The sequence below is a fragment of the Oratosquilla oratoria genome, chromosome 12 (assembly GCF_046742065.1).
Source record: "Oratosquilla oratoria isolate Oo_2021 chromosome 12, ASM4674206v1, whole genome shotgun sequence".
Classification (NCBI taxonomy): domain Eukaryota; kingdom Metazoa; phylum Arthropoda; class Malacostraca; order Stomatopoda; family Squillidae; genus Oratosquilla; species Oratosquilla oratoria.
The window spans coordinates 40,526,386-40,598,474 of record NC_134788.1 but is presented as its reverse complement, the minus strand read 5'-3'; the positions used below and the strand labels follow the sequence as shown (position 1 = coordinate 40,598,474).

Below are 72,089 nucleotides of genomic sequence, written 5' to 3'. Positions count from 1 at the left end.
TTAGGGGGGTGAATAGTATTATACGTCTTTGTACCGCGGGCGTTTGAAATACGTCTACACCTTGACCACACACACAATATTGAACATGATTTATTCATGTTTACATTCGTAATCATCTTCTAGTATTTTTATTGTATTGCGGACAACCTATTTAATTTCATATAGTAACACCTTTAACTTCAGTGGCCGGCGTCTCAAGTTAGGCAACGAAAGGATGTAAACAAACATTGGCCTAACAATAACACCTGTACGAGGGGTAGAAAGCGAAGAATTTCTTTTGCACATGTCAGATCTAGTAAGGATTAATACTGCTATTATTGGAATGTTGATATTCTAATCAGTATCACCTTCTCTCTTAGTAGACAAACGTATTAACTGGATTTACTTTTATTGGCACAGATTGATCGTCTGCTTCTTTGATAAGGATTGCAGATTTTTTCATTGACATGATCATGAGTTTGTGTTCACTGGTACTAAACTTGTTTAGAAATTACGCAAATGTATCCGTACTGGGGATTATTGCTGAATTTTACGGTATTATGAAAAAAAATAGAAAGTGCACGCCTACGCAATATATCAGTTCAAAATTAGATATTAATTAGGTATATTAAAACATCAACGTAATAGCCATTTTTCTTGGCGAACAAATGCTAAAAAGCTATACGCTACCGAACGGAGCTGCTACGCGAGTTTCGAGACGCCATGTTTGTGTTGTTTGTCCAGTCCCGTACAATCATATAATTCCCTAGCTACGACGACCCTGATGGCCTCTAGGGATGCTAAATGCATATCTCGTAGGAGGTTAGGTTAGACCAATTTATTAGATTTCCTTTAGTTCGTCTTCCACAACAAACAAAAACAAACATGGCGTCTTGAAACTTGCCGACGCGATGCCAGAGTTGGCGCCATTGTATTGCTTGTAGCAACTATTTTTGTTATTGATTTCAGTAAGTAAAAACGTATATTACGTTCATGCCTTAATATATAATTGATATTTAATTTTCCATTGCTGTATTGTTAAGGTGTGCTCATCTTAAGATTTACCAAATTTACTTCCATGTCAAGAATTACATCTTCATTGATTGGAAATATGATTTTTAGTCCAGTGTTCATAATTTTGGAGAATATGTGTATGTTTACATTCACTCAATTGTAATTTAAGGATATGAGGTATGCTTGTTGAATGTTGAATTGGTTTCAGATGAGCAAAATTTTCACATTCATCTATACAAACTAGCTTTGTTGGATACTTATATGTTTCACAGGGTAAGACATACTTGTTGCCATGCCATTCCACCAGAATATATATTAAGGGAAACTACTGTATCAAATGGATGAATGTTTTTCACAAGCAGCTTAGATATCTTATTGTATGTTTTGGTATAATGACTTCCCAAGAGTTTAATGGAGATTGTTATTGAATGAGATGATAGTTTTTGGCTCTGGCTACATTATCATGCAGTAACTTTGACCAGTTTGTACTTCTGACAGTAAAATAATTTTTATCTGCTGTCAGTGTGAGGCATGGTTATTGTGTACTTGTGTTCCCTGGTGGTGCTCATAAGGAATATGGTTTTCATGATTGATTTTCAAATACAGTTTAAGATCCTCAGAAAAAGATTATAATATATTGATAAATAAAGAATAAATGAATTAAATAAATAGAAAAATTATATTAAATAAGTAATATGAAATAATGATTATAATAATAACAATAATAATAATGATAAATTAATAGATGAATTAATAAAATAATAATATGATAACAGTGTTTATATGAATAAATAGATGAATTGATAAATCAATAATAATAATAACACATTTTGTCAACCAAAAAATCTGAGATCCATCCAAGCAGTGTACCACAGACCCCCAACAGTTCCAATTATTCAAATAGGGCAGAGTGATAACATCAAATGAGGTGCTTTAATCAAACATCACATCAGTTATAACCTAGAATGGCCCCCCTTATTAAGCCCCAATAAATCTTTACTGATGAAAATCAATTCGGTCATTCAATGAATTTTGGTTAGTAAATATATATATATATACTCACCAGTGTTTTAGTCTGTAATCCTTTTTTTTTTTTTTTTTCAAATACATATGATTTTTTTTAAACCAGTAGGTGTATGGTTTGACAAAGCACTTTATAAGATAATATAATTTCTCTTGAAAATTTTGAATTGCAGTAATTAAATATTAATTGTAGTGTAATTAGATGTAGATTCTGAGTTGCATTTTTATTGTGAGTTGGTAGTCAGACACCATATACATATACACTACACATTGTCTTTCATACCAAGTGTGAATGGCTTTTCACTTATTTATGTGTATTGCAGTTATGACAAAAGCTTTATAGTTTCAGGGATGGCTTTTATCCAGATGGCATGAAACTGGCATAACAGAAGTAGCAACAAGTGGAAGGACATGAAAAGTCAAATCCTTTTGAAGAATAGATTTGGGGTTTCAGCAGGTGTTTATATAACATGCCTCAAATCATAGAAATGTTTACAATTTGTGACCAAGTCAGGAAATGAATGACAGTGATGTCTGAAAGGATGGCCAATGCATTTGAAAACCCTCAAGGAAATTTAGCATGTGATTCCATGTTTCATGAAGCAGAGAAAGAGGAAATTTACGTGGAAACGTATACAGTTGTGAAACCATTCAAATGTTCACTTTGTGATTCATCGTTTCGTCTAGCACGTCAATTGAAACTTCATTTTCGAACCCATACCGGCGAAAGACCTTATCGATGTTCACTCTGCACCAAAGCGTTTTCTCGATCGGGTGATCTCAAAAAGCATATTCTGACGCACACTGGAGAGAAACCGCATAAATGTACGTATTGTGATTCCGCATTCGCGTTAGCAAGTTCTCTTAGTCGACACCTTTTGACGCACACCGGTGAACGGCCTCATAAATGTTCGCATTGCGATGCTTCGTTTTCTCTCGCCTTCGATCTAAAACAGCACGTCAGGAGGCACACAGGCGAAAAACCCTTCAAGTGTACGGTTTGCAGCTCTGCGTTTTCTCAGGGAGGGAATCTGAAAAGACATCTTCAGATGCACTTAGGAGAAAAGGCTCACAAGTGTTCATTTTGTGATGATACGTTTTCCAAGATAAGTCATTTGCACAAACATCTTAAGATGCACACAGACGAGACTCCTCACAAATGTACAGTTTGTAAAGCCAAGTTCTCGGAAGCGAAGACTCTGAAAGTGCATTTTCGCAAACACACAGGGGAAAGGCCGTACAAATGTTCTTATTGCAGTTCGTCATTTACGCAGTCAAGTTATTTAAAAGAACATCGTCGTACACACACAGGCGAAAAGCCTTACAAATGCGTAATCTGTAATGCAGCCTTTTCTCAATCAGGCAGTCTGAACAGGCACCTTCGGATTCATAAAGATGATGAAGTTTACAAATGTTCTATCTGTAATTCATCATTTCCAGAACTAGGGACTCTGAAAAAGCATGTTTGCCCACAAATGAAAATTAACAATGAGGATGAAGATCTTAATTGTTCAATTTGCAATACAAAGTTTTCTTTTGTAGACCTCAGTGATCATATGGAGAAACACACAATTAAAAGTGTAAATGACGATTGTTCTAGTTCATCACTTCCTTATTTAGGGCCATTGAAATTAGTGGTGACTAAATCTGAAAGACCTGAAGACTTAAGAGGTATGGAGTCCTCATCTAACAATTGTTCTAATGACAGTGTATCATCAGACAAAGAAACAAAGACTGAAATTAAAGTGGAGAGTTATGATTTTGATGAGATATGTTTTTCAGTATGAAAGACTTGTCATGCTCTGTAAAGGTGATATTCTTTTAGATATTTAAATTTAAGGAGGGCTATGTTTATAGTTATGTATTTATCATATCCTCTATTTGTTACCCTTGTTGATAGATATTTTGTATATACAATAGATTTAAGGTTATGTCCCTCCATATTACATTCTTTCTAGTTAGTTTTCCAATTGCTAAATGTGAAGGAATTTGTTCCTAAAGCAAGTTTTTGTTTAATTTTAAGTCATATATATATATATGTTGAAGTGCGTAAGACAGAATGAGTGGAAGGGTGGTGAGGTAAACACCAGGAACCATTAGAGTTTTATTACTAACGTTTCATCCTGAAAGGACACTCTGAGAAAGTCCTTTCAGGACGAAACATTAGTAATGAAATTCCAATGGTTCCTGGTGTTTACCTCACCACTCTTCTATTCATATATATATATATATACATATATATATATATATATATATATATATATATATATATATATATATATATATATATATATACATATATATATGAGTTTCACTGCCACAACAGCTGGCTGACAGTAATCCTTGGGCTCTTCCTTATATCTCTCTGGGAAGAAACACAGGACTGTTATCTGTGTTTTATTAATGTGAGACTCTGTCATCAGCATTTTGTAATATGAAAAGGAGACCAGTGTCAGTATTTTCTATGTGAAAAGGTGGAGGAAATACAAAGCTGATAAAGATCTTGGACCCAGTCTGAAGACAACATATCTGGGTGGAGATAAGGATGTTGAAAGGTTTTGAAGATAGGTGGCAGGGAGGTGATTCTTTGAAACATCCATCTTACAGGAACACTTTCAAATACTCATCACTAATTCCTGTTAAGAAAAAAAAATAGAATAATTGCTAAATCCAGACACCACATATTAGTTACATAAATGTAAATACAGATTGTTTCTGTGTACTCAGGTTGCAATATGAGATGGATACAAAGATATGCCAAGTATCTTTTATATCACAACTGTCTCCCCTCAAAGAAGGCAAGGATATTTTTTCCTCACAGAATTTAATGTATGTCCTTACAAACCTGCTGATAGGAAGGACTCAAAGCACAAATACCCATACCACTGTTATTTTTTTTAGTTTAGCACAATACCTTAATGTTTAGCTCCAGTTGAACATACAAGCAATGTATAATGTATATGAATATAATTATTGTATGATATTGAATGACATGTATGAAAGAATGATGACAATTACCTGTATTAAAAGAGACTGAGGAAATGTCCACAAGCAAACAATTCTTCCATCTGCCAATAAAGGAAGTATTCAATGCTGGTTATTGGTTTTAAAAATTCTTTCAATGGTGCAAATAGATGATTGTATGAAAGGGTGATTAAACTCTCAAGATTATGTGGAATGGATACTTGGAATGTGAGGCAGAATAGATGAGTCTGAATGTTTTTGAGATAACCTGTTTGAGAAATGTGAGGTGTTGCAAGAATGGATACAGTAAAATGTGAAGGTGATATAGTGAATGAAGAAAATGTTATTAGATATATCAAAGGCTGTAGAAGTGGTTTGTGGAAAGGGTAAATGAGAAGTATGAAAAAATAGTGTGGAAGTCAGAAGAAGATGGATGGAAATCTTTGATGCATGAGCAATACAGTGAGGTATTTGTGACAAGAGACAGTTTATGACGAAACCATTAAAAGATAACATGATTCCTCAACCATACTTGAGTTTAGATAAATACATTTGCTTGGTGCAAAAAAAAAAAAAAAAAAAAAAATCCAGGAACTGTTAATCATTGGGAATGGTTATGTTGGTTTGTAGTTTTGGGGATATTTGCACAATGTATTAGAGTGGTGGATAAGTAATTTGAGATCAGCAAATAGTTTGCACAAGAAAGCTAACTATGCTCCAATATGGATGGTTATATATATATATAAGTGGATGGGTGGTGAGATAAATACAGGGAACCGTTTAGGGATTTATTCTGACGTTTCGTCCTTACCGGGACTCCTTCAGAGTACATACACCTTCAAACAATTCCCACCCTATATACCCGCCGAATCTATCCGCGTTCCACCATGATAGACCTGACCTCTCGTCCTCCTATGCTCTGCCTCGCGAAGTATCGAACGGCTCGTCGTTTTTGTTAATCTAAACCCATCGCGGTGTGTGTTATTAAATGCTGGGAATAAAAATTCTCCCACTGTATTGCTGCTTTCTGGCAAGCACCGGTGTACATGAGGCGGGTTTCTCGACTTTTGCAATGAAATTATAAAAGAACAATTTTGGGTGTGTGTGTGGGGGGGGTGGCTTCAGCCCTTCCCTGGATCCGCCACTACTCGGGGAATGCCTTGCGCGGTACTGGAACGAGTCATAGAGACGAAGAGAAAACGGGACAAAGCTGAGGAGGTGCATACCTCCAAAGCCACGACGCCTCGAAATAAACATCCCTATTCGCTCGGTGGCAAAAGCCCTCTTTTATACACTACTATCTTTTCGTTTTCTTACACACCTTCTTCCCCTCCCACAAAGACCGATCTCGCGCAAGCGGGTGGTCTTACCTAGCAAGTCGCAAAATGACAGAGGCCCCACAAGATTCAAAGAGCTTGGAAGGTCATGAACAGTACTGGCGACATCGTTAACGACGTCTGGGAGACAGGAGAAGACGAGGTTACGTTTATCCAAGTGTTCCCACAATCCTGAAAGTGGTGATGAGCGTACACCAAGAAGCGCTTAAATAGCTGCGGTCGAAGCCGTTATCTTTGCCCTTTTATGCGCTTGGACTGGAAAGGAGAACAGGATTCGAACCCACAACTAAGCGAATACGAGGCCAGCACGCAAACATCGCAACTCAAAAGCAACAAAGCCTATAAATTTCGCTGTGATGATAATAATAATGATGATAATATAAATAATGATAATAATAGTAGTAGTAGTAATAATAAGTTTATTTGGCAGTGAATCAAATACATGAAATACAGATAATGAAAAAGAACACATAGTTCGAAATTACAATTACAAATGCCGAGGATAACACAAAAAAGAGGACTAACTGGTGAAGTCTGACAGGCTGAAAGCCTACTTGGGAGCAGAAGTAAGAAATAAAAAAAAAAGCACACAAAAAAAGCATGATTATGTATTGTGGTTTCAAAAAGGAGTATCAGCTCGGTTATATATATTATTCATACATAAATGTGTATATTGAAGTGCCCATTTCTTCCTCATAAGAGTATAAAGTTTGTGATTTTTTGGCGTGGGCGAGAACGCCTTTTTGTAAAAGTATTAAGAAGTAGAAAAGAAAAGGTAAAAGGTGCAGATGGAGAGATGATAATGGAAGAGAAGGCAGTAAGGGGAAGATGGGCAGAATATTTCAGGGAGTTGCTAAATGTGAAGGAGGATAAGGAGGGAAAGATAGTTGCAGTGGGAAATGCTAAGAAAATGAGAGTGATGAGTGAGGAAAATGGAGGAGAAATAAGGAAGGATGAAGTGAAGGCAGTTAAGATGATGAAAGCAGGTAAGGCACCTGGTCTGGATGGATGCCATGCAGAATGTCTAAAAAAGGAGGTACAGTGATGGTGGACTGGCTGGTGAAGTTATTTAATGTTTGCTGGAGAGAGGGTAGAGTGCCGAAGGACTGGAGGAGTGCCTGTATAGTTCCACTTTACAAGGGAAAAGGGGACAAGTGTGAATGTAGTAGTTACAGAGGGATTAGCTTGTTAAGTGTAGTTGGGAAGGTTTATGGGAGGATCTTGATTGAGAGGATTAGGAGAGGAACAGAGGGAGTAATTGGTGAGGAACAGTGTGGATTTAGGACGGGTAGAGGTTGTGTAGATCAGATCTTTGTGGTAAGACAAATATGTGAGAAAGCTATAGGAAAGGAGAAGGATTTTTTTTTTTTTTTGGGGGGGGGGCCTTTATGGACCTGGAAAAGGCTTACGACAGGGTAGACAGAAAGGCACTGTGGGAGGTTTTGCAGATATATGGGATAGGAGGAAAGCTTCTAGGAGCTGTCAAGAGTTTTTATGAGTAGTAGAGCTTGTGTCAGGATTGGAAATGGAGAGAGTGAGTGGTTCGAGGTAAAGGTGGGACTTCGTCAAGGATGCGTTATGTCGCCCTGGCTGTTCAACTTATACATGGATGGGGTAGTGCGAGAGGTAAATGCAAGGGTAGTGGGTCAGAGATTGGAGATGGTTAAAGAAAATTGAGAAAAGTGGGAGGTGACCCAGCTGTTATTTGCTGACGACACTGCGCTTGTGGCAGGATCGGAGGAGGGACTGAGGAAGTTGGTGACAGAGTTTGGGAGAGTATGTGATAGAAGAAAGCTAAAGATAAATGTAGGTAAAAGTAAGGTGAGATGTATAAGGGGTGAAAGTGGCAGTAAACTGGAAGTGAGCATTAAGGGAGAGCAACTGGAGGAAGTGGATAGTTTTAGATACTTGGGTGCAAATATGGCAGGAAAAGGTGGAGTGAAGGTGGAGGTAGAATGTAGATTGAGAGAAGCGAGTAAATACCTTGGTGGATTGAAGAGTGTAATGAGGAATAGACATTTGGGAATGGATGCTAAGAGGAGACTGCATGAAGGAGTGATTGTGCCAACAGCACTGTATGGGGCAGAAACTTGGAACATAAGAGAGGAAGAGAGAAGGAGTTTGAATGTGTTTGAGATTAGGTGTCTGAGAAGTATGATGGGGGTTACTAGGCTAGATAGTGAGAAATGAGGAGGTGAGGAGAACAGGGGTGGAAAGGGAGTTGGGAGATAGGGTTGATGAAAGAGTATTAGGATGGTTTGGACACACTGAAAGAATGAGTGAAGAAAGACTAGTAAAAGAGATATGGAAGGCAGATGTGGAGGGAGTGAACATGAGGGGACGTCCTAGAATGAGGTGGATGGATGGGGTGAAGGGAGCTTTGGGGAAGAGGGGAATGTCTGTTGAGGAAGGACGGGAGAGGACAGAAGACAGGGGTGAATGGAGAATGGTTGTATATGGATGATGTTGCGATGCATGAGGTGGAATGGGGGGTGAGGTAGTATGTGTGAGCAAAAGTTGACGCAGCCCGAAGGGATTTCTCCCTGTCTTCTCTTTTTATGCATGGGGGGACGGAGAGGGGGGTCGCCGATTTAATGAAGCGGCCTTGCTGTGGATGTGCTGTGTCTTGCGACACTGCTTCTGACCCAGGGCAGTGGACAAGGTGCAGGGATGACCCGTCATCCAGGAGGAGCTAAGATGAGAGGGAGGGTGGAGGGGTGTGGAGTGTATTCAGGGATGGAATGGGTGGGAATGATTTTATGCCTTTCCCTTTTTGGCTACCTCCCTTGTAAGGGGGAAAAAGCCTTGGTATATGTATGTATGTATTAAGAAAAAAAATTGATGATGAAAATTATAATTATGCCACAACAAAGACAAAACAATACTGTATAATTTTATCAATATAATCTATGATACCCCACTTCATAGAATAAAGCATAATTCATTACATGTTTATGCAAAACGAACAGGAAGAAATATACTCAAAAGGGAAAGCATAAAAATTAAGGCTCCCAAAATAAAAATGGCCTCCCACAAAAAAGAAATAAATTAGATTTAATAAACAAACAAACATATATATATATAAACAAGTACACAAATAAATGAATAAACAAACAAATAAATGTACTCATGCCAACGAGTATAAATGTGAAAGAATTTTACTGTCCTCTCCCTTTTGTATACAAGCCTGTATTTACCTAGTTGTATTTTGCGGGAAGGGGAGCTACGCTCGTAGTGTCCCGCCTTTGTATCTCGCAGTGTCTAGTTTGCTTTTAAATTCATGAATGGTTTTTGCGCACACTATTTCATTGTCCAGTTTGTTCCAAGTGTCTTATGATCGACAATTATTACCCTCCCAGATGAGAACTCAGAGCTCATGTATGGCGTGATCTATAAATAATGCTGTGAGATTTCCAGATTATGTATGTATGTATTGTATTTACCTGTATATGTATGTATGTATGTATTTACCTAGTTGTATTTTGCGGAAAGGGGAGCTACGCTCGCAAATTCCCGCCTTTGTATCTCGCAGTGTCTAGTTTGCTTTTAAACTCATGAATGGTTTTTGCGCACACTATTTCATTGTCCACTTTGTTCCAAGTGTCTACCACTCTATGTGGAAAACTGTTTTTCTTCAGATCTCTTCTATATCTGTTTTTTTTTTCTTTCTTTCCATGTCCTCTTGTCCCATGTCCCAGTTTAACAAGTCCTCTCTATCAAGTATTTCTGTACCTTTCATGATTCTGTAGATGGTAAGTAACCTCTCTCTCTCTCTTCTTTGCTCCAGAGTCGGTAAATCTAGTTCAGCCAATCTCTCCTCATATGACAAGTTTGCGAGTGCAGGTGCCATTTTTGTAGCTGCTCTTTGGATTATTTCTATTTTCTTTATGTTCTTTTTGACACTGGGTGACCACAATGTCGCCGCATATTCTAGTCTAGGCCTTATCAATGTGACCAATATTTTTTAATCATTTCTTCGTCCAAATATGTAGATGCCACTTTTACTGATCTTAGTAAGTTGTAGGATTCTCCAACAACTTTGTTTATCTGTTTGTCATAGGACAAGTCGTTTGAGATAATTACACCCAAATCTTTTTCGGATCTCTCCTTCTTTACCTCCTTGGTTCCAATTTTATATTGTCCTGATATTCTGTTTTTGCTTTTACAAAACTCCATTATGCTACACTTGTTGATATTGAAGTCCACTTCCCATTTCTGACTCCAGTTCCATACATTATTCAGGTCTTCCTGCAGTGCTTTGCAATATTTTTCAGTTTTTACTTTCATTAACAGTTTGTCGTCGTCTGCAAAGAAGCTCATGTAACATTTCACATCCTCATCCGTGTCATTCACATAAATAGCAAACATTATTGGAGTTAGTACAGATCCTTGCGGTACTCCACTGATCACCTCTTTCCAATCTGAATATTTTTCTCTGAGCACTACTCTCATCTTTCTACCAATCAGGAAGTCCTCCATCCATTTTCGTAGGTTCCCTTGTATCCCGTCTATATGTTCGAGTTTCTTTCATATTTTTTAGTGTGGTACTTTGTCAAAAGCTTTTTGTAAGTCCAGGAAGGCACAATCAGCCCATCCATTCCTTTCTTGCACTATGTCTATTAATCTTGAGTAGAAACATATTAAGTTTGTGGTACATGATCTTCCTTGTCTGAACCCAAATTGTCTTGGTTTTATTATATTGTTGTCTTCCAGGTGTTTTATCCATCTATTCTTGATTATTTTCTCACAAATTTTGGTTATAGTGCTTGTTGGTGAGACTGGCCTATAGTTACGTAGTTGGTTCTTCCTTGGTTCCTCCTTTATATATTGGTACAATGTTAGCATTTTTCCAGTCTTTTGGTATTTTTCCTTCTTTGAGTGAGCAACTTATTATATTATGTATTTTGTCCGTTAGTTCTTCTTTGCATTCTTTTAGAATCCAATTTGCAATTCCATCCGGGCCATGTGATTTCCTGACGTCAAGGTTTGATAGGTGTTACATCTTGTGTGTTATACTATCTGGTTTTACTTTATGAAATAAGGAATTTACCTAGTGTTACACTGAATCGTCTCTTGATTGTAAATCTACGCCTTGGTCGTACGTGAGGAACCTTCCGTCCTTCACTGACGCCACCATAAAAAAAAAAAAAAAAAAAAAAAAAAAAAAATATATATATATATATATATATATATATATATATATATATATATATATATATATATATATATATATATATATATATATAATGAGACGCTGTTGTACGAAACTTTCCGTCTCTTTTCCCCCTCCCCCTTCCGAGATTGTCAGTGATCTAGTGGAAATGCAGGCTGCTGTTGTCTCGTTATGACTAATAGTTACATTACTCCAGTCTCTATCAATTTATGTTAACAGTGAGTTTCATGCCTCATTGCACCCTAACGTCTTCTTATGGTAAACAAACTTGGATGTCTCCACGGTTGACACACTAGTGGAAAGTAGGGATGGAAAACCTATATTAATCCATCTGTGCTGAATTCCTTTTGCATGACTTAAACATACCCTCCAGTATTCTAGCCTCGATGACTTTTTCCCATGGCATATCTAAGTAAAACACGTTACATTGATGGTGATCCTTACTAAGTACCTCTCAAACTTTCCATAACGTGTATGCTTGCTTAATCCCATACGGTTGAGGGATTACCACAAAGATATATGAAATACTTTGTTGGCAAATAGAATGAAGGAAAAAGTAACACTGATATAGAAAGAGTTGATTGAAATCAAATTTTCTGTTGAAAGCGTGTCCCAGTATGGTAATTCCCAGAATAAAAGTAAATTTGCTCTCCCTCTCCTTTTTTTTTATGCCATCAAGGTCTGTATTTTTTACAATTTTATGCTTCTTTCAAAGTGTTAGGTGCTATAAGGATTTCTCCTTTATGAGTAGGTTGAATAATAAGGGTATTCCAATTAAGACTTGTCACTTGAATGCACACAGACCCAATTTCTAATTGTTCAATTTTTTAAATGTGGTGATCTTGTTACAGTTGTCTGGTCCAGCTTCCATTACACCCTTCTTTTTATCTGCTGATTGTTATGTTGCCATTTTTTAAATTTGTTTGCTGATCTATACATACTACTACTTTCTGTCTAATAATACTTATCTAAATATATTAATACAGTCAAAAACAAGAGATTTTGTACAGAAGAGGGTGTGTGTGTGTGTGTGTATACATTATATATATTGTTACGTATTCGCATGTACATTAACTCACCTTTTTCTCTTTCATGTGGGCCGTGATCATGGAATCACGAGTTAAAGACAAGTTCATGCCTACAATTGTCCGGATCAGGGAAAGGCAGGAGTTCAGTCTTCTCTTGTTTATTCTGCTTAGCGAACATGAGGATTTTACACGTGTTTTCAACACCAATGCTAGGCTTACTCTATCTATGCGAGGTATGGCGAGCGACGCCGGGACCCCCCCCCCCCCTGCATACCCTCGCTACATACCCCCTTGCTTATGCTTCGACTCTCCGACATCACGCATCACTTACACGCATACCAACCATCCAGGCACACTATGCAACATTCATACATGCAATTTCGCCACAATATATATATAGATAGATATAGATATATATATATTTCTGGGGCACAGGTTCTCGCGAAGGCAATTTTGGTTGAAGTCAACTGCGCTGATAGATTTGACTATCTTCAAATGAAGGTTCTTCAATTTATAAAAGGATTCCTTTTCTTCGTGGTTCAGATTATGAACGAAAACATCCATAGTGTAACGAAATGCGCTGATGTGTGCCGACAATTGTATTCTTGAGGATGTAACAGTGTGAAACTGTTGAACAAATACACCGAAAACTTCAAAGTTTTTTCGCCTCACCGGGAGGCTTCTTCAGGGTGAGAGGACTTCATGGTGAATCGAGGAGGTCTACTATTCGTGGAGTCGTGGAGAAGAATGAAGCAAGCATCTGGGTGTGGGCCTTATAAAGGAGGTATAAGGCTCAGGCTGATTGGCCCGGGAGGAGTGCTGAACGCTGATTGGTCGCTGGGTTCTCGTTCTGATCCCGACCTGAGACAACCTTGCACGCAGCTCTGGTGACCCGGCTCGGGCGTAATGCTGGCTGCTGATTGGCCGAGCGGTGTCGCTCGTGATCCTGGGCGAAGGGAATGAGCTCTGGTTTGTCTCCTAGTCACGCGACGTGTTGACCGAGGTTCTTGATCTAGGGGAACCGACTCACCTGAGCTAGGAAGAGGGGCTCGAATTTCTTGTGGTGGTTGTTCGTGGTGGGGCTGGAGTCCATGGTGCTCATAGGGGCGGGCTGAGGGAAGAATGTAGTCGGAAGAGACTTGCACATTAATGTTAGGGTGTCGGGAGGTGATGGCTACGGCTTCTGCAATTTGCATCTTTCTAAAGTTCGATTCTTTAAGGAGGATGGTAGTGGAATCGATCAATTTTTGTAGGGGCGGCTTCTGATCGTGATGATCGATGTAATGTTGAAAAATAGCTCCCTGGTTGCTATGGTATAGAAGGCGCCTTCTTAAGAAGGATACAAGGATGAATGCGACGCCATCAGGGGCATCATAAAAAGAGGGGTCACCCCAACAGACTCAAATAATACCATCGATTTGAGAATTTATGCCAAACCAAACCTCACAAGATCCCTTTTCATGAGGAACAATACAGCTCCTAGGACTCCCAAGGAGGCATCTACCAATGTAATTTACGAGTTTTCTTGTCAGGAGAGCCGCTGTGACGGCTCCAATACTTACATCGGTAGAACCTCCACCACCTTAAGAAGGCGCCTTCTATACCATAGAAACCAGAAATATGACGTCAGTAGTCCTCGCCTCGCTCGCATTTTGGTGACGTCATGATTTTTCTGGTCTTTTTTTTTTTTTGTTTTTGTTTTATTTGACCAAATGACGAGAATCTTGTCATCGGAGTTGAATGGGTTAAGGCCTTATAAGTGTACTCTTTGTAAATCAGCATATGTAAAAGCAAGTGATTTAGAAATGCACTTTCGCAATCACACAGGTGAAACGTTATAAATGTTCACTTTGTGATGGTGCATTTTCTCTGACAGATCATCTTCGAACACACACTGGTGTTCACAAATGTTCTATCTGTATATCTGCATTTTCTCGTGCTTGTGCCTTAAAGCAACATCTTCAGAAGCACACTAGACCTACAAATTATCACTTTGCAGTTCTGCCTTCTCACAATCAGGAAGTCTGAAAAAGCACCTACAGGCACACACAGGAGATAAACCTCATATTTGTCCTATTGGTGAGAAGACTTTCTCGCAGACAGGTGACTTGAATAAACATCTTAGAATATATTTTGACAAAACACGTCACAAATGTTCAGTTTGTAGTTCCACATTTTCTGCAGCAAGTACTCTGAAATTTCACCTTCGGAAACCCGCAGGTGAAAAATCATACAAATGTTCATTTTGTTCATCGGCATTTACTTGGGGAAGTTACCCGAGAGAACATTTGCACACACATACGGGTGAAAAGCCTTACAAATGTTCAGTTTGCCTTTTCTCAGCCAGGCACCTTGAACAGACACCTTCAAACTCATAAGGATGGAGAAAATTTTAAATGTTCTACTTGTAATTCTTTATTTTTGCATATAGGAAATCTAAGAGAACCCATTTGCATCCATAATGATGAAAGAAAGTCATAATAGCTATAGGTATTCTTATATTAATCTTTATTCTTGTTATCTTATATCAGCCTCTTCCAAGCCATTGCACACTAAAAGAATTTGATTGGATATTGTATTAAAATAAGTTATGCTAGTATTTCTTAGGACACATGAAGTCTGAGGTCAATGTAAAGGATTGTTACCTAGAAAAGATGATGTTTATTTCACTGAAATCTGGTATTCTTTATGAAGATATTATTCAACTCTAATAATAGTTTTGTTGGCAACCATAAATACATTGTTATATTGTTTTGATTACAGATACATGTGTAAATATAAAGGTTAGGTCTTCTTTATTTTGTTTTCTGACACATTAAATTTTTTGAAGAATTTAGGAGTTCTTTTAGACCCAAATGGAAGTACTTCATAAATTAGTTCTGTAGTATTGCAAGATAATTTCTTACACTCCTATAAATCCCAAAAACTTTACTAGCTGCACCTTTACACACAGTTATTTAGCATAATTCAGATTGTATTGCTATAAAGCAAAGATGATAGTCTTTCATAGATTTCAATAATGCCCAACTATTGAGAACTATACTCTTCAAAAATGCTAGTGCACAAGCCCGACAAATAATACACTGAGCAAGCCCACATTTCAACAGTCATCTCCCATACACCTCTAATATGAGGGGGAGGGTAGGGGGAAATCCCAATAAAACTCCCTCATGCTCCCCTCCGTTCTTCACATTAGTTATTGAACCACATCCTCACCCCTTCAAGTAACCTAAACATTAAAAATATATATATTTTGCCACATAATTTAGTTATCCAACTGCAGCAAGACACTTCTACAGGAGAGCACAAAAACCAGAGCTGGTCTGCCCTCACCATGTCATCACATGGCACCTCCCCTTCTCTCATTTAGCAAAGATGAATAGTGTCTGGTTCTGGTCCATATAGGCACCCCAAAACCCCTAATATTGACTGTATGTCAGCAGTCATTACTCTAGTACAGGTAATATTTGTATGCAAGCATAAAAATGAATTGGGTAGTGCAAAAATAAATCCCAGGCATGTTTGATCTTTTCATTGGCATATCTGAATTATATAGTAAATATGCATCATTATCCGATTAACATTTTTCCCAAATATTGCAGGTTTTACATAAAGGTTGATTTGTGTATACTGGTATGTATAGTGAGGCTTAAAGTGAATATATATATACATATATATAAGATATAGAGCTTACCTGAGATAGCTCTACGCAGACTTTATAGACTTTGGAGTACTTGAAAGATTAGTTAAGGTGTCAGAAAATAAAAGAATGGCAATTTTTAAAGCTTTACTTTCTTAATGTAATATAAAAAAAAAAGGCAGGATCAGTCAAAATGCTGGCCTTTCACAATAATATACTTACACCAGATCTTAAACTTAGCTGCAAATTAAATTATCACTTTTATCTAATGTGCAAGGATACTCACTAAAAGCCACTGTATTGGATCTTTTATATTTGCAAGGCTGAAATGAAACCAGACCACAGCACAATAGTATGCTTATAAATATTGACATCTTTTTGAAACAATATTTATAAAAGCACTTAAAGATGAAATCCACAACAACCCTGTAATTGAAGTATCATTTGTAAGAAGCCTAAACAGCATTCACAGTGATCAATATAAATAAGAAATTAGTGAGACTGCAGCATCAACAAGGAAATATCCATAAATCTACTCTTTGTGACAGAGTGTAATAACAAGTGCAAATGAGTGCAGTATCTGCTATTACTGTACAGTAGACCACTTGACTGGGCTGCCAGATACAAAATATATAGGACAGTCTTACACATTGTGTTCAGTTTATATGCTCTCATTTTATGAAGTTATGAACTGAAATGATATACCCAAAAGAATAAGAGCTCTGTTGCTTTCAACAGAAAATAAAATGGAAATTATAATATAGAAATGCATATGAAATAAATTAAAATTAAAAATGATTAAGAGAAAAGTAGAAAATGGTGATGAAAAAAGGGGATGTAATGAGAGCAATAGTAGGCTAGAGTATATAGATTAAGTCAGGTGGTCTAAGGTTCCATTCATGGAGGCCAAAAATGTCATTCAGGCTTTTGTTTATTTAGGTTCTCCTATCCTTCTGTTGGTGCTGCAATTAGCTATGTAAAGTGGCTCAGTTAAACTAATATTCTTTATGAGTGTGTGTGGAGACTAAAACAGGGGTTCCCTCCCAATTTAGTAAATGTCTCCCTGTGTTAATGTGGTCCACTAAAGCGTTTCTTTCCCAGCAGAGCATAATGCCCCTTTGTATTTTCTGAATCTATTCTTTAGTCCTCTATACACCTCACCATATTATGCATTGTCTTATTTGTCACAGGTAATATCATAAACAATGCTGGTTTCTACTGGTCTTAATGTTCCTCTTTGTGGTCAAATATCCTATATTCTCCCCATGTTGTTGACTTATAAGCCATTTGGGTCTTAGTGTCATGCAAAGCATGAGAGAAAGACCAAAGTTTGAATCCACTAGTTACTGCAAATCTGATCTTTCTTTATCCTCTTCCCTCACATTTCAATGTTTTTTTCAGTAAGTTTTCAGATTACCTCAGGCTCTTGAATGTCATGGTGATGTGCCTGATTTCTTTGGAGTTATCACTGGGTATTAGGCATCATATGATGTTTACTGCTGTAATCAACATATCTTGAAGAACATAAGAATAAAGGAGACTGCAAGAGACCATAAGGCCTACACTAGGCGGCTCCGTATCCATCACCACCTGTCATCCCATCCATAAAGTTGTCTAATCATTTCTTAAAACAACTGATAGTTTCAGCGCTTACTACATGGTTACTAAGTTTATTCCATTCATCGACCACCCTATTAGTAAACCAATTCTTGCCTATTTCCTTCTTAAATCTAAATTTGTCCAGTTTATACCCATTACTGCGAGTCCTGCCCTGTTGTTTTATTATGATGACCTTGTTTGCTTCACCCTTGTTATAACCTTTGATCCACTTGAACACTTCTATTAGATCACCCCACACTCTACATCTTTCCAGAGAGTGTAAGTTTAGGTGCCTAAGCCTCTCTTCGTAAGGCAAATTTCCGAGTCCATGTATCATTTTGGTCATTCTTCTCTGTACTGATTCTAGTGAATTGATGTCCATTTTGTAGGACGGAGACCAAAACTGTACCGCATAGTCAAGGATGGGTCTAACTATCGCTAGAGTTTGATAATTACCTCTGCACTTCTATTCGTTACCGTCCTAGCAATGAAGCCTAATGCTCTGTTACCTTTATTTCTGGCGCTAATCCACTGCTTCCTGGTTTTGAGGTCCAGACTCATCAGAACACCCAAGTCCCTCTCGCACTCAGATTTTTCTAAAAACGTGTTATCTAAATGGTATCTATTTTCGGGGTTGTGTAGCCCTACCTTTAACACGCTACACTTGGAGATATTGAAGTTCATTTTCCATTTCACCATGACAATGTTAGTAACAGGGGAAGGTGCTGCCCACTGGGAGAGGTCCATATATACAAAAACCCCACCACTCATACTTTACAGTGTACTCCATTCACTCAACAAATACAAGCATATACTATACTACAGACATCTTGAAAGACTCCATGCCAAACATTAAACCTAATTCGACAAATGACACCCAGATATCACCATACAGATTATATATCTCCTGCACTTCACCCACTACCTGTGTACATGAGAACTCATCTATGACCATGTGGATATTGCCCAAGATGATATTCATTGCTACAAGCAGAAAGTGGAATCAACTCATGCCTCATAGGATATTGTCTCATGTACATTTTCTTCTAAGATTCACTTCATTTCTAATCTTCAGATTATATCCCAGTTTGCCTCTAATTTTCGAGCCTCTCTGCCCTTTTCTGCAACTATATTTCCTTCCCTTTCCCTGCTTTCATTAATTACTATCGACACAAATCCTGATCCTCACTCACCAGCCTCCTAAGCCTACATAAATTAATAAATAATCCTTAAAATGAGTTCATTGGCAACAGCCCCTTCTATACACAACCATCATTTAATTTTCTACATACTTTCCTTCCTCTCCCACAAAACCCGACCTTGCAAAATCAGGTCATCTGACTTAGATGTTCCAAATCCATTTATTTGAGATTCAATTATCTACAAAACTAGTCAGGAACAAACTTAGGTTAAGACTCCTGTGGTTCCTTTTCTAATCCATGTCAACCTGTCAGAGTGACTCACTTTAATGGTGCATGACCAACTGGACACAAGAAAATACACACCCTGCTACTCAAACAATACAGGCACTCCAAGATTTACTACTGATGATACAACTCCTTTGAAATGGTAAGGCTTATCCCCCCCAAAAAAAATAAATAAAAAAAATAAAATAAAAATATCTGCTAATCAAATTCAGGAAATTTATTATAGTAAAAAAAGTCAATAAGTTTGATTACCTTTCAATTTGTTAAAAGTTATTCTAAAGATCGTCATGCACCTCTATTCTTATATAATAGTAAAAAAAGGACAAAATGGGTTTGAACAGAACTCATGAGAGGCCCCAAGCTATCACAGTAATGGTAGCCAATTGCCTGCTCTGCAGTCATCATGCTCCTGTTTCTGATATAAATGTAAGAAAGAAAATGTAAAAATAATGTGTTTGAACAGCACTATTATTAGCAAACTCGCACATATGATAGGTCCCAAGCCATTGTAGTAATGGCTGCCAATTGACTGTGCTGCAGTCCAGGTGTCATGAATGAATTACACCTCTTTTAATGAAAAATCATGCTGAAGAAACCAACCAAATACCAAAAACACATGTATGGAACATGTGCCACAATGCGTCTTTTTTTAAAAACTTACAACTCATTTGTCTAAAGTTTCTAATAGATTTCATCTCATTGATGTTTGTCTTATTGGAATGACACTCACTCCAAGGTCAATGACCAAACTCCCTACTCTACCAAACCTACTCAGACATTAGCCACATTGCAGAATATCTCCCTAAAGTAGCAAGAATCACAGTACATTCAGGTCATCACACAACACAGTAATGACAATAGAAGCTGCTCAAAATGCAACCAGCACACAGAAGACATTGAACACTTTATATTCCACTGCCCCACCATAGCCATACCCAAGTAACAACACAATATTCTTTGAGTGAATCATGGACCATTCTGGTGTCTGTTGCTGGTTATCAAGGAGTTGTAGGTCTCCTGGAAGAGAAATGGCTCAGTGGATTATATGTACGTACTCAGATCTACAGAAAACATCTTAAACAACTACTATAGACACTGGAGCATGTTAGAGGGCTTAATTGGAGCCTCTTGGAATGGATGATGAACTTTATGAAGGATTGATGCATGAGAATAGTGGTTAACGATGTCAGAATGGCCAGAATTAATTAAAGTCTCAAAAGGTAACTGTCAACTGTAATGTTGTAGATTTGTTAATGGCATGGTGGATGGAATATGCTACACAATTGCAGATAGTGCAAAGATCATGGGAATCAAATATAGAAAGACTAAATTGTTACAAAAAGTCGACAGAATATATTATAATTGGAACCAAATGTGAAAAAAAATAACTTGAATGCCCAAAATTGATGTGTTGGAAATGAGCAAAGTACAAAGAGACTATCACCGGTTTATTCACTCGAAAGTGAAACAATTACAAGACTGAAAGAAGAGAAACATCTGAGATTGCTGACTATGGACAATTTGTCACCTAACAAAACCATCTAGACTGTGGGAGAGACATACAATGTTGACAAACATTACTGCCTCTTCATAAACATGCACCAATCACTATAACAAAAATTTTCAAACAAATCTTCATAATGTTTCACAGCTGTTTAGATTTACAATGTGACATTTTTCACATATAAATAATAGAGACATTGGGTTTTTTTCTTTGTGTGTGGTGACCTTGTGCTTTAAATGATGACTACTGCCACACATAACTCACATTACAAAAGACTCACTCCAGCGTGAACCTGCATATGATGATTGAAATCATCTTTTCGTGTGAAAACATCATTGCATATCTCACAGTGAAACGGTTTCTCTCGATTGTGGATCTGCAAATGACGCATATAATTACTTTTGCGTGAGAAAGCAGCATTGCAGACTTCACACTGGAAGGGTCTCTCTCCTATGTGAATCTTCATATGATCATCAAAATGACCTTTTTGAGAGAAAGCGGCAACACAGAGCTCACATTGGAAAGGCTTCTCTCCAGTGTGGGTCTTCATATGTTGATTGAGAACAAATTTTCGCGAGAAAGCTGCATCACACAGCTGACACCCGTACGGTTTTTCCCCGGTGTGTATTCTTTTGTGTTGGTTCAGATCGTGTTTCTGTAAGAACGCAGCGTCGCACAGATCACACGGGTACTGCTTCTCTCCCGTGTGGCTCTTGACGTGCCGACTAAAAGAACTTCTATCTGCAAAAGAAGTATCACACAAGCCACACTGAAAAGGCTTTTCTCCTGTGTGGATCCTCCCATGACGAATGAGATTACTTTTTCGTGAAAAAGCAGCACTACATAGATCACACTGGTAAGGTCTATCGCCACTGTGGGAATTCATATGCTCACTGTAAATACTTTTGTCTGAAAAAACAGCATCACATACCACACATTGGAAAGGTTTCTCTCTGGCATGTATTTTCTCATGCTTGTTTAGATGACATTTTTGCGAGAACGCAGCGTCGCACTGTTGGCACTGGAAAGGTTTTTCTCCTGTGTGAATCTTCATATGTCTACTGAGAGCACTATTTTCAGAGAAAGCCGCATCACAGAGATGACACGGGAAGGATTTCGTTGCATTGTGGACCCTCTTGGTATGTCGGTTAAGATGAGTTTTTTGAGGGAAAGTAGCATCACATAGCTCACACTGTATGGGTTTTGCCTCACTGTGGGTTTTTATATGCTGACTGAAACTCAATTCTTCTGAGAAAGCAGCATTGCATTGCTTACACTGGAAAGGATTCTCTCTTGGATGGTTCATCATCAGTAGGACTGTACTATCAGCCATCATGTACAGCTTCTGAGCACCTCTTTCAATGAAGGTCGTTTGAGGGTTACCTTTGCTCTGCCAAAAGAAATAAAAGCAAATGGTCACCCTAAACAGATGACAGTAGTCTTTGAATTTCATATCATGCAAAGACAATACCTCAAATACTGACCATCAATCAATCAATCCACTGCCCCAAATTTTACTCATGGAATTGGTCTGAATATCTTAATATTAGAATAAATTATTTAAATGTGTCCATGTTTTTATAATCTGTAAGTAATATGAATTTACACCTTAGCTGTACCATTACTAAGTGAAAGTTATATTTCCACGTTTGTATGACTTGAGAGGATTCTTCATTAACTATTGGATGGGCTCTAATGTTCTCAGCAATGTCTAAATTGGTTTACTATAAAATCAGCATCTTTATTTTGTTTATGAGTTGTATCATACTCTTGAACCAGTTTCCTGGTAGCCATAGAGGCATACTAAGTTAACCCATTAAACTCCGATGACAAGATGTCTTGTCATTTGGTCAAATAAAACAAAAAATTATAAAACACCAAAATGTTTGATCCAACACCAGAAAAATATGACGTCAGTCCTCCTCGCTTCGCTCGCGAGCTCGCGAGCGAAGCGAGGAGGACTGACGTCATATTTTTCTGGTGTTGGATCAAACATTTTGGTGTTTTATAATTTTTTGTTTTATTTGACCAAATGACAAGACATCTTGTCATCGGAGTTTAATGGGTTAACACACTAATAAAATGTGATTATTATTATCAACTGACACACTCATTGCTTTAAACACTTCAGTGCGAGTCAAATTCTTGCGCGCAGCATCGGCTGCCATATGAACGACACATCACACTACTCGCATGATAAAATACTGCTGTATTACTCGTTCTTTTTTTACTGTGAATAATAATAAACACATATAACGTGATCAACCCAGTTCACAGAATCCGGGGGTAACTCATGTATAACTACAAAAATATATAATCAAAACACCGACGTCTCATGACGCCTACGTAGGCGCCATCGAACCGAAGTGGTTAATAACATGGTACCGGTATAATATGTGGCCTACCTCTTTCAAACCGGTAGAGTATGTGACCTACCCTATTTGAATATGTCCTACATCAAGAAAATTTGAAAAAGGTTAAGTTAGATTAGCTTAGGTACCTAACTTAACCTAATTGGAAAGGTAGGCCACATACTATACCAAAGGGGAAAAAATCGTAGGCCATATCCAAAAAGGTAGGCCACATACTATACCGGCACCAATAGCATATAGGCCTATATATTTTAACTATGAAGGTCTATGTATAGTATTCGGGCATTTAGTGGAAATATACGACTAATAATGAGACACAATAACGATTAATGTCATACAGTTTCCATTATTTTTGTTTTTGTGTCGGTAAATAAAATGTGGGTGTATAAAGTTCACTTGATGAAAATAGCGTATTTGCTTTTATTTTCACATTAGTGTCGAGGAATACAGCTCGTTTGAAATATCTATTATTTTACTTTGTGACCAAACGCTGTATCACTTCTGTGATATGTGACAAATTGTCCAGATAAGCTTTCAACCGGGAAGGTAACAAATGTCGATCACGAATCCATCAAGTGTTCAAAGACCACAATGAATCCGACGCACACGCGTATCAAAAGAAATTAATAAATACTAGGCTTGCCTTCGTCAAAAGGTGTACAGATTAACTATGTATAGATTATATGATCTCTTCGTTTGAAATGAAAAGTCGCTACGAAATATTGGTAAGGAGACATGACACGGATATATCAACGAGGTATGTTTGGATAGTACTCAAATATTTAGGTCCACTGCATGGATTTCAGTATTAGATGACTCGTTGCACCTGCCAATATACGAGAAAAATAATTCCCAACAAACCCTTTCAATGATACTTGTTCCCAAAAAAGTGTGACTTAATTATTTTACGAAATTTAGGTTTATATGTTACGCGTCCATCAAGAAATGTGAATAATAGCAGGAAAATTACACCAGGGCTGGTGTCGACAGGTTTTCAGGTAAAGAATTTAACGATTTTTACATCGGCGAAACATCACGTGACCTAAAAGCACGGAGTCGTCAACACCGCGTTGACGTTCAAAATAATGACACCGCCCGCGTATGCAAAACACCCTGGAAACGTCAATTATGTACACCGCCCAGGTTATGAAGCTGCGATTTTACGGGAGTCAAATTATATTGAACAGAATACAACAAGGGAAAGTTCAACACTGCAACCTTAGTAATTAATTCAATTTCCGTGGTGGAATTTATTTTGGATGGCCATCTGCGAGTACCCAATTTTCATGTGGGAATAACGTCATTGTCGACCGTTCTAGCGGTCTTGCACGAGATATTATATACCTATATCAATATATACTTTCAGGGATATTTGTAACATTTCACCTTATTGTAATAGATAAGTCTGTATTAAAAGTATCAAGATAAATATTGGATTAAAAAATGGTGCATGCAGTAAAATGTTGCCAAGTCTAATTGTTGTTCACGGTGTTTGGGTAACGTAATATATATATATATATATATATATATATATATATATATATATATATATATATATATATACATATATATATCATATGAGGACGGAGCCTTTATTTGAACGTCGTACAAATAAAGGCTCCTTCCTCTTATGGTGTTTAACTCGTCAGTCTTGTCGGCAACTGCTACTTTCATTATATATATATATATATATATATATATATATATATATATATATATATATATATATATATCGGCATTCATCAGCGCCTATCTCTTCACCTCCATATCCATGGAATTGACATCATGAATGATTTTGTTTATACTTTGAAGAAGTTGGATCTCAAAATAGCCAAAGCTATTAATCAGAATATATATATATATATATATATATATATATATATATATATATATATATCTTGAAGCCACGGATTTTTTTTTTTTTTTGGGGGGGGGTACATATCGTGTTTAGCCAACAAGAAAACTTTACTTGTTTCTATTTTTATAAATATATCCTTCCACTAAATCGCTTGTTAGAACAAGTGGTCATTAGTAGCAGATACATTTGGTCACGTTTTCAAAACTTTCGCAGTTTAAATAAGATATTTATATTCCATTAGTTACTATTGTTACTACTGTTATTTTTTTTTACTGCCATTATTGTTACAAATATTATTATTGTTGTCATTCAATTATTACAATCATTATTATATCTTTATCATAAAAATTAAAATATTTCTGAATCGCCATTGTTATGCGCTTCTAAACAATACGTACACACTCAATCCCCAATTTATTAATGGAATTTTCCGATGTTGCAAAGGCGACACAAAAATAAAAACATTAATAGTTTCTTGTCGTTAACTATAAAGATACAGATAACTTTAGATGGAAACAAGCTCAGAAATCCCTGAACTTCTTTTTCATATATGGCTTGCACGGTACTGTAGTTTTGGTGTTAACATCATGGATTACGTACACATTAACGGTATATATTTAAATGTATTATTAATGGTCACAGATCACTGTTTCTACTGCAAATCACGCCTAAATTTATTTTCTTTGTAGTAATAAACTCCAATAATGAAATTGGTATAACGTTAGGTTAGGCTTGTAGGAGTTTGTCAGAACTATGGCTTCAAGAGGCAATACACAGTATTAGGAGTATTTTTCGACAGTTATTTTTAGCGAATACGAATACTGGACCTAAGGCTTTAAAAAAGTATGTTATGAAGAGTACTTTGCGATCGTTACTCTTGATGATGATGAATGTTGTAAAGATGCAAGTATAACGCATATGTATTTAAGTTATCAGAGACGGAGGATGCTTGCCAAAATTTTACCATAGAACGTTAAGCAATTTCGCTTCAGTTTTTGATAATACAAATATAATTGTCTAGGCATCACCAACACTACTTATACGGTAGAAACAAAAGCACTGCGGTTATTAAGATGATGAGCAAACATCATAGCTGCTGGATGTTTCCCAACATTTTACCGGTGGCCATTTAAGCCTTAGGTATGCAAGTTCTTACAATGTTACGGGGAAATCATTGCAATAAAAACGTTCAAATGAATATATATACTTAATTTTCGTTATCAGTAATTCACCAATGTTGCTAATGAAGTCTGATAACATGGGTAAATTAAGACAATCTAGCAACTCTTTGTTTTGACAAGGGGACATTTGCCGGTAATAACAAAGGCAAAATTTGACGTGGATACAGACAATATATCGCCGATGTATTATCTATAACGGAAAATCTGTTCAATGTACAAATACTTTTTTCTAATTACCTTATCAATTACTGAACGAAACCTCACAAGACATACATGAGAATAAAGCCGAACACAAATGTTGTCATGCAAAATAAACTTATTCTTAATTCTACATGCATATTAACTATTTCTAGTCAGTTCCAAAGTGGAATAATTCGTCATCAATTTCCCTTTCATATTCTATTTATTATATACTTTTTCAATCTACAATCAACTATCTACAAAAAGTTTACTGTGGATAGGTAAGCTATGGGTCCCTGGGAAAGACAGGGAAACCAGAATTATGTATACATGCATTTACCTATATAATGGCAACATGTACAAGATTCTTTCATACGCATCAATTGTAGGAATAAGAGTCTAACTGTACATAGTGATAATAACTACATCATCTTACTCCAGAGGATGCAAATTTCTCAACAAACGCTTTGTGTTTCCCACTGGCCCAACTAGCGTCGCATCGACCTCTAAACAAGCGACGCTTCAATTCCACACAAAAATATCATTGATTGTGGGTACTCATGAACTCGCTCTCGAACGCGCAAGCTCGGTTGTATGGCCCATAGATGTCACTAGTATAGTGTTTCGTTTGAAATAAGCACTTCTATTCATGTTGACAGTGTTACACCGAAGAGATGAAGTGACAGATCAATCAATAAAATAAATAAGTAATCAATCAATAAAAGGAGGTGGGGGTCAGCAAAATATATTATGATGAGCATTTTTATTCATTTATAGACTTTATTTATCTAGTGGAGATTAATCTTCAATCATATAAGATTGTATAATTTCGGTCAGTTGTGAGTGCCACTCAAATTTAACTGGCTGCAATAATATCACAAGTACCAGATAGTAGACAACATCCAATTAATATTAAACACTGCCTTGAATGTGACAAAAAGGATAACAGTCTCGTAATATATAACAAGTAAATATTCCTGTCCGGTGTTGCACTTACGTTGTGATGACCACAGGATTTCACGTAATAGGGGTGGCTTTCGCGTCGAGTTCTTACCTACCCCGCTTCTGACGAAAAAATTGGTCATATAAACACTGTTGCTGACTGGAGCGCTTATGTGACATTTTAAAATGTAAGTGCGACAAGCTCTTTACTACTAGTATCAGCGTAAAGGAACTTTATTTGTTTTGCATTAGAAAATAAAGTTGAATTGGTTTTATGTTCCAGAGAGTATTGTTGTCTGGAAATTATGCTTCAAGGAAACTTTAACTCCAGTATATCGGAGTCCAACAAGCCAGGAAGGAAATGACCAACTGTTGCTGGATTTATTGCAAGAATTAGCTGAGATGAAGGCTACATTCAAGATTGTGATGGGAGACTTTAATCTGCCACAAATAAATTGGAAAAATTGTACTACCAAAACTGGAATGAAATATCTTGGAACAAAATTTGTGGAGAAGGTGCGTGATTGCTTTTAGACCCAACATGTAAAGGAAATAACAAGAATAAGTAGTGAAAGTGAGGGTAATATACTAGATTTACTTTTCACTAATGAATCAATTGTTGAAGAGGTTAAAATTGGAAATCCACTGGGGAGAAGTGATTATGCTGTGATACAAATTAATTATAATATAGAGGAGATCGTGACACACGAAAGAAAAATATGTATCTGTTTGAAAAAGCAGATTATGAGAACTCAACACCGACTTGGTGAAATACCTATCCAAGGTTACCAATACTGAGATGTGGGGAAAATTCAAATAAAAAGGTATATTGCAATAGACAAGAGTGTACCTACACGAAAGATGGGGAATTTAAATCAGTCTAGGAAAATGACGAATAACAATCTACCAATGAAAAAGAAATTATGGTTTAAGATAAAAAGGAAACAGAGGTTTTGGATGATAATGAAATCCTCGAAAAATAATCTGAATGAATCTACTAGCAATGAGTATCTGGAGACTGAGAAGGAGTACAGAAAACTAAATAATCAAATTAGAAAAGAAGCTCGAAATGCTGTGAAGCTAAAAGAAAGGGAGATTGCAAAAAAATGTGAGGGATAATACAAAAGTGTTTGGGAAATATGTGCAAACTAAGACAGAAATAAACCAAGTATTCCTGCCTTAAACAGGGGTACTGCTGAAGGTGGAAAATCCAAAACTGATCTGGAAAATGTTGAAGTTTTAGCAGAACAATTTTTGAAGGTGTTTGTTATGAAGCCTGAAGAAGAGGTATCACACTGTGTGATAAAGAATGTACCAACACTGAATCACCTGGAAATTAATAAGGGAAAAAAAAAAGAAAGATCATTATAAATCTAAGGCATAAATCCCCAGGACCTGAGAGAATTCACTCTAGGGTTATAAAAACAGCCACGTAACAATTATTAGTACCTTTAGAAATACTATATCAGTACTCTTTTAAGCATAAGGAACTCTCTCAAGATTGGCTAATAACACACATTACTACTATATTTAAAAAGGGTTCCAAGTGTGATCCAGGGAAATATAGGCCAGTCAGTTTAACAAGTATAATCTGTAAGATTTTTGAGACTATGATAAGGGAAGAGATAATGACTCACATGAGAACCAACAGCTTATTTAGTGAAAAGTAATATGGCTTTATCTCAGAAGGATCTATGGTGTTACAGCTCATAAAGATTCTGGACAAATGGACTGAAATTATTGATGATGGATATACAGTGGACGTAATATACTGTGATTTTAATAAGGCTTTACAGAGTTGCACAAAGAAGATTATTAAGTAAAATTAGCAGTTATGGAATTGGAAAGGAGTACCTAGAATGGATTGCAGCATTTCTAATACAAAGACAACAAAGAGTGGTGGTAAAGGGTGAAATGTCAAGATGGAACCCAGTGACAAGTAGAGTGCTGCAGGGGTCTGTTCTCAGACCAATATTGTTTTGCTTATTAATGATGATAGTATAGTAAATGACAGTGAAGTATACCTGTATGAAGATGATACAAAGATATTTAGATGCATAAAAGATCAAGAAGATTGTCAGAAACTACAGCAGGAGATATACTCATGGAGTGAAAAATGGCTGTTGAGTTTTCATCTAGATAAATGTAGTTATATGAGAATAGGAAGAACAACTGTTGAAGATTGAGGCTACCAAATGGAGAAGCAGCTAAAAAGGTTACTCGTGAGAAGGATGTGGGGATAATAATCAATGATAAATTAAGTTGTGTGGATCACCTGGCACAGAAAGTAAACAAAGCCAACAAAATAGTGGGAATAATCAGAAGGTCCTTTGTTATGTTGGACACAGCAATATTTAAAGCGCTGTTTGTAGCACTGGTAAGACCACATTTGGAGTATGCTAACCAGGTATGGAGTCCTCACCTGGTTGAAGACATTGAGATGGTGGAAAATGTGCAGTGTGGGCTACAAGGATGGTGCCAGAACTCAGAGGACTTAGTTATGAGGAGAGACTAAGGAAGCTGAACTTACCAACATTGGCATACAGAAGAGCATGGGGAGACTTAATAGAGACATGCAAGATACTCACAGGAAAATATGAATGGAGATGTAGTCAAGGCATACTGAAACTTCCAAGAAGAAAACATCAGTAGGGGGAATTCACTGAAGCTTTTTAAGACAGTCACAGTTGGATATAAGGAAGTGTACTTTCCTGTGTAGGGCGATAACTGGAATCAGTTGTCTGAGTAGGTGATCACAGCAACATCAACCAGTTTGAGATCAGATTTGATAAATTCTGGTTTAATCAAGAATTTAAGTATGATTATAAAGTAAAGATAATCCACCACACATTGCCACAAGTTGAGTTGATAATGTAGATCTGGAGTCAGAGGAATAAGCCTCTTCCAGGAAGTCCTCTTGTAAGATCCATGTAAGATACACTATTCATGGTCCCGAGCAACAATTGTTTCATGGTACCAAATTGTCTATGATCAAAAGACACCCCCGAGGAATTGTATGTAGCTGAATTTTCGGTTTGTCATAATGAAAAGAGAGTACCTTATGACAGATATTATTTTCAAATAATATTTTTTGTTGGTCTAAAGATATATTTTTAAATTGATTCATTGGTGTAGTAAAGGTTCTGTGGTTCATGTGTATGACCAAGAAATAAATGGGAAATTGAATGAATTAAGTATTCACATTGATGTAGTTACCTGCACACCTGACTGGATTGTTGTGAATATGTCATCACATCAAATCACCTTTCAACTTGCGGTCTGGCAAATTTTAAGTTTTTCTACGACTTCAGACCTGATCATCATGGCTTCGTACTAGTTTTCCAAGAAACTGAAGTTTCTAGGATAGAGGATTTATTTTTCAAATTAGTATAATGTACAATCTGAGGATGGACTTGGATCCAGTTTGTATATTTGGCTGGTTGAATGGGGTCTATATGCAGGGACCGAGCAATGTGCACAAAAGACTTCTAGATGGCAACATTATTTTCTAGTGTGGTGAAGTAAATGCCTAGGCATGGTTAGTACGTCTCTACTTTGTATCTTAGTTTGGAAGTTGTAATTGATTAAAGGTCAGTGTCATTGCATCATTAAGGTTTCCTTAACCCAATATACATTTACTTTCCTATTGTCTTACAATCACCTCAGTTATTTCCTGTGTGGTATTGACTAGTTCCACACAGGCAAATGTATTATGCGATGTTTGGGTTGGTGTATCTACTAAAGTTGTCTTTGACTTTATAATAATGAGCTCTTTAGTTCTATAGTTATAGCCTTGGGGCCAATTATCATTGTGATTCATATATTTTCATGGAGGATTTCTTTGTTAAATGTATATAAAAACCATGAGTCTTGTGCTCGGTGAAATTGTTTTTGTTTAATGTCATGTAATCTCAAGTCATGCTTTCCATGAACCCATCAACAATAACTGGGAAGTACCAGTATATTCTTACTTGTGTTCTCAGGCACAATAACAGATATTAATTGTATCACCATGTTTACTACTAGATTTAAACAATATTGTAGGTTTTGTAATAAAACTTTTACTTATCAGTAACATTTATTATTAAGAAAATTTTATTTCCACATTCTTGATAAACTGAATCTATGAAACCAGTTAACAAGACTGTTGCGAACTTAATACCATGAATTGTGGATGTAATATGGTCCACTATGTATAAATGGTGTAAAATGAGGGCGCATGGAGTAAGAGCAAAAATATTTGAGGCAGCGAAGTTTTAATGGATATAAATTGTGTGAAATTGGGGAGTTTAGATCACTGGATGTTTGTGGTGAATGGTTCTTAGGTAGGCAAGTGTAATATATCTATGGATGTCTAATATATCGATGGGGTATAGACAGAAATGATAGCCTAGTGCAGTGTTTCCCAAACTTTACCAATACATGACCCCTTTCAGTATTACCGAACCTACCATGACCACCACCTTTATAATGAGAAGGATGCATTTCCTTTTTTTATACAAGCAAATCAATACATGGGTCTATGTGGATGAATGTACATACAGTTGGACCCTCCATGACCCCCAGATAAGCTCATGACCCTTTTCTGGGTTATAACCCACAGTTTGGGAACCCCTGGCTTAGTGCTTCTGGACGATACTGTTCTAATAGCAGGATCACAGGAGTGTTCATGCAGAATGGCAAGTTTGGCAAGGTGCACTGGACAGAGTTTAGGAGGGATACAACAAGTTACAATTATAATATATGCCAGTGGGTGATCTTTAGGCCCATAACATGGTAGGATGCTCACAAAAATAATAGTGTGAAAACTGAGCTATATTACATTCAATCACATTGGCTGGGAGCTTATTCCATTTATTGACAATGCAGTTTGCAACACTGCTCCTATATACTTCTACATTAAATATATATTGTACTGACAGCAGGAGAAAACATCCAATTTGGATGTTACTAATTCCTTTTAGATTTTTAAAGGTTCATGTAAAATTGCCAGTCTACACTTTAGAGAATGAGTCCACATTTTAAGTAGTTTTTATATAATTTCTTTTATCTGGGTTGAGTTTTGTAGCTCATGTACCTTTTCCAACCTATCAATGTCATCAATAAGATCTGACCATATACAGACAGTATATTCAAAGTGTGGGTGGACCAGTACTGTACTCTATAAAACTAGTTATATTTATAATGTAAATCAAAAGTTCAAGCTTAACCCAGTATCCTGTTTGCTTTTTCAAGGCAGAAACACAATGATTTGATAGTTCAAAGTTGTTACTATCAATTACACAATTTTTTTTTTACCACTTTTTTCTAAACATCTTGTAGTCATACTAATGTGTACTAACATAATTCTACTCTTGGGGTTACATTTCAATAGCAACTTTTGAGACCATTGCTCTAATTTGTTTATAAACCTCTGAATATTAACCTGTCTTGAGTTCACCATTCCACACAGGCTACTATTGTGAGCAAACATGAGGAAATATGTCAATCTATGTTGTCACACATATACTATGAAAAGAAATGACTCTAGAATGGAACCCTATGGAATTTAACTTGTTCCATCTTTCCAGCTAAGTTTTGTCACTGTAATAGCTGTTTATTGTTCAACCAATTATAAATTCAGCTTATTCCATATGAATCAATTTTTGCTAGTAGTCCCACATACAGAACACTATCAAAACCTTTTCAAGGCCAGATGAATTACATCTAGATTAGTCAATGGAAGAGAATACACCAATAAACTATACTTTATTTGTTTAATTTGACAATTACTGACAATCTATGGTATCTTAAAAGCATTTCCATTGATCCTACAATTGAGCTCATGTTCATGGGCCTGTTGTTGTGTGGTTTCTGGTTCTCACCTGTTCTGAATGAATAAACCTTGCCAATTTCCAGTTTTCCTATATCTCTGGCCATGATAGTTTTATCAATTGATGATATGGTGTATGAATGGCGATCTAATATTTATTTCCTTAGAAATTCTTGAATGCTAACCTTTCAAGCCCAGGTGTTTTATTACCATTCATTTATCTATTCATTCACTTCAGTTTTCTACAGATCTCCCAATGTTTTCTTTGGTCATATGGTTATGGTTAAGGAGATACCTAAGGGCAACAGATTGATGTGTATTTTAATAGAGAGGGAATTAAGCAAGTAATGAGTTCCAGATACTATTTAGGATTAAATATACATGAAAATAGAAACATGAGATTGCCCATAGTGTGGGAGACACAAATGTAGCCTTGAGAACTGAATGGAGAAACAAAAGTATGTCAGTGGATTAAAAGGAATGTATAGAGCAATAGTTGTGCTGTATGGAGGCAAAATGTGAGTGATGAATGCATGGATTCTTCTGAAATGTGATGCTTGAGGACCCTGTATGTAATATGATAAGAGTATAAGAACTCACAATATGATAGGTATGGATGGTATTGGGAGAAGAGGTGGCCAGTTTGAAATTATCTAATCATGTTACTATAATGGGAGTGAAACCAATGAGTACATAAAGGAAGAGGTTGATAGATGGGGTGAATGAAGCAATATAGGCTGTGGTTAGGATGTTGATCATGGGAAAATATGGGTGACAGTGAGAGAATTGCTTAGTGTCCATGACCTATTTCAGGAAATGAGTAAACCGCAGTTGAAATAAAAATGCTTAGTTCCATTATCTCATAGACGGAAACAAATGAAAGTTATAATATAAAGCATGAGGGTTGCTCCTTCTCATATCCAGCTACTTCACTTTGTATAAAGGGTCAGATTAGTTTTGGGGAAAAAACATGTTAGAGACATATTTACTATATGAATCTTATTTGATAAAACTTAAGCACCATTATTACTTAACCGATACAGTTCTTCCAACTGTTCCTCATAATACTTCATATAAGTTTCCAAGTTAACAATGCAATATTTAATATATTCATATATATAAATTATATGCTTAGGACTTCTTCTTAGTGTGAACAACCATGTGCTTTTTGAGATCACTACTGTCTGAGAAAGCAGCCACACATAGCTCACAGTGGAAAGGTTTTTCTCCAGTGTGAATCCGCATGTGGCGATTGAAATGACCCTTTCGTGTGAAAGCAGCATTACACACCTCACAGTGGAAAGGCTTCTCTCCACTGTGAATCCGCAAATGCCGAGTGAAATTACCTTTATGTGAGAAAGCGGCTTCACAGAGCTCACATTGGAAGGGTTTCTCTCCCCTGTGAATCTTCATATGATCACTGAGATGACCTTTTTGTGAGAAAGCAGCAACACAAAGCTCACACTGGAAAGGCTTCTCTCCTGTGTGGGTCTTCATATGCTGATTGAGAATACCTTTTCGTGAGAAAGCAGCTTTACATACCTCACAATGGAAAGGCTTCTCTCCAGTGTGGATCCTTCTGTGTTGATTGAGATCGCCTTTCTGAGAGAAGGCTGCACTGCACATCTCACATTGGAAAGGCTTCTCTCCGGTGTGACTCCTGACATGTCGACTGAAGGAACTTCTATCTGAGAAAGCAGCATCACACAGTCCACATTGGAAAGGCTTCTCTCCGGTGTGAAAGTTCATGTGTTGATTGAGAGTCCCTTTTTCTGAGAAAGCAGCACCACAGAGCACACACTGGTAAGGCTTCTCGCCAGTGTGGATCCTTTCATGTCGACTCAGATGACCTTTTCGTGAGAATGCTGCACCACACAGTTCACAATGGAAAGGCTTCTCTCCTGTGTGAATTCTCATATGTCGATTAAGAGAACTCTTTTCAGAGAAAGCAGCCTCACAAACCTCACATTGGAAGGGCCTTTCTCCTGTATGAACCCTCTTATGCCTGTTGAGATCAGCTTTTCTTGGGAAAGCAGCATCACACAGCTCACATTGTAAAGTTTTTGGTCTACTGTGGGTCCTCATGTGCTTATTTAGGCTATCTTCTTCTGAGAAAGAAGTGTCACACAGCTCACACTGAAAAGGTTTCTCTCCTGAGTGGGCCATCATGAGAAAGATTGTGTTATCAGCCATCATGTGCAGCTTATTTGCACCTGTTCCAATCAATCAAAGCTGCCAAAGAAATAAAAACAAACAGTTATTTTACAATCATGATCATAACATTTGACACAAAGATCACATAATTACATTTTTCATTCTTTTCTAGGCAAACTGTCTATCCAGACCTATAACACAAAATGTTATTTACAAAACAACCAGGCCTCTTCACCTTGTAAATAATCTGTGATCATAAATACACCAAATTACTAACCTTGCTCCACAAACACAACATATATTATGCCCTAATGTAAGAAACAAAACTATCCCTATATTTTTAGTTGCAGCTTTCCAATGTGAAACTCAAGTCAACAAATATTACTTTAGTATATTTGCAGCAAGCTCTAAGTCATCTACGCCAACTGTTCTCCACTGATTCCCACACTACAGGGAGTTGCAATATGGTTTTCTGACTTGCTCTACAATCCTGACAAAATAACTGCAATTCTAGCAAAAACACACAACACATACACACAAACACATTAACATTCAGATCACATAATTCCTGAAAACAAACCTTCAAATTCCATATTCCAACACACACACATACAAAAAGCCTTTGACAAAATACCATGCAAAAAATTATTTAAAAATTGAAAAACATAAGAGACATACAAGTTAACCTACTAAACTGGATGAGTAATGCTCAGAGAAAAGTGATCAGGTTGGGAGGAGGTGATTAGGAAAGTTCCTCAGGGATCAGTATTGGCTCCAATAATGTTCGCTATTTATGTGAATGAGATGGATAATGATGTGGAATGTTACATGAGCTTCTTTGCAGGTGATGCTAAACTTTTTAGGAAAGTGAAAACTGAAACAGATTGTAAATCACTACAGAAAGACCAAAACAAGGTTTGGAAATGGTGTCAGAAGTGGGAAGTAGACTTCAACATTAAGAAATGTAGCATAATGGATTTTGGAGAAAAGTAAAAAGAAAGAATATCAGGACAGTATACAATTGGAACAAAGGAAGTGAAGAAACTGGGATCTGAAAAAGACCTGAGAGTAATTATCTCCTATGACTTGCCCCCTGATATACAAGTAAACAAAATTATCAGAGGATCCTACAACTTGCTAAGATAAATAAAAGTGGCTTTTACCTATTTACACGAAGAAATGGTTAAAAAAATATTAGTCACACTAATAAGGCCTAGACTGGAGTATGCTGTGATACTATGGTCACCCAGTACCAAAAAGAAAATAAAGAAGATTGAAAAAATCCAGAGAGCAACCACAAAAATGACCCCAGCACTTTCAAACCTGTCATACGACTGGTTAAACTGAAATTACCAACTTTGGAACAATGAAGAGAAAGAGGCAACCTACTGACCATCTACAGAATCATGAAAAGCATGGAATCCTTGATGGAGAGGACTTACTAAATTGGAACAAGAGAGACACAAGAGGACATGAAAAAAAAAAAATAGTTATCGAAGTGACAACTGGAATAAACTAGACAAAAAAATAGTTTACAAAAACCATATACAAATTTAAGAGCAAACCAGATACTACGAGATACAAAGACAGGACACCATGAGCATAGATACAACTTGGTAAATACAACTAGGTAACACACACACAACTATCCCAACAAAAAAACTCCTCCCAACAGAAGCAAGAACCACACTAACACACTTGCATTCAGGTCACCATCCACCACTTGGACAGTGGCAGTGTCAAATAGGCCTTGCTACAAAAAGTAATTGTCCCACATGCAACCACCACACAGAGGACACTGAACACCTCTTCTTACATTTCCCCACATTGGCATTACTCAGACAATACAATATTTCTTCCTTGAATCACTTATTTGCCAATCTGGTGGCTGCTGCCAGTTTCCCAGGAGCCATGAGGCTCAAGAGACTAGTGATAATAGGATGATGATCATATCAACAATTGCGTTCCACAGTGTAACAAAGTTCTTTAAAATCATGCATTTACCTATATGAGTGATACACTTTTAATAATATATATCCAAGTTCACAGACCTTGACCACCACATTTGCTAAGGCTGGCCCAATCTCTATAGCACACAAAGTGATTCTAAGGCCTTATGCTTAGAAATCCTTTGCTGTCACCTCTTTTGAGAGTATATTTCCTATCAGCATTTCCCAGTAAGCATGTAACACTATTTCCTGGATGCTGAACTAATTTTTTTGCAGGTGGCCTGCACATTCTTATTCAAATAAATATAACTCAAAATTACATATTCAAAACAAGATGTAAATTACATAAATCAACTGGACCTGACAAAATATATCAAGGTGAAACAAATTAATTTAGTTTCTCTTATCCCACTATGGCATAACACCCCTCATTATAATTCATGGCTAATGCCAGGAAATTTAATTTAGCTTAGAGGGTAAAACTCAATATTGTACCAATACATAGATGCATACATACACACATATGCCACAGACCCATTTCCCTTTACATGGGGAGGAGGCTCAGACAAAGTAGACACCCACACCCTTAATACTCATTCAACCACCCCTTCCATATAGTCACCTGGACCCCAGCCACACTGTCAAAAACAATGAAGCGAGGCACCTAATGCATTCATCTTATCACAGATGTACAACAACATCTCTGGTGCCAACATCAAGCCCTGAGGTACTCCACCAGTCACATTTCTCTGATCTAACATGCATGTTTTAACTCCTCCATTTTCCAACCTATATATTCATATTTCAAATATAATTCATTTTTAGGTTAAAAACAGGATGGTGAACCCAAACATGAGATATACCACATAATAACATAGCCATGAGTCAATAAAGCTATTGGGAATGGTTTCAAACTAGAACAAATCAAATCACATGAGGAGAGAAATATTGTTTCAGAATTAGAGATTGTATGTTTGAGTAGTATATGACAAAGTAACTTTGGAGTAACACAATGAAGGCCAATTGTAAGTTGATATTAGCAGCTTTTGCAATAATAATGCCAAGTATCTCTCATCTGTAATTTCATTTTCTCAGTATTAGTCCCATAGTACATCTGACAACAACTGAAGAGGGAAAATATCATCCAATTTGACAGTTTCAAAAAGTATGATTAGGTTTCCTGTCCCTAATCATTCTGTTGTACAATAAAAAATATTCACAACAGCTAGCATCATTTTATCAATAACCTTACCTTATCAAAAAACATGATCTGGATATGACATCAATGTAACCAACTAGCTCTTTGGTATGTTATTTGGTGATAATTTAGATAGAATAATGGAATATAATATTTACAACATAATACCCAAAAGACAATGTTGGCTGTACATTTATGTGTATGCTTTCATATTGTTTTGATGATGTTACATTTAAGGAAATTTTGTTTCTACCAATTAATACTAACATCTACATACAAATTTCTTATTATATGATTCCTACTATACTTTTTATTTAAATGACAACAAAATAAATCCTCTTATCACGCTCAAATCGGGGTTCGCAATTGTAAATCAAAGTACCATTAAGGCTACTCAGTGCTAGTGCAGAAAAGTAAACTTTACTCAAACCGAGAAATATAAAAATAATCTTAGATTTTGTACAGGTATATTTGATTGATGCCGTTAATAAAATTCTAGTACAAGCAGAATATAAAATTCGTGTCTATTAAGCGATTATCAGTTTACATTTCAGTTTTACTCTCACATTCCCTAGTTTTAATCTCCATGTCTCATGCAACCTCAGAAACTATGTATTACTTACCACTTTGTATCTTACTTACGGGTTGTCTTATGAGGAAGCACACAATGAAAAAAAATCAAGAATAGATATAGCTTTTACATGCAAATGGCGACATAAGGACGCCTCAGTACGCGTCAAACGTATGGAATAAGAATCTAAGTGACATCCCCAGAAATCACAACATCAACAACAACAACAACAACAACTAGATTATATGCCGTATATACTGTGCAAGTAACTTCAACAACCAGACGCTATCTTTAACATGTAAAGACCCAAGTTGTATCGTGTGGTTTCGAAAATACATATATATTCAAGCTGACAGGTGTTCACGTAGGTACCACACCTCTTTCTATGATATGGAACGTGAGGAACCGAAATTTGTCAGCGAACCTGGAAGAGGTTATTCACCGTAGAACGTCAATACTATTTGATAAAAAAAAAAAAAAAGTGTGGGGGGGGGATACCAAGGGATATAGGTGGTTTTGTTTATGCGCATGCTTTAGATTTTATAACTATTAGGGTGGTTCTCATAACCGATTGATAACTATTGCCTTGATTTTCAATGACTGGTTATACAAAGATACATGTTTATGATTACATATATATATATATATATATATATATATATATAATATATATGTATATATATATATATATATATATGTATTTACCTAGTTGTATTTACCTAGTTGTATTTTACGGGAAGGGGAGCTATGCTCGTGGGGTCCCGTCTTCATATCTCATTTTATCTAAACTATTTTTAAATTCATGTATTGTTTTTGCACACACCACTTTCTCATCTAACTTGTTCCAACTGTCTATTGCTCTGTGAGGAAAGCTGTTCTTTTTAAAATCTCTTCTATAGCTGTCTTTTTTTATTTTCTTTCCGTGTCCTCTTGTATTTCTGTCATCCCATTTTATCAGATTCTCTCTATCAGTAATTTCTATGCCTTTCATGATTCTGTAAATGGCTATCAAATCTCCTCTCTCTCTTCTTTGCTCTAGTGTCTGTAGTTTAAGTTTTTGTAGTCTCTCTTCATATGATAGTTTTGAGAGTGTTGGTGCCAGTTTTGTAATTGCTCTTTGTATTCTTTCAAGTTTTTTTATACATTTTTTTGTACTTGGTGACCATATCGTTGCTGCATATTCTAATCTTGGTCTTATCAGGGTGATTAGGATTTTCCTCACCATTTCTTCATCCAGGTATGTAAATGCCACTTTGATTGTTCTTATTAAATTATAAGTTTCTCCAATAATCTTATTTATATGTTTCTCAGGTGACATATTATTCATAACAATGACTCCCAGGTCCCTCTCATTTTCTACTCTTTTTATTCCTTCTTCTCCCAAATTATATGATCCTGTTATTCTGTTTTTGCTTTTTCCAAATTCCATTATACTACACTTTTTTGTATTGAACTCCATCTCCCACTTCCTACTCCATTCTTGTACTTTATTTAGATCTCTCTGTAGTGATTCACAATCTTCTTCAGTTTTCACTCTTTTCAGTAATTTTGCATCATCTGCAAAGAAGCTCATATAGCTTTCAATTCCTTCATCCATATCATTAATATATATAGCAAACATTATTGGGGCCAGAACTGTTCCCTGCGGGACACCGCTTATTACTTCATTCCATTTTGAGTGCTGATCTCTTATCACTACTCTCATTTTTCTTTCTTGCAAAAAGTCTTCCATCCAATTTAGCAATTTACCTTGTATTCCTCCTTCATATTCTAATTTCTTAAGCAACTTCTTATGTGGTACTTTGTCAAAAGCTTTTTTTAGGTCTAGAAATGCACAATCAGCCCATCCATCTCTTTCTTGTATTATATCTATTAGCCTTGAATAGAAACATATTAAATTGGTGACGCATGATCGTCCTTGTCTGAATCCAAATTGCCTTGGATTTAGTACGTTGTTTTTTTCCAAGTATTTTACCCATCTACTTTTGATAATTCTTTCACATATTTTTGCTATTGTACTTGTTAGAGAGACTGGTCTATAGTTGGTAGGTTCTTCTTTATTTCCTCCTTTATATATAGGTACTATATTTGCTTTTTTCCAATCTTCTGGAACTTTTCCTTCTTTTAAGGAACTGCTTATTATGCTATGTATTTTGTCTGCCAGTTCATTCCTGCATTCTTTCAGAATCCAGTTTGCTATTTCATCTGGCCCATGCGATTTTCTGACATCAAAATTACCCAAGTGTGTCAATATTTCATTCTTTGTTACTTCTATTTCTTCCATAGGGGGGACTTTTTCCTTCCACTCAATCTCTTCAGGTTGTATATTTTCCCTTGTAAACACTGATTTAAAATGTTTGTTCATAATTTCTGCCATTTCCATTTCCTCAGTGTATTCAACTCCTCCTTGTCTTAATTTCTCTAAGTCTTGTTTGTTTTTCAGTTTATTGTTTACAAATCTGTAGAATAGTTTTGGTTGATCTTTACACTTTTCTATAACATCTTTTTCATATTTTCTTTTTTTCTCTCTGCACTTTTGTACATATTCATTTCTATAACCAGTATATATTTTCCATTTTTCAGGTCTTCTGTGTTTTTTCCATCTGTTCCAGGCTTTGTCTCTTTTGTCCTTTAACTCCCTACAACTTTTGTTGTACCAGCATTTTACATATTCTTTTTCTTGTTTTTGTCTTGGGACATACTTTTCCACTCCTTTTTTGTAAATTTTTGTCAAAATATTCCATTTCTCTTCCACTGTTGTTTCTTCTTTGTATATTTCTTCCCAGTTTTCTTGTTGGAAGAATTCTCTTATTTTATCAAAGTTTGTTTTTTCATACATCATTCTTCCTTTTCTATATTGTTCATTTCTTTTCATATATTTTTCTTCATTAAGTTCCAGTTCAATCAATATGTGGTCACTTTTACCTATTGGTGTTTTATATTCAATCTTGTCCACTATTCTAGGTTCAGATGTAATTATTAAGTCTAGCCTCGATGGTTCTTCTTCATTTCTATACCTAGTGTTCTCTTGTATCCATTGTGTCATTGAATGGTCAGTAATCATCTCAAGTAGAGCATTTCCCCATGAGTCATCACCACTCTTTACTGTCATTTCTTCCCAGCAGATTTCTTTGCAATTAAAGTCGCCCATCATAACTATTCTTCCTCCGTCTTCCATTATTTTAGTTAATGCTATCTTTGTGTCCTCTAACATAGTTTTATGTTCACTCTCCTCCCATGAGGCTGTTTTCGGAGGCACATAATTGATCACAAATTTTCTGCTCTTCTTATCTCGGTCTTCCACTTCTATCATAATCATCTCTACTGTATTCTTTCCATATATGACACCTTTCACTATTATATCCTTCTTAGTCAGGAACATAACTCCACCCCCTTGTTTTTTCTCTCTGTTTCTAATCCAATAATTGTATGTATCATGTCCTACACTGTTGGGTGGTAGTGGGCCTTTTAATTTTGTTTCTACAATTCCCATTATGTCCGGTTCTTTTTCTTTCAAATAATCATTCAGTTCATTCAATCCTGTTATCAATCCATCTATATTTGTGTAAGACACTCTTAGTTTTCTGCCACTTCCATTGTATTCTCTGTTTCCCTTATGTTTTTCTTTAGTATGTCGAACTGCTTTATTTTCATGTTCACTACTCTCCAATAGAATCTCTCTTTCTCTGACTCCGTTCTTTCCTCGTTTTTTGCCTTAGCTTCAATTCTTTTCTGCTTTTCTGCCTCTCTTTCCTCCTTATTCATTTCTCTTTTTATCCATACCTTTTTATATTGATCATTTGTTGCTAGTTTCCCTGTCTTGGATAGAATTTTCTCTGCTGTTGTTTGTGACCTGAATTTAATCTTAATTGGTCTGGTCTTATCTGTACTATATTTTCCGAGTCTGAATTTTTCCTCAATTTCCTTTATAATTTCTGGTTCATCTTCCTGGACTAATTTTAGTAAACTGCTCACTCTTTCATTTTCCTCCTTGATTCTTGCAGTTCTATCTGGGTTATGTTTCTCTTCCATTCCTAATATAATTATACATTTCTTTTTGTCAGCTAATTCTCTTACTATATTCTCCTTCTGTCTCATCACTTTAATAACTGAGTCTTCATTATGTTCTTTCAATTGCTGTTTGACTATGTCAGTGAATGAAACCTTATTCCCTTCTTGAGTTATTCTCCAATTTTTAGCTTCTGTAGCTAGTTTCTCTCTGTTTTCATTACTATTCTTCTTCAATTTCTCATTCTCCTCCTTTACATTTCCTAACTGTCTTTTTAGGTCCTCTATTTCTTCAGTTAAGTTTCTGTTAGCCTTCTCTAGTTGTTCCAACCTTTCAATTCTTTTAAAAATGGAGTCTACGTTACCTAACTTACGCTCCAAGTCCTCGATCACCTTATCAACTCTCTCCTCCAGTCTTATCAGTCGGGGGGGGGGGTTGTGTCCCCCCCACCCTCTTTAAATCCCTGGAACATACTCTCGTCACTTTCTTCTGTATTGCTCCTCTCTATACTTCTAATCTTTACATTTTTATTAGACATTTGATCTTCGCTAAGTCTTTTGTTTACCTTCCGCTTGTCTGGCTGGTCAAAGTCTACTCCCTCCTCATTTCCTTCCATTTCCCTCAGTAATCCCTCCCCTTTTCCTCTTTCCCTACGTTCCCACTACTCCACGAGCAATTTCCCCCCCACCCTGCAAAAACACTAGGCACTTCTCTTTGCGTTGGGATCCACAGACTTCACTTTTCTTCAGAACGTCTTCTAAGCCGTCCATTCGTTGAAGTGTGTGTGTGTGTGTGTGTGTGTGTGTGTGTGTGTGTGTGTGTGTGTGTGTGTGTGTGTGTGTGTGTGTGTGTCTTCACCTCGGATCTGCTACAGTCTCTGTCGAGACAGCCAGACACCACCCTACGGCAGTGAGCTCAGAGCTCATTATTTGCCGATCTCTGGGTAGGTCTGAGACCACTCACACACCACACACCGGGACAGCAAGGTCACAACTCCTTGACTAACGTCCCGTACCTACTCACTGCTAGGTGAACAGGGGTTACACGTGAAAGGAGACAGACCCAACTTATCTCCGCCCGGCTGGGGAATCGAACCCCGGTTCTCTGGCTTGTGAAGCCAGTGCTTTACCAATCCGCCACCGAGCCGCGCGCGCGCGCGCGTGTGTGTGTGTTTACCTATTTGTATTTTGCGGGAAGGGGAGCTATGCTTGTGGTGTCCCGCCTTTATCTCGCAGTGTCTAGTTTCCTTTTAAACTCATGAATGGTTTTTGCGCATACTATTTCATTATCCAGTTTGTTCCAAGTGTCCAAAACTCTATGTGGAAAACTGTTTTTCTTCAGTTCTCTTCTATAGCTATGTTTTTTTTTTTTTTTCTTTCCATGTCCTCTTGTGTTTCTCTTGTCCAAGTTAAGTAAGTCCTCTCTATCAAGTATCTCTGTGCCTTTCATGATTCTGTAGATGGTCAATAGGTCACCTCTCTCTCTTCTTTGCTCCTGTGTCGGTAACTCCAGTTTAGCCAATCTCTTCTCGTATGATGGGTTTGCAAGTGCAGGTGCCATTTTTGTAGCTGCTCTTTGGATTCTTTCTATTTTCTTTATATTCTTTTTGGTACTGGGGAACCACAATGTCGCCGCATACTCTAGTCTAGGCCTTATCAATGTAACCAATATTTTTTTATCATGTCTTCATGCAAGTATGCAAATGCCACTTTTATTGATCTTAGCAAGTTGTGTGTGTGTGTGTGTGTGTGTGTGTGTGTGTGTGTGTGTGTGTGTGTGTGTGTGTGTGTGTGTGTGTGTGTGTGTGTGTGTGTGTGTGTGTATTAACATGCAGCCAATACCCCGTCTGAAGTATTGGCTGCATGTTATTGTGATAAAGCAGCATGCAGTTGATACTTTAGGTCTATGTGGGGCCTATGGACCAGAGCCACACATCATGCCTTGTACCATGTCTCTGAATATTCATATTTTTTTTTTTTTCGCTTAATCCTGTGGTTGGGGGAAAAGAATTCTGCCAAGTCTTCCCAATTGAGTCGTACGAGGCGACAAAACAACGGGACGGGGAAAGGACTAGGAATCTTGCTACCTGGAGCCCCAAAGGGGACATTCCTGAAAAAAGTAAAGGCATAAGAGGGTCTAGGAGTTTTCCAACTAGTACCCTAAGGTTTGAGTCTTTCAATGTGTGTGGATGTGGTACAGATGAGAATAAAAGGGAAGAGATAGGTAGAATGTTTGTGAGAAGAAAGATGGATGTGTTGGCATTGAGTGAAACTAAATTGAAAGGGAGGGGCGAGTGTGAGTTTGGAAGGTTCTCTGGAGTGAAGAGAGGACGAGGGAGAGAAGGGGTGGCTATACTAGTAAGTAAAGAGATAGGTAAGCGTGGAGTGGAGTGGAAGGTTTCTTCAAGGTTAATGTGGATGAAGGTGAAGCTGGGAAGGGAGATATGGGTTTTTGTAAGTGCATATGGGCCTGGTAGTGAGAAGAGTATAGAGGAAGGGGAGGCTTTTTGGATGGACTTAAATGAATGCATAGAGGGATTAGGGAGAAATGTCAATGTACCTGTATTTGGAGACCTTAATGCTAGGGTAGGAAATGAACCAATAGACGGAGTGATTGGGAAGTATGGAGTTCCAGGAAAAAATTGTAGTGGAGAGTTGATGGTGGAGATGTGTCTCGAAAGAGAGTTGATGATAGCAAATACAGTGTTTAGGAAGAAAGTCAAGCATAGGTACACATGGGAGAGGGTGGTGGATGGAAGGGTGGCAGATAGAGCGTTAATGGACTATATAGTGGTAACCAGGAGTATAGTAGGAAGAGTTAAGGATATACATGTTCTAAAGGAAGAGAGTGGGGGAATATTATATTTTTGGTGGAAGGTAAGTTGAGAGTGGATGATAGATGGAGAAAGAGGAAAAGGGTAGAAGATAGGGAGGTACTTAGAGTGAATTGCTTAAATTAGAAAGAAAAGGAGTACAAAAAGAAGCTGAGAGAGGAGTGGGAGAGAGTGAAGTATAGAGTAGAACTAGGAGTGGAGGAGGAATGGGGATGGTTCAAGTTGGGAGTAATAAGGTGTGCAAAGATGGTGTGTGGAACAAGGACAGGAGGAAATAGAAGAAAGGGCAGTGAGTGATGGGATGTAGTAACTCACCAACGCACTAGACTGGATTGTTGTGAATGTGAACATATTATCGTATCATATCACCTTTCAACTTACTTCTGTCTGGTGGATTTAAAATTTTTCTGTGACTTCAGGTCTGATCATCATGGCTTCGTACTTGTCTTCCAAGAAACTGAAGATTCTAGGACAAAGGTTTATTTTTCAAATTAGTGTAATGTACAATCTGAGTATGGACTTTGATCCAACTTGTATATTTGGCTGGGTGAATGGGGTACTATGTGCAAGGACCAAGCAATGAGCACACACAACTTCTAGATAGTGACATTGTTTTCTAGTGTGGTTAAGTAGACACCTAGGTATGGTTAGTATGTCTCTACTTTATATCTTAGTAAGTTTTAGTTGATTGAAGGTCACTATCATTTTGGAAGTACGGTGTATTATTTATTGTATCCATTAAGGTCTCCTTAACCCAATATATTATTTTTACTTTTCTATTTTCTTACAATCACTTCAGTTGTTTCCTCTGTGTGGTAGTGGTGTGGTACTGACTAGTTCCACATTGGTGAATGTTTTATATGAAGTTTGGGTTGGTGTGTCTACTAAGGTTGTCTTTGACTTCGTCATAATGAGCTCTCGATTTAGTTCTATTGTTAAAGTATCCCCTTGGGGCCAGTTACCATTGTGAATTCATGTATTTTTCATGGAGGATTTCTTTGTTAAATTATTTAAGGACCATGAATCTTGTGTTCAGTGCAAGTGATTTTGTTTATTGTCATGTCATCTCAAGTCACAATTTCCATGAACCCATCAACAATAACTGGGAAGTACCAGTATATCCTTCCTTGTGTTTACTCAGGCACAGTGACAGATATTAACTGTATCACTATGTTTACTATTAGATTTGAACAATATTGTAGGTTTTGTAATAAAACTTTCACTTATCAGCAAGATTTATTCTTAGGAATTTTTTATTTCCACATTCTTGAGAAATTAAATCTATAAAACAAGTAAACAAAACTGTTTCGAGCTTCATACTGTGAATTGTGGATGTAATATGGTCCACTATGTATAAATGGTGTAAAATGAGGGTGCATGGACTAAAGGTAAAAGTATTTGAGGCAGCAAAGTTTTATGGATATAAATTGTGAGAGATTGGGCAGTAAATATCATTAAATGTTTGTGGTGGTGTTTAGGTAGGAGAGTGTAATATAGCTGTGGATGTCTAATATATGGATGGTATAACAAGTTAAATGGTGTCCTAGTGCAGGATTTCCCAAATTTTTCCCTTTTAGTATTACGAAACCTACCATGACCACCACCTTTATAATGAGAAGGATGTAAAGTACTACCTCTCATCAACGGACTAAAAGGGGGGTAACGGTGTCCATTGATGTGAATAATCCATTGATTTGGAGTGGTTTTTGGGTGGCATAGTGATTGCACAGCACTAAACAACAGCACCAAAAACACCGAAAACACAGCAAAAACACCGTAAATACAGCTAATTAACGTCCGTTAATGAGAGGTCAATCTCTATTTGAATTTCTATACAAGCAAATTGATATGTAGGTCTGTGTGGCTGAATGTACATACAGTTGGACCCTCCATGACCCTTTTCAGGGTCATAACCCACCATTTGGAAACCCCTGGCCTCGTGCTTCTGGATGTTACTGTTCTAATAGCAGGATCACAGGAGCGTTCATGCAGAATGGCGAGTTTGTCAAGGTGCACTGGGCAGAGTCTAGGAGGGATAAAATGAATTACAATTAAAAAAATATGCCAGCAGGTGATCTTTAGGCCCATAACAATGGGGTACTATGTGCAAGGACCAAGCAATGAGCACACACAACTTCTAGATAGTGACATTGTTTTCTAGTGTGGTTAAGTAGACACCTAGGTATGGTTAGTATGTCTCTACTTTATATCTTAGTAAGTTTTAGTTGATTGAAGGTCACTATCATTTTGGAAGTACGGTGTATTATTTATTGTATCCATTAAGGTCTCCTTAACCCAATATATTATTTTTACTTTTCTATTTTCTTACAATCACTTCAGTTGTTTCCTCTGTGTGGTAGTGGTGTGGTACTGACTAGTTCCACATTGGTGAATGTTTTATATGAAGTTTGGGTTGGTGTGTCTACTAAGGTTGTCTTTGACTTCGTCATAATGAACTCTCGATTTAGTTCTATTGTTAAAGTATCCCCTTGGGGCCAGTTACCATTGTGAATTCATGTATTTTTCATGGAGGATTTCTTTGTTAAATTATTTAAGGACCATGAATCTTGTGTTCAGTGCAAGTGATTTTGTTTATTGTCATGTCATCTCAAGTCACAATTTCCATGAACCCATCAACAATAACTGGGAAGTACCAGTATATCCTTCCTTGTGTTTACTCAGGCAGAGTGACAGATATATACTGTATCACTATGTTTACTATTAGATTTGAACAATATTGTAGGTTTTGTAATAAAACTTTCACTTATCAGCAAGATTTATTCTTAGGAATTTTTTATTTCCACATTCTTGAGAAATTAAATCTATAAAACAAGTAAACAAAACTGTTTCGAGCTTCATACTGTGAATTGTGGATGTAATATGGTCCACTATGTATAAATGGTGTAAAATGAGGGTGCATGGACTAAAGGTAAAAGTATTTGAGGCAGCAAAGTTTTATGGATATAAATTGAGAGAGATTGGGCAGTAAATATCATTAAATGTTTGTGGTGGTGTTTAGGTAGGAGAGTGTAATATAGCTGTGGATGTCTAATATATGGATGGTATAACAAGAGAAATGGTGTCCTAGTGCAGGATTTCCCAAATTTTTCCTTTTAGTATTACGAAACCTACCATGACCACCACCTTTATAATGAGAAGGATGTAAAGTACTACCTCTCATTAACGGACTAAAAGGTGGGTAACGGCGTCCATTGATGTGAATAATCCATTGATTTGGAGTGGTTTTTGGGTGGCATAGTGATTGCACAGCACTAAACAACAGCACCAAAAACACCGAAAACACAGCAAAAACACCGTAAATACAGCTAATTAACGTCCGTTAATGAGAGGTCAATCTCTATTTGAATTTCTATACAAGCAAATTGATATGTAGGTCTGTGTGGCTGAATGTACATACAGTTGGTCCCTCCATGACCCTTTTCAGGGTCATAACCCACCATTTGGAAACCCCTGGCCTCGTGCTTCTGGATGTTACTGTTCTAATAGCAGGATCACAGGAGCGTTCATGCAGAATGGCGAGTTTGTCAAGGTGCACTGGGCAGAGTCTAGGAGGGATAAAATGAATTACAATTAAAAAAATATGCCAGCAGGTGATCTTTAGGCCCATAACAAGGTAGGATGATTACAAAAATTATACAAGTTTTAAAACCGAGCTATATTACATTCATTCACATTTGCTGGGAGCCTATTCCATTTATTGACAATGCAGTTTGCAACACTGTTCCTATCTACTACATTAAATGTATGTACTGTAGTGACAGCTAGAGTGAAAAAACATCCAATTTGGATGTTACTAATTCCTTTTAGATTTTGCCAATGCCAATGCCAATTCAGTAATTCACCTATTATTCATTGTTCTGGTGGTTGTACTGTATAGGGCCATGCAATATATTATGTACTATATGAGATACCACTACCAAATAATCATTGCTTTTATTTTCACACAGATTACAACTGTAGAACTGTAGGGAATGAGGTGGCTAGGAATATGCTGTGGTGGTGGTAAGCCTACACTGCCATCTAGTATCATAACACACGTTTCGAAAATCTTATGCAGGGGTGATAAAATCTGCAGACACAAGAACGTACGACTGGAGAAACTTTTGAAATAGCAGCACAAATTGGAGTAAATGTCAGAGCAAATTATATTAATTTCTAATCTTATTTTTGTATTTATATAAAATCAACCTTTTTTTTTAATGGCCATAGCCAATAGTAAATCATCTATACGTCCATGGACTTATAAGTGCAAAAAACTGGTAGATGGATTTACTCCCACTTACTCTGCAGCAATTTATAGCCAAATGAATCATTTATAAAGAATTTCTTTTTTTATGTATTTTGACAAGTAAATACATAACAATACATCTTTATGCTTTTTGGATTAATAGTTCTTCTCTGTTAATAGTTACATCAAAACCTATGAAACAGATCATTTTTTACCTCTTTTTCAACCAATAGAAAATAATAAAATCATACAGTGATAATCATAAAGTGGTCAAGCAATAAGAACTTCATCAAGTTCATTCAATTAGCATCCAACAGCTGAATGACTGGAGTGTATAAATCTACATAGGTTATAAAGCAAGTAAAAATCAGTTTAATTACTTTATATTAAAAACTGATATACTAAAATTATATAAAATGGAATCAGCATCGGCAACTAAGAGTGATTAGGACTCGGCATCAGTATTGGCATCCGCAACTAATGGTAAATAGGAATTGGCATTGGCATCAGCATCGGCAAAAAATTGAATTGGCACACCCCCAGCTGTTGTGTGGCCTCTGGTTCTCACCCTTTCTGTATATATAAATACACCTTGCCTATTTCCAATTTTCCTACATCTCTGGCCGTGATAGTTCTATTTTATCAATCAATGTATGGTGCATGTATAGCGATTTAATATTTATTTCTTTAGAAATTCTTGAATGCCAACCATTCAAACCCGGGTGTTTTATCACCATCATTTATCTATTTATTCATTTTAGTTTTCTACAGATCTCCCAATGTTTTCTTTGGTTATATGGTTATGGTTAAGGAGATACCTAAGGGCAACAGATTGATGTGTATTTTAATAGAGAGGGAATTGAGCAAGTAATGAGTTCCAGATACTATTTGGGATGATACAGTAAATGAAAACAGAAATATGAGATTGCCCATAGAATGTGGGAGTCACACCTTGAGTACTGAATGGAGAAACAAAAGGATATCGGTGGAAGTACTGAAAGGAATGTATAGAGCAATGGTTGTGTTGTATGGAGGAAAAATGTGAGTCATGAATGCATGGATTCGTCTGAAATGTGATGCTTGAGTACCCTGTATGAAAGTAATATGACATAGGAACATAAGAATAAAGGAGATTGCAAGAGACCATAAGGCCTACTAGGCAGCTCCGTATCCATCACCACCTGTCATCCCCATTCATAAAGTTGTCTAATCATCTTTTAAAACAACTGATAGTTTCAGCACTTACTACATGGTTACTTTGTTCCATTCATCGACCACCCTATTAGTAAACCAATTCTTGCCTATTTCCTTCTTAAATCTAAATTTGTCCAGTTTATACCCATTACTGCGACTCCTGCCCTGTTTTATTATGATGACCCTGTTTGCATCACCCTTGTTATAACCTTTGATCCACTTGAACACTTCTATTAGATCACCCTGCACTCTGCGTCTTTCCAAAGAGTGTAAGTTAAGGTGCCTAAGCCTCTCTTCATATGGCAAATTTCTGAGTCCATGTATCATTTTGGTCATTCTTTTCTGTACTGATTCTAGTGAATTGATGTCCATTCTGTAGGACGGAGACCAAAACTGTATCTCATAGTCAAGGATGGGTCTATCGCTGGAGTTTAATAATTACCTATGCACTTCAATTTGTTACCGTCCTAGCAATGATACCTAATGCTCTGTTAGCTTTATTTCTGGTGCTAATGCACTGCTTCCTACTTTTAAGGTCCGGACTCACCAGACCTCCCAAGTCCCTCTCGCACTCAGACTTTTCTAAAAACGTGTTATCTAAGCTGTATCTATTTTCAGGGTTGTGTAGCCCTACATAAGTATAAGAACTCACAATATGATAGGTATGGATGGCATTGGAAGAAGAAGTGGCCAGCTTGAGATGGTCTAATCATGTTACTATACTGGGAGTGAAACCAATGGGTACATAAAGGAAGAGGTGGATAGATGGGGTGAATGAAGCAATATAGGCTGTGGTCAAAATGTTGACCATGGGAAAATATGGGTGACAGTGAGAGAATTGTTTAGTGTCCGTGACCTATTCCATGAAATGAGTAATCTGGAGATGAACTAAAAATACTACTAAGTAAAGTAGTTCCATTATTAGTGTCCATGACCAATTTCAGGAAATGAGTAAACTGAAGATGAACTAAAAATAAAAAGTAAAGTAGTTCCATTTTCCTGTCAATGGAAAGAAATGAAAGTGATAAAGGGTTGCTCTTTCTCATATCCAGCTACTTCACTTTGTATAAAGGGTCAGATTAGTTTGGGGGGGGGGGAAAGACATATTTACTACATAAATCTTATTTGATAAAACTTGAGCACCATTATTACTCAACCAATACAGTTCTTCCAACTGTTCCTCATAATACTTCATACAAGTTTCCAAGTTAACAATGCAATACTTATTATAGTTATATACATAAATTTTATGCTTAGGGCTTCTTCTTAGTGTGAACGACCATGTGTTTTTTGAGATCACTACTGTCTAAGAAAGCAGCCACACATAGCTCACAGTGGCAAGGTTTTTCTCCAGTGTGAATCCGCATGTGGCGATTGAAATGACCCTCTCGTGTGAAAGCAGCATTACACACCTCACAGTGGAAAGGCTTCTCTCCACTGTGAATCTGCAAATGCCGAGTGAAATTACCTTTATGTGAGAAAGTAGCTTCACAGAACTCACACTGGAAAGGTTTATCTCCTCTGTGGATCTTCATATGATCACTGAGATGATCTTTTTGCGAGATAGCTTCAACACAGAGCTCACACTGGAAAGGCTTCTCTCCTGTGTGGGTCTTCATATGCTGAGTGAGAATACTTTTTCGTGAGAAAGCAGAATCACACAGGCCACATTGGAAAGGCTTCTCTCCAGTGTGGATCCTTCTGTGTTGATTGAGATCGCCTTTCTGTAAGAAGGCTGCATTACACATCTCACATTGGAAAGGCTTCTCTCCAGTGTGACTCCTGACATGTCGACTGAAGGAACTTCTATCTGAGAAAGCAGCATCACACAGTCCACATTGGAAAGGCTTCTCTCCGGTGTGAAAGTTCATGTGTTGATTGAGAGTCCCTTTTTCTGAGAAAGCAGCACCACAGAGCACACACTGGTAAGGCTTCTCTCCAGTGTGGATCCTTTCATGTCGACTCAGATGACCTTTTCGTGAGAATGCTGCACCACACAGTTCACAATGGAAAGGCTTCTCTCCTGTGTGAATTCTCATATGTCGATTGAGACAACCCTTTTCAGAGAAAGAAGTGTCACAAACCTCACATTGGAAAGGTCTTTCTCCTGTATGGACCCTCTTATGCTTCTTGAGATCAGCTCTTCTTGGGAAAGCAGCATCACACAGTTTACACTGTAAAGTTTTTGGTCTACTGTGGGTCTTCATGTGCTTATTTAGGCTGTCTTCTTCTGAGAAAGAAGTGTCACACAGCTCACAATGAAAAGGTTTCTCTCCTGAGTGGGCCATCATGAGAAAGATTGTATTATCAGCCACCATGTGCAGCTTATTTGCACCTGTTCCAATCAAAGCTGCCAAAGAAATAAAAACAAATTATTATTTTATAATCATGATCGTAATATTTGACAAAGATCACATATTTACATTTTTCATTCATTTCTAGACTAATTGTCTTTCCAGACCCATAACACAGTGTTATTTACAAAACAACCAGACCTCTTCACCTTGCATATAATCAGTGATATCATAAAAACACCAAATTACTAACCTTCCTCCACAAATACAACATAATGATGCCCTAATATGAGAATAAAACCATCCCTTTGGTTTTCATTCCTAGCATTCACAAGTTGCAGCTTTCCACTCTGTGAAACTCAAGTCTACAATTATTACTTTATTATATTTACAGCAAACTTTATGTCATCTACACCATTTGTTCTCAATTGACTCCCACACTACAGGGAATTGCAATATAGTTTTCTTGACTTGTTCTACAATCTTGACAAAGTAATTACAATTCTAGCAAAATCATTTACATTTCTACCACCTGTACCACACAATACATACACACATAAATACATAAACATTCAAATCACAAAACAAGCTCTTGAAGACAAACCACCAAATTCCATATTCCAACACACATATACACACACACATGAAAGGCACAGAGATACTCGATAGAGAGGACTTACTTTACTGGGACAAGAGAAACACAAGAGGACATGGAAAGAAAATAAAAAAACATAGCTAAAGAAGAGAACTGAAGAAAAACAGTTTTCCACATAGAGTTTTGGACACTTGGAACAAACTGGATAATGAAATAATATGCGCAAAAACCATTCATGAGTTTAAAAGCAAACTAGACACTGCGAGATACGATGGCAGGACACCACGAGCATAGCTCCCCTTCCCGCAAAATACAACTAGGTAAATACACAATCATCCACATACATAAAAATCCCTCCCAACAGAAGCAAGAACCACACTAACACACTTGCATTCAGGTCACCATCCACCACTGGGACAGTGCCAGTGTCAAATAGGCCTCGCTACAAAAAGTAATTGTCCCAGATGCAACCACCACACAGAGGACATTGAACACCTTACATTCCCCCACATTGGTTATACTCAGACAATACAATATTTCTTCCTTGAGTTGCTTATGGGCCAATCTGGTGGCAGCTGCAAGTTTCCCAGGAACAATGGGGCTCCTCAAGAGACCAGTGATAATAGGATGATGATCATATCAATAACTGTGTTCCACAGTGTAACAAAGAGTTCTTTAAAATCATGTATTTATCTATATAAGTGATACATTTTTAAATATATATACCCAAGTTCACAGACCTTGACCACCATAGTTCCTATGGCTTGCCCAGTCACTATAGTACACAATGTGATTCTAAGGTGTTATGTTTAGAAATCCTTTGCTGTCACCTCTTTTGAGAGTATATTTCTTATCAGCATTTACCAGTAAGCACGTAACACTATTTCCTTGATGCTGAACTAATTTTTTTGCAGGTGGCCTGCACATTCTTATTCAAATAAATATAACTCAAAATTACATATTCAAAACAAGATGTAAATTACATAAATCAACTGGACCTGACAAAATATATCAAGGTGAAACAAATTTAGTTTCTCTTATCCCACTATGGCATAACACCACCAATTATAATTCATGGCTAATGCCAGGAAATTTCATTTAGCTTAGAGGATAAAACTGGATACTGTACCAATACACTGATCCATGCATACACATTGGTACATTGAAGAGATAAAAGTGGAAGAGAAATGGGCAATCTTGATGGAAATCTAATATGGAGTGAATAGGTGCGTACCAAGACAGAAACAAGAGAGGGTGTATGTTAAATGCTGGTTCAATAGATGATGCAGAGGTGAAAGAAGAGACAAAGTTTGGAAAAGATGGAGAAAATATAAAAATCTGGGAAATGGCAAATATACATGAACTATAGAAATGAATATGTAAAAGTGTGCAGAGAGGAAGAAAGAAACTGTAGCCAAAATGTGTGAGAAAATTATCAAGAATAGATGGGTAAAACACCTGGAAAAAAACAATATTATAAACTCAAGAATATTTTGGATTCAGACAGGGAAGATCATGTACCTCAAATTTAATCTGTTTTTACTCAAGACTAATAGATATAATACAAGAAAGGGATAGATGGGCTGATTGTGCTTTCCTACACTTACAAAAAGCCTTCAACAAAGTACCACACAAAAAATTATTTAAAAAATTGGAAAACATACGAGGGATACAAGGTAACCTACTAAACTGAATGGAGGATTTCCTGCATGGTAGAAAAATGAAAGTAGTACTCAGGGAAAAGTATCCAGGTTGGAAGGAGGTGATTAGTGGAGTCCCACAAGGATCAGTATTGGTTCCAATACTGTTTGCTATTTACGTGAATGACATGGATGATGATGTGGAATGTTACATGAGCTTCTACAGTATATAGACAATGCTAAATTGTTGAGGAAAGTGAAAACCAAAATGGACTGCATATCACTACAGAGAGACCTGAACAAGGTTTGGAAATGGTGTCAGAAGTGGAAACTGGACTTCACCATTCAGAAATGTAGCATAATGGAGTTCAGAAAAAGTAAAAAAAAAAAAAAAAAAAAAGAATATCAGGACAATATAAAATTGGAACTAAGGAGGTAAAGAGAGTGGGATCTGAAAAAGACGTGGGAGTAATTATCTCAAATGACCTGTCCTCTGATAAACAAATAAACAAAATCATTGGAGACTCCTATAACTTGCTAAGATCAATAAAAGTGGCATTTACCTATTTGGACAAAGAAATTATTAAAAAAAATATTAGTCACATTAATATGGCCTAGACTGGAGTATGCTGTGACATTATGGTCACCCAATACCAAAAAGAATATAAAGAAAATTGAAAGAATACAGAGAGCAACCAGGAAAATGGCCCCAGCACTTTCAAACTTGTCATATGAAGAGAGACCAGTTTAATTGAGGTTACTGACTTTGGAACAAAGAAGATAGGTGACTTACTGACCATCTATAGAATCATGAAAGGCATAGAAATACTTGATAGAGAGGACTTACTATATTGGGACAAGAGAAACACAAGAGAACATGGAAAGAAACTCAAAAAGGATAGTTATAGAAAAGATCTGAAGAAGAACAGTTTTCCACATAGAGTGGTGGACACTTGGAACAAAATGGATGAAACAATAGTGTGTGCAAAATTCATACACAAATTTAAGAGCAAACTAGACACTGTGAGATACAAAGGCAGGACACCACAAGTGTAGCTCCCCTTCCCATAAGATACAACTAGGTAAATATAACAAAGGCCCTTTTCCCTTTACATGGGGAGGAGACTGTGACAAAGTAGACACCCACATCCTTAATACTCATTCAGCCACCCCTTCCATATGGTCACTTTGACCCCAACCACACTGTCAATAACAATGAAGTGAGGCACATAATACATTCATCATATCACAGACATACAATAACATCACTAGTGCCAGTACCAAGCCCTATGGTACTCCACTAGTCACCTTTCTCTGATCATGTTATCCTTCATCCATTCTAACATGCACCCTTCAACTCCCCCACTTTCCAATCTATATATTCATAAAAATACCAAATATGACAATTCATTTCTTGGGTTAGAAATAGTATGAGTCAATAAAGCTATTAGAAATGGTTTCAAACAAGAACAAATCAAATAAAACAAGAATATTGTTTCAGAATTGGAGATTGTGTGTTTGAGCAGTATATGAATTATAAATGTTTGCTTAAAAACTAAGACAAACTAATTTTGGAATAACACAATGAAGGCTAATTGTAAGTTGATATTAGCACCTTTTACTATAATAATGCCAAGTAGTTTTTGTTCATAATTTCTTCATTTTCTCAATATCAGTCCCCATAGTATATTTGACAACTCTAGTGGATGGGGAAATATCACCCAATTCAGCAGTTTCATAAAGTATGATTAGGTTAGCTGTCCCTAACCATTCTGTTGTACAACAATAACAAAAATAATTCACACCTAACACTTTTTTCAATAACCTAACCTTATCAAAAAACATAACCTGGATTTGACATCAATGCAACCAACTTACTTTAGCTCTTTAGAATATTATTTGGTGATTATTTGGATAGAATAATGGAATATTTATATTTCCAACATAATGCCCAAGAAAACAATGTGAGGTGCACATTTTTATGCATGATTTCGTACTTTATGTTTTGATGTTACATTTAAGGGAATTTTGTTCCTACTAATTAATACTAATATCTACATACAACTTTCATATTATATGATCTCTATTGTATTTTTTAATCAAAACAAAATAAATCCTCTGGTCAAAAAAATGGATCAAATCAGGGTTTGTAATTGTAAACTCAAAATACCAGGCTACTCAGTGCTAGTGCAGAAAAGTAATATTCTACTCAAACTGAAAAATTGATTTTGTACAGGCATAAATGACCGATGTCGTTGATAAATTCTTAGTTCAAGCAGAAAAGAAAAATTGAGTCCAAAGTGATTATCAGTTTACATTATTCCAGTGTTACTCTCATATTTCCTAGTTTTAAATTCCATGTCTGTCATGCAACCTTAGAAAATTGCTTACCACTGTGGATCTTGGTTAGGGGTTGTCTTATGAGGAAGCACACAATGAAAAAAATATATAATCAAGAATAGATATAGTTTTAAGATGATAATCGCGACATAGGAACGCGTCAAACGTATGGAATGAGAATCGTGCCACCCCAGAGACAACAACAACAATGAGACAATATACTGTGCAAAGTAACTTCGACAGTTAAACGCTATCGTTAAGATGCAAAGACCAAACTTGTATCGTGTGGTTTCGAAATTATAACAAATTTCAAGCTGACAGGTGTTCACGTAGGCACCGCACACCTTCCTCTAAGATATAGAACGTCAGGAACCGAAATTTGTCGGCGAACCTGGAAGAGTTTATTCATCGTACGTCAATACCATTTGATTAAACAAGGGGGGTTACAAAGATGTACTATACCCTATGCACTGAGATCTGGCCGTTAGGGCGGAGCACTGGGAGTTCCCCTGTGGTGCCACATATAATTATTTTATAATTTCATTTTATTATATAATTCTATTTTATAATTTTATAATGTTGCCTCATACGATTATATTATAATTTTTTGTCACACACCACCACTGAGATAAAAATCAAAGCAATGTTTTCTATACATAGGTTTCGTTTCTTTAAGTGGAGATATGGCATATGTGCATGCGAGAGCGACGTTGCCACTACATCTAATCTCTGGCCCCGCCCCCCTCACACTGCATTCAGAAAACATTGCATCCACACGCACGTTCTCGCCATGGATGCCCATATGTGGCAACACCGGGAAATCTCCTAGCCACGCCTTATCGGTCATTTCTCCTTGCGTTGACTATAGTAGGTGTTTTTGATGCGCCTCTGTTAGAACTATCAGGGTGGTTCCCATAACCGATTTTGATAATCATTGCCTCGAGTTTCGATGAATGATTATACAAAGATATATCTTTATATATATATATATATATATATATATATATATATATATATATATATATATATATATATAACGCTCGTTACCTTGTTTGAAGGAACGGGCTATATGCTTAAGGAGAGCTACCGCTCTTACAAGTCTCCTCCAACAGGAGAACTTAGAGAACCTCTGGGCTAATGACACAATTGCAGGTTCTACATTGCTCTTGTTTACACTAACAAGAGGTTCAGACTCAATTGTGTAGTCTGATACTTTCACTTCTTTATCTGTCTCAGGGCTTACAAGAGGAAAACTTCCACGGGTGGATACAACATCCTCAAATAAGTATGAGGGACCTGACAACCATTCACTCTGATTTAGGTCGGTTAGTTCGAGACCACGGGTAGCCAGGTCTGCTGGTTTACAATCCGTAGGTACATAATGCCATTGGGTAGGTTCGGTGGACGACCTAATGTGGTCTACTCTGTTACAGGACGTTAGCCATCTGGACCATTTGGTGTGGATCTTAACTGGTATGGGTTCATCCCAACCACACCTTAGATTGGTTATCTCTCTCAGGAGTAGTTTTCCCACTATTATTACTGGAGCTAAGAACCCCATGGGGTCAAACAGACTGTTTACAACAGACAGTATTCCTCTTTTCGTCGAAGGCTTGTCTGAATCCATGAATCTGTATAAGAAAACATCTTTTTGGACATCCCATAAGAGGCCTAGGCTAGACTGCATAGGCATAGAGTCAGAAGTTAGGTTCAGCTCCTGAAGGTTATCAGCCAGCTCACTGGTGGCAAACTTTTCCAGCACTTCCTTACTGTTGGAAGTGATCCTGTGCAAGCGTAAGCGTCCTCCTTCTTGGAGTGCTGACTTAGAGTCTTGGATTAACTTGTAAGCAGTCTCTGCATCTGGCAGAGATGCTAACCCATCATCCACGTAGAAATTGTTCTCTATGAAATAGCGAACTTCAGGAGAGGCATTTTCTACAGACTTACGCAAGCCATAGGTGGCAATGGCGGGAGATGGAGTGTTTCCAAAGACGTGAACAGTCATCCTATACTCAATCAACCTTTTATCAGGGTCATTATCCTTGTACCAGAAGAATCTGAGGTAATCTCTTTGCTCAGTCTTCACTTTGAAATTGTAGAACATCTGCTCTACATCAGCTGCCACTGCTACAGCTTCCTGACGGAAACGTAGAAGAATCCCGAGAATACTGTTTGTCATATCAGGACCTGACATCAGCATATCATTTAGGGAGAACTCTCTGGATTTGGCAGAAGAGTCGAACACAACTCTGATCTTGTCAGGTTTCTTAGGGTGGTATACCCCAAACAAGGGAAGATACCATCACTTCTGATCAGACTTCAATGGTGGTGCAACCTCAGCATGCCCACGATCTAACATCTTTTGCATGAAGGCCATCATATGCTGACGTTTTTCAGGCTTTGTGCTGAGGCTACGATGGAGAGACAGTGTGCGGTGCCACACAAAATCTCTATTATTACTGATGGCTACAACATTAGGATGGAAAGGCAGTGGCGCGACCCAATGGCCACTTTGATCCTTGCGGAACTCTGAGTTCATGACATCTAAGAACTTCCTGTCTTCAATCGACAGGGCAGTCTTGTCATCATCTTTGGTTACTTTGAACAAATCATCCTTTACTTCAGAGACGTGAATCTGGTTACCACATGGTGCGACTATAGAGGGACGTCTATCATGTACAAAGGATGTTTTGAAACTGCTAATGACAGAAGGCATACAAGTGCCATGGAGACACACTTCCCCAATGATTGCCCATCCCAGACTGGTCTGTTGAGCTAGAGGGGCATTGACAGGTCCGATTCTCTGGTCAAAAATGTAATGGGCTGAAGGTACATCTCGACCAATGATGAGAAGAATCTCAGCCTCGGGGACTAGAGGTGGAATACATTCAGCCAGGTCGGACAGATGGGGATAGCCGCGAGCTATGGCAGGAGTGGGTATCTCTTCTCTCACATTCGGAAAGCTGTCACATTCCACTAGCAGAGGGACATGTACCTCATGTGAGTTATGCCACGACATGATGGTGTAATTTTTGGTGGTGCGCCCAGAAGCGCCCGTTTACACCTGCACAGGTAGCTAGACGATATGAAACCCGTTTGCTCTGCTTGTCAAACAAATCGAAAAACTCAGACCTTGCTAAAGAGCAATTGCACTGATCGTCTAGGATGGCATAACACCACACTCCGAGCTCTGGCTTACTTTCAGGATAGACTTTTACCAAGAAGGTCTTGGCGCAGGACTTACTCATGGAGGTGGGGTTACTGCATATCAAGGTACATTTGGAATTGACTGCAGCGTCCTCCCCTCCATGAGTCTTTACTACGGGGGTAAGAACATTAGGAAGTGGCACTTGGTTGGCTACAGGGGAGCGAGGTGTCTTATCTTGAGCAACCTCCCTTCCATGCTGTGTAACCGCTTGAGTAGAACTTCTCTTCGACCTGGGTTCATCGTAGTGTAGGGCAGTCACATGAGTATGGGCCCTACAGAGCTTACAGAATAATTTCTCTTTGCAGCTGGAAGAAGGATGGTTACCTTTACAACATCTATTACACATACCTTTATCACTTAGGAAATCCTTCCTCTCGCTCACAGACATGGTACGAAAAACCCTGCAGAAATCCAAATGATGCACGTAGGCATCGTGGAAGATAAAAAAAAAAACCTTTTCTGCCTTTCTTTGCTCATTAGAACTAGCAGCGCTAACAGACCTGTCAGCGCCCGTGGTCGACTTACTGCCCCCGGACAACGTGGTGTCAGTCTTCTTCACACGTACTTGAGGAAGCTTAGAGGGAGGTGGCTTCTCTGGTTTCACAAAACCGTCGGCACCAAAGTTTTGATAAGAGAAACATGGATCATTCTCGACCCTTGCCATCTCCTTCACAAACTCAATGAAGAAGGAGAAGGGTGGGTACGGCACACCGTGAGAGGTCCTGTAGTTCATGGCTCTGCCAGTCCACATTTTTTGTATACAGGGTGGAAGTTTTGCGACAATGGGATTGATACCTGAAGAGGCGTCATAATAGGCAAAGAGTGTACTGTATACAGGGTTAGCCTTCAAGGCTTCTATCTGGTACAGGATGTCACACAGGTCGTATAACTTTAAGGTATCTCTAGGTGATATCCTAGAAAAGTTGGTGAGCTTCTTTTTAATCGAAGTCTCAACGATTAAAGGGGCGGCAAACCTGTCATCCAAGCGCTCCCAAATTCTACTGCACGCCATGTTTGGATTCTTGGCATTTGAGTTTCTGGTTGTACGGGCCCATCCTTTAGACTCAGGACCTAGGTACTTAACTAACAGGTCCATTTCCTCCTTACGTGAGATGCTTAACTCTTGCACGACTTCCTTGAAACTCTCCTTCCAAACAGCATAGTCTTCCGCAGTATCATCAAACGTAGACAGCCTGCTAAGAAGTAACTCCTTCCACAAGAAGAACTTGCTCAAATCAGCAGAATTGGAGGTTGTCCCCAATCTAGGAGAAGTACTCCGAGGAGGTTTTACTACAGGTTGTGACAAAGAAAAGCTATGGTTAGCAACAGGTTGCTGCGCAGGTTGCACAGACCTCACCATTACTTTCTCGGTGCGAGGTTCAAAACTGAATGGAACATTGTTAGCAGGCTGTGAGTTAACTCTGAAATCAGAACAGGGCTTGAAAACAGGGCTTTCAGGGTTCAAGCCTACCGGATCCTTCTGACTAGCGGAAACATCAACTATACCACCCTGTTGTTCCACATATAGTTGGGTGCGGGTAGCAATTGTATCTTTTAATTGGTCCCGGTCACTGTACGTTTCCCAATCATCGTCGGCTCCTAAATGCCTAAGTTCGGCTTCGGCTTCTTCCAACTCCTTTTGCTGTGTCATAACTTTGAACTTGGCCTGCAATTCAGCCTCTTCTCTTGACCTTTGAGCTTCTTTGTCAGCCTTCTCTTTCATAAGCTGACCCTCCTGTTCGGCAAACTTGACTCTGATACGAGCGGTCTCCACCTTGGCTCGTTGCTTCCTTGCAACACTAACACTGGTGCTACTGGAACGACCTGACCTAACCGACCTTCTTGAACTGCCCTTCGTGGAAGGGGGTACACAAAACTCAGAGTGGTCGGCGAAGGATAAAGGAACTTGACTGGACTTCGGGTCATCTTGTGAAAACGGTTCAGTGTGGTGTTCCTCTTCCGTGACTTCAACTGAGGAAGAGGAAGCATAATTACTGATTACCTGACGAAAAGATGCCTGAAAATCCCTGTCTTCGTGCTTCACTGATTCAGCACGAGCCAGACTTTCTGAAGTACGTTCACGCATTAAGAATTCCAGATACCTTTTTACAGTATCCTGGTACACAGCGTGGGCCTTATACAACCAAGGACTATGATTCGGTTCTTCCAGTAAGGCTTGTACTCCTTCTCTACTCGCCTTTACCCTCTCTTCATGCTGATCAGACGCTCTCTGAAAAGCCTCTTGCCCTTCAGCCGTGAGGACTCTGACCCTACCGGAGACGGGTCCTTCATCTATACTGTGGTTGGAAGACATATTGCCAAGCGAGAGAAACAGTGAGAGACAAGACAGTAATATGATAAAGAAGACAAGGAAAACTCGAACTTAATCGAAAACCACGGAGTACGTTACCACACTCCTAAACTATACGACTATTGAGGTAGACAACAACAGATTAAACCCTACATTTGGTTCAATCTAAAAATGCACATTATTCGCATGCTTATATTAACATATGACAGGATTTTAGACAAGGTAACTTGCCTTCAAAGGAAAAACACATGCTTAACTGCGACGAGGTTTGTTATGTAAACATTAGAACTCCGCAACCATACATTGTTGCCACATCACACTCGCGCGCCGATACGATTACTAAGACGACACAAGATCACTACACTTTCTACACTTAACTTGCGCCACTACACTTAACCTGCGTCACTACACTTAAGTATACACACGCAACTTATGCCAGGAAGGCGGCACATCAAGTTCATGTGGTGACGACGAGGGGAATCTAGACGTGGCAACGGCGTGCAGGGCGTGGTCTGGCCGAAACCTCATTCCTATGCTTTCTTCATCTGTTCGTTTCTATCGAACTATTTTTCATTGTGGCGGAGCCAACTGGGACTCCGCAGATCAAATAGACAATCAGCATCATAGCGTCCGTGACGTAGACAGACTTGGGACTGAAGGTTATAGAATCACGGGGATATTTGATGCGTATTTAATGCAGATCTGATCCATCGTTCGATAATACGTTGGAATTGATGAAAACTGTAAAAAGTACTATAATTACTAAAGGCTAAAAGCTACACAATATAAAGGTATTACAAAGGATGCACTAGAATACTCTAAACCTCAAATACAAAGAGTTTAAGACTTACATAGTTGGCTAGGCGTGGGGTGTGTACATCTTTCTAGATCGGACCAAGACTGGCGCCTACAGGTGACGTGACATCACACCACAGCAACCGGTTCTTACACACCTTCTTAAGTCTAATTCTTTAAGTGCACGTTGCACAAATAATGAGATGTTATCTTGCAGCACAGCTTGCAGACAACTTACAACGGTAGTATTTTTAAGCAGACGAAGCTTCTGCTCGCAACATACTTAAATTAAAGCATTACAAAAAACAAAATTGAAAACCTCTTCCGAGGGGAAACGAGCCTTACGACAAAATATATGTAAACATGGGGATACACGGACGTATAAAAAAAAGCCCCGTTACCTCTCGTAACGGCACACTGCGCTGACATAAAGATAAAGGTGTTCTATGTTCTCCATTTTCTGTTAAAGTTTCCATGTACTGTGTATGTTGAATCTCTTACCTTTCTTTATCTTTAGGAAAAACGTGAAAAATCAGATGGGGAAAGTCATTTTTCTTCTTTCTGCACACCACACATGGGTGATAGTTCCGCCCACTCATGATTGAATGTCCCGTTTGATTGTAAACAATCAGAAGATGCAGTTAAAACTGGTGATTGACGTAAAAGCTACCTAGTGAGAGAGCCACACACTAAAATGTATGTGGACGATGCGGCTCTCCGGGAGCTTTCCCATCTTTCCTATAAATTTAAAGAAAAGGAGAAAACAAATTTAGAATTTTAGGCAAATTTTGAATTTTAGGTTAATCGTTGGTCGTCTTCGGGTTTCTTGTCTTTTGCGCATGCGACGTGACGTCATGAGCAGCGATTGATAGATAAAAAAGATATTAAACAACTAATTGAAAATAATAAAAAATTAGATAACTAAGAAAAGAGAGAAAAAGAGAAAGAAAAGAAGGAAAAATTATTAATTTTGAATTTTAGGTTGGTCGTTGGTCATCTTTGGATTTGTTCTCTTTTGCGCATGCGTCATGACGTCATAGGCAGTGACTGATAGATAAAGAATAAAAATAAATAAAAAAGATAAAAAGATAAAAATAAATAATAAAGAAAAGAGAGAAAGACAGAAAGAGAAACAATGAGGTAATTTTGAATTTTGAATCGTTTGTCGTCTTCAGGTTTGTTGTTGTTGTCTTTTGCGCATGCGACGTGACGTCATGAGCAGCGATTGATAGATAAAAACATAAATAATTACATATATAATAAAATAACAAAAATAAATCACAAAATCACAAATAACGAGAGAAAGAAAAGAAGGAGAAACATTTGATTTGGGATTTTATCGTCGTCTTCGGATTTGTTGTCTTTTGCGCATGCGTCGTGACGTCACGGGCAGAGACTGGTAGATAAAAAGAAAAGAAAAAATAAATAACAACAAAGAGAAAAAGAAATTTAAAAAAAGTAGACAGAAAGGAGAAACAAATTTAGATTCGAAAAAAAGTCAATTTTGAATTTTAGGTTAATCGTTGGTCGTCTTCGGGTTTGTTGTCTTTTGCGCATGCGACGTGACGTCACGAGCAGCGATTGATAGATAAAAAATATCAAACAACTAATTGAAAATAATAAAAATTTAGATAACTAAGAAAAGAGAGAAAAAGAGAAAGAAAAGAAGGAGAAATTATTAATTTTGAATTTTAGGTTGGTCGTTGGTCATCTTTGGATTTGTTCTCTTTTGTGCATGCGTCATGACGTCATAGCCAGTGACTGATAGATAAAGAATAAAAATAAATAAAAAAAGATGAAAAGATAAAAAATGAATAATGAAGAAAAGAGAGAAATACAGAAGGAGAAACAATGAATTAATTTTGAATTTTGAATCGTTTGTCGTCTTCGGGTTTCTTGTTGTTGTCTTTCGCGCATGCGACGTGACGTCATGAGCAGCGATTGATAGATAAAAAAATTAATATCTTAATAAATTATAAAATAACAAAAATAAATCACAAAATCACAAATAACGAGAGAAAGAAAAGAAGGAGAAACATTTGATTTTGAATTTTATCGTTGTCTTTGGATTTGTTGTCTTTTGCGCATGCGTCGTGACGTCACAGGCAGACGCTGGTAGATAAAAAGAAAAGAAATAAAATAAATAACAAAAAAAAAAGAGAAAAAGAAATTTAAAGAAAAGTAGAAAGGAAGGAGAAACAAATTTAGATTTGAAAAAAAGTCTGATAGATAAAAAATATCAAACAACTAATTGAAAATAATAAAAATCTAGATAACTAAGAAAAGAGAGAAAAAGAGAAAGAAAAGAAGGAAAAATTATTAATTTTGAATTTTAGGTTCGTCGTTGGTCATCTTTGGATTTGTTCTCTTTTGCGCATGCGTCATGACGTCATAGGCAGTGACTGATGGATAAAGAATAAAAAGAAATAAAAAAGATAAAAAGATAAAAATAGATAATGAAGAAAAGAGAGAAAGACAGAAAGAGAAACAATGAGTTAATTTTCAATTTTGAATCATTTGTCGTCTTTGGATTTGTTGTTATTGTCTTTTGCGCATGCGACGTGACGTCATGAGCAGCGATTGATAGATAAAAAAGATAAGTAATTACATAAATAACAAAATAACAAAAATAAATCACAAAATCACAAATAACGAGAGAAAGAAAAGAAGGAGAAACATTTGATTTTGAATTTTATCGTCGTCTTCGGATTTGTTGTCTTTTGCGCATGCGTCGTGACGTCACAGGCAGAGGCTGGTAGATAAAAAGAAAAGAAAAGAAAATAAATAACACAAAAAAAGAGAAAAAGAAATTTAAAGAAAAGTAGAAAGGAAGGAGAAACAAATTTAGATTTGAAAAAAAGTCCATTTTGAATTTTAGGTTAATCGTTGGTCGTCTTCGGGTTTGTTGTCTTTTGCGCATGCGACGTGACGTCACGAGCAGCGATTGATAGATAAAAAATATCAAACAACTAATTGAAAATAATAAAAATTTAGATAACTAAGAAAAGAGAGAAAAAGAGAAAGAAAAGAAGGAAAATTATTAATTTTGAATTTTAGGTTGGTCGTTGGTCATCTTTGGATTTGTTCTCTTTTGTGCATGCGTCGTGACGTCATAGGCAGTGACTGATAGATAAAGAATAAAAAGAAATAAAAAAGATAGAAAGATAAAAATAAATAATAAAGAAAAGAGAGAAAAACAGAAAGAGAAACAATGAGGTAATTTTGAATTTTGAATCGTTTGTCGTCTTCAGGTTTGTTGTTGTTGTCTTTTGCGCATGCGACGTGACGTCACGGGCAGAGACTGGTAGATAAAAAGAGAAGAAAAAAAAAATAAAGAAAAAAAAAGAGAAAAAGAAATTTAAAGAAAAGTTTAAAAGAGAAATTTAAATTTAAAGAGAAACAAATTTAGATTTGAAAAAAAAAAGTCAATTTTGAATTTTAGGTTAATCGTTGGTCGTCTTCGGGTTTGTTGTCTTTTGCGCATGCGACGTGACGTCACGAGCAGCGATTGATAGATAAACAAAATATCAAACAACTAATTGAAAATAATAAAAATTTAGATAACTAAGAAAAGAGAGAAAAAGAGAAAGAAAAGAAGAAAAAATAACTAATTTTGAATTTTAGGTTGGTCGTTGGTCATCTTTGGATTTGTTCTCTTTTGCGCATGCGTCATGACGTCATAGGCAGTGACTGATAGATAAAGAATAAAAACAAATAAAAAAGATAAAAAGATAAAAATAAATAATGAAGAAAAGAGAGAAACACAGAAAGGGAAACAATGAATTAAATTTGAATTTTGAATCGTTTGTCGTCTTCGGGTTTCTTGTTGTTGTCTTTTGCGCATGCGACGTGACGTCATGAGCAGCGATTGATAGATAAAAAAAATTAATATATTAATAAATTATAAAATAACAAAAATAGATCACAAAATCACAAATAACGAGAGAAAGAAAAGAAGGAGAAACATTTGATTTTGAGTTTTATCGTCGTCTTCGGATTTGTTGTCTTTTGCGCATGCGTCGTGACGTCACGGGCAGAGACTGGTAGATAAAAAGAAAAGAAAAGAAACTAAATAACAAAAAAAAAAAGAGAAAAAGAAATTTAAAGAAAAGTAGAAAGGAAGGAGAAACAAATTTAGATTTGAAAAAAAAAGTCAATTTTGAATTTTAGGTTAATCGTTGGTCGTCTTCGGGTTTGTTGTCTTTTGCGCATGCGACGTGACGTCACGAGCAGCGATTGATAGATAAAAAATATCAAACAACTAATTGAAAATAATAAAAAATTTGATAACTAAGAAAAGAGAGAAAAAGAGAAAGAAAAGAAGGAAAAATTATTAATTTTGAATTTTAGGTTGGTCGTTGGTCATCTTTGGATTTGTTCTCTTTTGCGCATGCGTCGTGACGTCATAGGCAGTGACTGATAGATAAAGAATAAAAAGAAATAAAAAAGATAAAAAGATAAAAATAAATAATAAAGAAAAGAGAGAAAGACAGAAAGAGAAACAATGAAGTAATTTTGAATTTTGAATCGTTTGTCGTCTTCAGGTTTGTTGTTGTTGTCTTTTGCGCATGCGACGTGACGTCACGGGCAGAGACTGGTAGATAAAAAGAAAAGAAAAAAAAAAAAAATTTAAAGAAAAGTTTAAAAGAGAAATTTAAATTTAAAAACAAATTTAGATTTGAAAAAAAAGTCAATTTTGAATTTTAGGTTCATTGGTCGTCTTCGGGTTTGTTGTCTTTTCCGCATGCGACGTGACGTCATGAGCAGCGATTGATAGATAAACAAAATATCAAACAACTAATTGAAAATAATAAAAATTTAGATAACTACGAAAAGAGAGAAAAAGAGAAAAAAGAAGAAAAAAGAACTAATTTTGAATTTTAGGTTGGTCATTCGTCATCTTTGGATTTGTTCTCTTTTGCGCATGCGTCATGACGTCATAGGCAGTGACTGATAGATAAAGAATAAAAAATAAATAAAAAAGATAAAAAGATAAAAATAAATAATGAAGTAAAGAGAGATTGACAGAAAGAGAAACAATGAATTAAATTTGAATTTTGAATCGTTTGTCATCTTCGGGTTTCTTGTTGTTGTCTTTTGCGCATGCGACGTGACGTCATGAGCAGCGATTGATAGATAAATATATATATAAAATATAAATATATTGATAGATAAATATATTAATCAATTATAAAATAACAAAAATAAATAACAAAATCACAAATCACGAGAGAAAGAAAAGAAGGAGAAAGAATTGATTTTGAGTTTTATCGTCGTCTTCGGATTTGTTGTCTGTTGCGTATGCGTCGTGACGTCATGGGCAGAGACTGGTAGATAAAAAGAAAATAAAAAAATAAATAACAAAAAAAGAGAAAAAGAAATTTAAAGCAAAGTAGAAAGGAAAGGGAAACAAATCTAGATTTGAAAAAAAAAAGTCAATTTTGAATTTTAGGTTAATCGTTGGTCGTCTTCGGGTTTGTTGTCTTTTGCGCATGCGACGTGACGTCACTAGCAGCGATTGATAGATAAATATATCAAACAATTCATTGAAAATAATAAAAGAAATTGACAACTAAGAAAAGAGAGGAAAAGAGAAAGAAAAGAAGGAAAAATTATTAATTTTCAATTTTAGGTTCGTCGTTGGTCATCTTTGGATTTGTTCTCTTTTGCGCATGCGTCGTGACGTCATAGGTAGTGACTGATAGATAAAGAATAAAAACAAATAAAAAAAGATAAAAAGATAAAAATAAATAATGAAGAAAACAGAGAAAGATAGAAAGAGAAACAATGAGGTAATTTTGAATTTTGAATCGTTTGTCGTCTTCGGGTTTCTTGTTGTTGTCTTTTGTGCATGCGACGTGACGTCATGAGCAGCGATTGATAGATAAATAAATTATATTAATAAATTATAAAATAACAAAAATAAATCACAAATAACGAGAGAAAGAAAAGAAGGAGAAACATTTGATTTTGAATTTTATCGTTGTCTTCGGATTTGTTGTCTTTTGCGCATGCGTCGTGACGTCACGGACAGAGACTGGTAGATAAAAAGAAAAGAAAAAATAAATAACAAAAAAAAAAAACAGAGAATTTTTTTTTAAAGCAAAGTAGAAAGGAAGGAGAAACAAATTTAGATTTGAAAAAAAGTCAATTTTGAATTTTAGGTTAATCGTTGGTCGTCTTCGGGTTTGCTGTCTTTTGCGCATGCAACGTGACGTCATGAGCAGCGATTGATAGATAAAAAAATATCAAACAACTAATTGAAAATAATAAAAATTTAGATAACAAAGAAAAGAGAGAAAAAGTGAAAGAAAAGAAGGAGAAATTATTAATTTTGAATTTTAGGTTGGTCGTTGGTCATCTTTGGATTTGTTCTCTTTTGTGCATGCGTCGTGACGTCATAGGCAGTGACTGACAGATAAAGAATAAAAAGAAATAAAAAAGATAAAAAGATAAAAATAAATAATGAAGAAAACAGAGAAAGACAGAAAGAGAAACAAGGAGTTAATTTTGAATTTTGAATCATTTGTCGTCTTTGGATTTGTTGTTATTGTCTTTTGAGCATGCGACGTGACGTCATGAGCAGCGATTGATAGATAAAAAGATAAATAATTACATAAATAATAAAATAACAAAAATAAATCACAAAATCACAAATAACGAGAGAAAGAAAGAAGGAGAAACATTTGATTTTGAATTTTATCGTCGTCTTCAGATTTGTTGTCTTTTGCGCATGCGTCGTGACGTCACAGGCAGAGGCTGGTAGATAAAAAGAAAAGAAAAAAAATAACAAAAAAAAGAGGAAAAGAAATTTATAGAAAAATAGAAAGGAAGAAGAAACAAATTGAGATTTGAAAAAAAGTCAATTTTGAGTTTTAGGTTAATCGTTGGTCGTCTTCGGGTTTGTTGTCTTTTGCGCATGCGACGTGACGTCACGAGCAGCGATTGATAGATAAAAAATATCAAACAACTAATTGAAAATAATAAAAATTTAGATAACTAAGAAAAGAGAGAAAAAGAGAAATAAAAGAAGAAAAAATAACTAATTTTGAATTTTACGTTGGTCGTTGGTCATCTTTGGATTTGTTCTCTTTTGCGCATGCGTCGTGACGTCATAGGCAGTGACTGATAGATAAAGAATAAAAAGAAATAAAAAAGATAAAAAGATAAAAATAAATAATGAAGTAAAGAGAGAAAGACAGAAAGAAAAACAATGAATTAAATTTGAATTTTGAATCGTTTGTCGTCTTCGGGTTTGTTGTTGTTGTCTTTTGCGCATGCGACGTGACGTCATGAGCAGCGATTGATAGATAAAAATAAATATATTAATAAATTATAAAATAACAAAAATAAATAACAAAATCACAAATAACGAGAGAAAGAAAAGGAGAAACATTTTATCGTCGTCTTCGGATTTGTTGTATTTTGCGCATGCGTCGTGACATCACAGGCAGAGGCTGGTAGATAAAAAGAAAAGAAAAGAAATAAAAAAAAAAAAAAAAGAGAAAAAGAAATTTAAAGCAAAGTAGAAAGGAAGGAGAAACAAATTTAGATTTGAAAAAAAAAGTCAACTTTGAATTTTAGGTTAATCGTTGGTCGTCTTCGGGTTTGTTGTCTTTTGCGCATGCGACGTGACGTCACGAGCAGCGATTGATAGATAAAAAAATATCAAACAACTAATTGAAAATATTAAAAATTTAGATAACCAAGAAAAGA

The 72,089-nt window shown here is 36.8% G+C and overlaps 4 protein-coding genes across 11 annotated transcripts; 1 reads left to right on the top strand and 3 right to left on the bottom strand.

The window, feature by feature from the left end:
- The first annotated feature begins 101 nt into the window (after window positions 1–101).
- On the top strand, window positions 102–4,059 carry LOC143030706 (uncharacterized). 2 transcript variants are annotated; one of them, XM_076193892.1, is made up of 2 exons: window positions 102–295; window positions 2,360–4,059. In XM_076193892.1, exon 2 carries the CDS (start codon window positions 2,538–2,540, stop codon window positions 3,801–3,803), a length of 1,266 nt encoding a protein of 421 aa, XP_076050007.1. In that variant the 5' UTR covers window positions 102–295; window positions 2,360–2,537; the 3' UTR covers window positions 3,804–4,059. The 2 variants fall into 2 exon arrangements, with proteins under 2 accessions (XP_076050007.1, XP_076050008.1); XM_076193893.1 differs by lacking the exon at window positions 102–295 and adding an exon at window positions 686–947.
- Window positions 4,060–16,292: 12,233 nt separating this feature from the next.
- On the bottom strand, window positions 16,293–33,140 carry LOC143032053 (uncharacterized). The gene is made up of 5 exons (XM_076196521.1): window positions 33,086–33,140; window positions 31,764–31,919; window positions 30,877–31,013; window positions 26,716–26,799; window positions 16,293–22,078 (listed from the first exon to the last, which is right to left on the bottom strand). Exons 1-5 carry the CDS (start codon window positions 33,138–33,140, stop codon window positions 20,954–20,956), a joined length of 1,557 nt encoding a protein of 518 aa, XP_076052636.1. The 3' UTR covers window positions 16,293–20,953.
- On the bottom strand, window positions 31,281–39,096 carry LOC143031503 (uncharacterized). 4 transcript variants are annotated; one of them, XM_076195430.1, is made up of 2 exons: window positions 38,958–39,096; window positions 31,281–35,265 (listed from the first exon to the last, which is right to left on the bottom strand). In XM_076195430.1, the coding sequence occupies exon 2, from the start codon at window positions 35,227–35,229 to the stop codon at window positions 34,165–34,167; it is 1,065 nt and encodes a 354-aa protein (XP_076051545.1). In that variant the 5' UTR covers window positions 35,230–35,265; window positions 38,958–39,096; the 3' UTR covers window positions 31,281–34,164. The 4 variants fall into 4 exon arrangements, with proteins under 4 accessions (XP_076051545.1, XP_076051547.1, XP_076051546.1 ...); XM_076195432.1 differs by having other exon boundaries at window positions 31,281–35,235; window positions 38,958–39,070; XM_076195431.1 differs by having other exon boundaries at window positions 38,977–39,070.
- A 9,427-nt stretch (window positions 39,097–48,523) lies between these two features.
- LOC143031497 (uncharacterized) lies at window positions 48,524–58,386 on the bottom strand. 4 transcript variants are annotated; one of them, XM_076195419.1, is made up of 3 exons: window positions 58,111–58,386; window positions 53,738–53,849; window positions 48,524–53,540 (listed from the first exon to the last, which is right to left on the bottom strand). In XM_076195419.1, exon 3 carries the CDS (start codon window positions 53,506–53,508, stop codon window positions 52,444–52,446), a length of 1,065 nt encoding a protein of 354 aa, XP_076051534.1. In that variant the 5' UTR covers window positions 53,509–53,540; window positions 53,738–53,849; window positions 58,111–58,386; the 3' UTR covers window positions 48,524–52,443. The 4 variants fall into 4 exon arrangements, with proteins under 4 accessions (XP_076051534.1, XP_076051535.1, XP_076051532.1 ...); XM_076195420.1 differs by lacking the exon at window positions 53,738–53,849 and having other exon boundaries at window positions 48,524–49,313; window positions 52,659–53,540; window positions 58,111–58,380; XM_076195417.1 differs by lacking the exon at window positions 53,738–53,849 and having other exon boundaries at window positions 58,111–58,383.
- Between the last annotated feature and the right edge of the window lie 13,703 nt (window positions 58,387–72,089).

Bases quoted from the DNA above. Each gene is read 5' to 3' on its own strand.
- LOC143030706 (XM_076193892.1), top strand. From the start codon at position 2,538: ATGACAGTGATGTCTGAAAGGATGGCCAATGCATTTGAAAACCCTCAA.
- LOC143032053 (XM_076196521.1), bottom strand. From the start codon at position 33,140: ATGGCCAGAGATATAGGAAAACTGGAAATTGGCAAGGTTTATTCATTC. The intron at 31,014-31,763 runs GTATGTACATTC...ATTGGCCCCAAG, and splicing joins GGGTCATGGAGGGTCCAACT to GCTATAACTATAGAACTAAA. The intron at 22,079-26,715 runs GTAAGATGATGT...TTCTTTTGGCAG, and splicing joins AGAAATTTGCATCCTCTGGA to AGCAAAGGTAACCCTCAAAC.
- LOC143031503 (XM_076195430.1), bottom strand. From the start codon at position 35,229: ATGATGGCTGATAACACAATCTTTCTCATGATGGCCCACTCAGGAGAG.
- LOC143031497 (XM_076195419.1), bottom strand. From the start codon at position 53,508: ATGGTGGCTGATAATACAATCTTTCTCATGATGGCCCACTCAGGAGAG.